Below are 61,649 nucleotides of genomic sequence, written 5' to 3'. Positions count from 1 at the left end.
TTTGTCTTTATAATGACAAAACAACGTTATTTGGTCTAGGTTGTTTAAAAAAAAATTTTTTATACATAAAACGACGTCGTTTTGCCTATGAGAATTTTTTTTAATATATATATATAATTATATATATGGGGTGTGGGGCGGGTGAAACCTGGAGCATTCCCCGCCTCCGTTGAGGGCCTTAGATGCGGGCGGGGCCACCAACACTCCACATCTGCTGCGTGGTTCTCCGCCCCACCTGGGCGTGGGCGGGGCAGCGAGGAGTGAGGCCCTGCTGCCCGCCCTTATGAAAACATCATGTCATTTAAACTAGTAACTGCCAATTAAAATGTCACAAGTTAAAAGTTGTTATCTTTCACAAGGTATCACTTCATTCTTTATAAATAGAGGATGAGACTCACAAATTTAAACATTCTATTCTCTCCAATTTCTTAGTCACTTACACAATTTTGTAGAGAAACTTTTAAGGAAAATTTTCAGAATTTCTATCTGCAGTTAGTGAGTTTGTTGTATCCTGGAGGTGAACTGTTTGTAATCTGGTAGAAAATTCTTTTGAGTGAGGGTAATTATCACATTAAAAATAGTATTCTACACACCTCAAACTCTCATTTATTTTTTCAGATTACTGTATCTGCTCAAATTTCTTCAACAAAAATCAACCAATTCTTTTTTTTTTTTTTTTTTTTGTCTTGGATTAAAGGAAATGTTAATATTTCTTGTTCAAATGAGAGGGTCGAATCAAATGCAAAAATCCGATCATTCTTGACTCCTAATTCATCAACGTGTTACTCATGTTACATGTTACAACAATTTATTTATGAAGAAAGACCTAAAATACTACAAATTAAAATTAGAAAATTAAAAATGAAAAAGAACAGTAGGAATTTATGTTTCTAATTCCTGTCTATTTCGTATAGAGTTTTGCTACTCATACGAAATACCACATATTTAGTAAGAGAAAAAAAATAAAAAAAAACTATAGTGTATAGTATATTGTAGGAATGATGAATATAATTTTTCTTTCTTCGTATGAGCTGTCTGCTGTCAAAACAAAAAAAGAAAAAAAAGGAAAGAAAAAAAATAACTTATGAGGCAGTACTACTAGCTAGTACTTGTGTGGAGTGTAACCAAGGAGGTGTAGAAGCCATCCTCCATTTTAATCAAAGTCTCATGCTCTCCTTCCTCTACTATAGCTCCGTCTTTAACAACTGCGATTACATCTGCATTCTTGATCGTAGATAGTCGATGAGCCACCACGATTGTAGTCCGGTTAACCATGACTCTATCCAATGAATCTTGAACTACTCTTTCGGATTCAGCATCCAGTGCACTGGTAGCCTCATCTAGTAGCAATATCTTTGGACTTTTGATCATAGCACGTGCAATGGCTACGCGTTGTTTCTGCCCTCCAGACAATTGGACTCCACGTTCTCCTACTATGGTGTCATAACCCTGCATATTTTGCATTGCAAGAAGGAAAACAAAGCTAATAATTAAGCAAGGATAGTTTTACACCTGAATTTAGCTGAGTTTTATTAGGATATGATAATGAGCTGAGGAATTTTAAAAAATGCATTGCTTGTTTTGGTACCTGTGGTAAGGCACTGATGAAGCTGTGAGCATTTGCCAACTCTGCTACTGCTATAATTTCTGACTCAATTGCATTTCCTTCTTTTCCGTATGCAATGTTGGCACGGATAGTGTCATTGAACAAAACTGGTTCTTGACTCACAAGACCCATCTGCTGCCTCAACCATTTCACTTGAAACTTCTGAATTTCAATTCCATCAAGAGTGATATAACCAGAATCAGGATCATAAAATCTTTGTAACATGGAGATGACTGTAGATTTCCCACTCCCACTTTCTCCAACTAAGGCAACTGTCTGAGAAGGGGAAAAAAAAAAATCATTCCAGTATAATTTTGATCATTAGTTGTAACTAGAATGGTAGGCAAGCATAACTTCTGTGCTTCTCTTGTGGTAGCTTCTTGAAATACCAAAATAGAGTTTCATATGTACCTTACTAGAATGAATAGCCAAGCTGAGGTCTCGTAAAATCTGGACATCTGGCCTGCATGGATATTTAAAGCTTACATTGCGAAGTTCAATGTCTCCCTTCAGATCATCCAAAGTCATTCCAGACTCATCTATTGGATCTATCTTTGACTGTTGGTCTAGTATTGCAAATATGGAAGTAGCAGCATCCTTGGCCTTGCTGGTATCTGGACCCATGGAGCTTGTTTGAGAAACTCCCGTAGCTGCAAAAGTCAAAGCAAAGAAAACCTGCAAACCAAGCATCCATTTTGAGATTTCTCCTGCTATTTATAAGAAGCTTTGAAAAGCTTGTTAAATATAGAAGGAAAACTTACTAGGAAAACATCTGAGAATGTTGCTTTCTCAGCCTCAATGAATCGAGCTCCTGCATAGAAACTGGTAGCGTAGACAAGAAACAGCAAGACAAAAGATGTCCCAAATCCTATTCCAGTGATCAAGCCTTGTCTTATTCCTTCCTTTCTTGGCCCTTCACATTTCCTACTGTATAGATGCATCACCTTGTCTTCGGCACAGAAAGAAGCGACTGTTCTTATGCTCCCAACTGCATCGTTGGCAACTTGGCTTGCTTCCTCATATATCATCTTCAACCATATAAATTTACATATTCAGGAATCAACTTTCAATAACGAAATAAAAATGATGAAAAATTAATTAGCTATGTTTAAAATGACTGCTTGGATTTTAGAGTAAACACTCTCAATTGAACAGGTTGTTCTTCACTGGATTTTTCATAATGTATAGGAAGATGTAGGCTGTAGTCACTAAAACAAAAACATATCTATCATGAAACTGTATAACATGTTTCAATCTGACAGTTTAGATAACTTGAGGTGTAAATTTTGAAAAAATAAAGTTGATTACTTAATTTTCCAAAAAAAAAGTTAGGTTAGCTTTAGAGCAGACCTTTGAATCTGCACTGAATCCTTTCATGGACCGGACTTGAAGATATTCATTGATTCCGATCAGGGGGATCAAAGAAAGGACAATAAATGCCAACGGCCAACTTGTAACAAATGCAATGATCAAGCCCGCAACTACTGAAGCAATAACCTGAAGTATCTGACCAAGTGCATCTCCAACAAGCGAACGCGTTGCTGCAGCATCTGCTGAGAGCTTAGCTCCCAGGGAACCACTTGAGTGCTCCTGCTCATCAAACCAACCAACCTCCATGCGAACCAATTTTTCAAAACACATCAATCTAATACGTTCTATCAACTTACATCCGGCCACAGAAAGGAAGTAAGCTCGTGCTGGAATTGCCAGAAATGATACCACACCAAGGATCACAAACATTTTCGACCAAAACGATGTATCCTGTATCATCAGATCAGTAGGTTTTTCGTAGAATGAGTGTATTACCTTGGTAAGCAGGATGCCAAGAATAGGAAGTAATATGCCACTGATGATAGCAGCTATAACCCCAAGAAGAATAATTGGAATCTCTGGCTTGTTGAGGTATGCAAGTCGCCAGATTGAAACCAATGGAAATTTTTCTTCTGATTCTGCTGGCACTTTCTCACGGATCGGGACTTCTGGGGTGGAAGTATATTCTGTGACTGAGAATGAATGGTGGCTACTACCACTGGTAGATGATTCCCAACTTATGGATTTTTGGAATGAAATTCTTTTACACTGTCCAGGAGTAATTGGCCGTCCAAACGATTCAACAGGACTTTCATATATGCTTTTATCATCTACATGATCTTCTCCAGACTCCTTGTTTACTTCTTGCAAGCGTATAAGCTGAGAGTACGCTCCATCAAGATCCTTGATTAGTTCTGAGTGTGAGCCTGAGAAATTGACATATGGCAAAATGTAATGCATAACAGTCCTAGAAGGTAATTTCTTTTCTTTTCTTTTGAGAAATACTTTAGCCAACAAAAAATTACATAAAAGTAACCCACAATCTGATAACCACATCAAACTACGTCAGTTTGTAAGATTATTTTTGTGAAATACTTTATAACTGTAATATTCATTCTTCTCTTTTTTAAATTGTACCCAAATATACCTCTTTCAACGATCTTTCCTCTGTGAATGACTGCAATCATGTCAGCATTCCTCACTGTGCTTAAACGATGGGCAACAATGACAGTAGTTCGGTTGACCATGATCCTATCCAGTGCCTCCTGCACAATCCTCTCAGATTCCACATCTAGTGCACTTGTAGCTTCGTCTAGAAGCAAAATTCGAGGGTTCTTCAAAATTGCTCTTGCAATGGCAATTCTCTGCTTTTGACCACCAGAGAGCTGCGTTCCGTGAGCACCAACTGTGGTTTCTAGTCCCTGTATGCAAGAATTCCAAGTTAGAGAGTATATTTGATCTATAGTGATGACAATTAGGAGAACATATTTATTAATTAATTTCTACAGATCAGGCTAAAACTTTAAACCTGAGGCAGTCCATCGATAAATTTAGCAGCATTTGCAAGTTCAGCAGCAACTCTTATCTCTTCAGTTGTGGCACCATCCTTTCCATATGCAATATTATCCCTTATGCTACATGCGAACAACACAGGTTCTTGGCTAACAAGACCAATTTTCCCCCTAATCCAATTGAGTTGGAGGTGTTTGAGGTTAATTCCATCTATAAGAACTTTACCAGCTTGTGGGTCGTAGAATCTCTCTATTAGACTGATAACTGTTGACTTCCCACTTCCACTTTGTCCAACCAAAGCTGCAGTTGTGCCACTCTGGATAGAAAAAGAGAAACCACTGAATATTTGCAGATTTGGTCTGGTTGGATAACTGAAAAAAACATCTCTCAACTCTATATCTCCACGAATATCATCCAAAATTTTCCCCTTTGCGTTATAAGCATCTATCTTTGGTTTCCTCTCAATAGTCTCAAACATCTTATATGCCGCAGCTTTACCGGCAACAAAGGCACTTATGCAGGGTGATGCTTGGCCTAGGGATCTGAATCATCCACACGGTACCAAAAGGAAAGAAATGAATAAAAGAAAAAATTAACAAAATAAGTTGTAATTAAATAAATCTGTACACAGAGCTAAAGAACATTCAAACTGCAGCTTACACAGATCCAGTCAACAAAGACATCATCACATTCAGCACATCACCCCCAGTGTATCCTTTATGCAGTACCATCTTTGCTCCAAACCATACGGCCATAGCATAGCAACAATAAATGACAAACGTAACCAGGGCAAAACCTAATCCAGATACCAGGCCTTCTTGAACACCAGATTTGTAAGCCGTTACTAGGAACTTTTTGTAGTTAGTTACAGCTTGCTTTTCCCCAGTAAACGATGCCACCTAGATGAACAAAAATGGTGGAAATCAACATATTTTCCAGAAAATAACTGCAATATCAAAAACATTCTACACTGAAGGATAAAATTTATAAGTATATATAAACTTCACCAGGCAATGCATGCATATATATATATATATATATATATGTATAGTAGTTCAAGTTAGGGACATACTGTCCTAATTGAGCTGATTGTCTGTTCAACCACATTTGCTGCATTTGCATAAGCATCCTGTCCACGAGATGCCGTCTTGGATATAGCGATGAACATAAGACCACCCGATGTCACAATAAGAGGAACCGAGGCTAACAACAAAAGGGTCAGAAGCCATCCTTTTAAAAATGCTACAATAAAGCCCCCGATGAACGTCGATACCAGCTGCAGAAATTTCCCAACCTGCACGTGCAAACAGACTCTTTTACATTTTACATGCACAAGATGAATAAAACTTAAGGCAAATCTTCTTATAAATACCACAAGTATGGGCATTATTTTTATGATCAACCTGCCCATTAATCTTATCCAGTGGACAACTTTATATATTGATGAGTATTATACAGACTATTTCAACGTTTTGCTAATCAAATATGTTTTCTGCAAGATGCAGGTGTTGTGCTGTGACTGCATGCTGTCCCTCATCAAAGGCAAGCCAGGATTCTTTGTATACGTAACGTGGGGGCCAAATTATATAATTAATTCGTAAAGAAAACAATTAAAAGATAACCCAAAAGTTCACATAAATATATATTTGTTCATCTACAAGTTTAAATGTATAATAAAAAATAAAAAATAATATTAATTATGTTAATTAAAGCTGATGTTCTTTCCACGAACAAAAGTAATCGATTGTCATATTCCTATTGAATTTTCCATCAAACTTTTATTTCAATATAGACTATAAATTAAGTATATCTTCTTTCAAATTTCAAAATAAAAATTATATTCGAAAATTATATTCAAATAATTTTTTAACTTTATAATATTTTTATTCAAGGTTTTTTTTATTAATATTGCCCAAAACCCAATAAAACATTTTGATTCAAACTATTTCACTATTACTCACGAACCATTGCATTATTATTCACAAAATACTTATTTCATCTCATTCCCCAAATATCTCAAAAGAGACCTTAGTAATGCTATGAGTTTATTAATATTAATAAAATCAATATAGAGTAATGCTACATATACTTATGAATGGTGTAAATGCCACATACTCATTTTAAAAAAGAGTGGCTCGTTTTAAAAAAAAAAAAGTAGAGTCCAACTAAAGAATAATTATTTTATGTAAGTATCATATTTATTTACAAGAAATACTTTAACTACAAAAAAATCACATAAAAATAAACTTACAAACTGACGTGATTTAACGTGGTATATTAGATTATAAAATTAATTTTATCATAAAATAGATTTAACGTACCACATCAAGTCATATTAGTTTGTAAATTTATTTTTGTGTGATGTTTTTTGTAGATGAGTTTTACTACACAACCTCCACCACACTCCACACTCCACATTTTTTTAAAATTTTCATATTTTTTTTAAAAAAATTTTTAGTTTATTTTTTTAAAATTTTTTATTCATTATTCATATAATAAATATTTGATAAAAGAAAAAAATTTTAAAAATTAAAAATAATATAGAATATTAAGAAGTTGTGAAGATTTATTCTTTATAGATATAACACTTTTATTTATTTATTATTTTTTAAATACACGAGAGTAAAAATAGTCTGTATCAAACATTTACTGCTCTAGTACCCTACATATCATGTGCGCGCTGAGAGAGCGTACCGTGTATTATTGTACCCATCCTACATGACTAGCACTGACACACCAGAGTATTATTATACGACGGAATTAGGGGGTGGGGTCATGCCCAAAAAAAATCATTAAATTTTAAAATTTTAAAATTTTAAATAAAAGAAAAACTAAGACTTTACAGTATTTATTAAGGTATTAAATATTTAATAAGTATATAAAAAGATTTAATATATCATACTATAATCTTACTTTTATCTCATTAAATATGATATGATATATTTATTATTATTTTATGATTATTTAATACATATATTTTTTTATCTAATAATGATAAAGAAATATGATATCATACTATTATTTAATATGATCAAAATAAAATAAGAGTACAATATATAACATTACTTGTTGATATATTATGAAATCAACTTAAAATTGTAAATTCGTGCAGTTAAGAACGTGAAGTAATTTTTATTCACCACGTACGGCATTCTTTCTGACTTTTATATATATATTATATACCCTTATATATATATATATATATATATAGTAATATGAAATATATATTTATTCCATATATCTTTTAACACAGATCAGTAGTATATATATATATATATATATATGCTATAATGTTTTTGGTTATATTATATTAATATTTGTCAAAATTTGTCCAGTAGTTTAGACAAACTCAAACCCAATTGAGGTAAAAAATAAAATTCATAAATAAATAAATAAATAAATGGTAACACTACTACCTTCTCACCCATGGCATCTTGTATGAGAACAGTGTCACCGGACATTCTGCCAACAACCTCTCCGGTGTTTGTTTCTTTGTCAAAGAAAGCCACATCTTGTCTCAAAATGGTCTTCAAATACACGCCCCTTATTCGTGCAGCCTGTCTCGCCCCTGTGACCATCCAGCAAGCCACCTCTGGCAACAACCACCCAATCTCTCAATATTTCTCCATATATGCTTGATGGATCATGAATCCAAACTTCTTTTATAGAGTTAAATCAATACCTAAATTTTCATTTCATATTTTTTACAATTCGAAATCTAGCTGGTTAAATAGTTTGTTTTTGAAGATTTTTTTTACCTGCCATATATGCCAACGTCGCGTGTCAGTATTCAATTGGCTGACACAAAACATACTGTTGTCACGTGGGAACTACTACCTCCACTTAAGAAATTTCTCAATTTTTTAAAATTCACGCATTGATTTTACGGAAGTTTACCTATCATTTGTATTGAATTGTGGTTTTTTTTAATATCTATGTTTGTTTGTTTTGTAGTATCACGTTTTTTAGTTTTAATATTTTTTTAAAATAAAAAATACTTAAAAAACAAAAAACAATGCAATAGCTGCTAGCTAGTCGGTACATGTGCCTTTTTATATGAATAATGCTAGTGATTAAGAAAATATTTTTTAATAATATTATAAATTTTTTTGAACAGAATATTTAAAAATATAAAAAAATTACATATAAAAAAAAACACATTTATACTAGTAAACACGGCGGTAAAAATGGGATGTACGTAGTACTTACGGAGGAATCCTGCAGCACCAATCCCAGCTGCAAGGTAGAGTGTTTTAACACATATCTGAAACAGTTAAGCAGTCATATCAGCAAATTAGGATCTCACATACATATAATATCCTTAATTAAAACCAATATTAATTTCAACAGAAGCTAGAGACAGCATCAGATCATAATACCATTAGACATGAGATATATATATATATATATATATTATATAGACTTGAAATCATATATATGATAAAATATATATAATTAACTTAGGAGGATGGAGTTTTACCTCGGAAGTCACACGAACAACATCTTTGTCGCCCTGCAAAGCATTAATCAGTTGGCCGAATAATATTGTGCTAAGAGGTAGGCCTAGACCATTCCCAACGGCGCCTATTGTGCCAACAATCATCAAGAAAATGTCTGAAGAATCTGCAAATGAGAACAGCTTGAGAAATGGAACACTTTTGGTATTCTGATGATCTCCTCCTCCTCCTTTCTTCTCCAAGTTTTCTGCATCACCAATCATGTTGGGTCTTTTCTTTGCCTTTACCCTTCTCTTTAGTGCTCCAGCCGCCTCATGTATATTTGTTTTCCCATCCAAGCCATTCTTTTTCTCCATCTTGTCCCCTCCAATACGCTAATCCAATTCTGATCTATACTCCCCAGCAGGTAAACTAAAGAACATACACAGCTTCTGCATGACAGAGCTAACTCGTTCAAAAATGGAACTTTTTTTAAAGTTCTAATCAAACAGCGGTCGTGAAACAGGAATCTCAAGAAAAAACAACAACAGCAACAAAAAGGAAGATCAGGAATGAAACTTCATGAGTAAAGGGTAATTTAATGGTGTAACATGGCGCGCGAAAATGGAGGACCTTTTTCTGGGTGTGGTCAGGGCAAGTAAAGCTAGCGGAAGTGTTTGTGCTTTGCTCTGCAAAGTGATGCATATATAATGATTGATCATGAATATTGCAGTACAATGAGCTGGAGTTAACTACCGAGGATGTAAAGGATGCAGCACTTTTTCTAGGATGATTCAAAAAGGCGTCACCTGTTTATGATAAAAGAAGACAGGAACGAAACTTTTGTTGTTCTGTTCTGTGATAGGCTAAAAATCTGGTGTGCAGCCCTCATGTAGCGCCTGCCATCTAAGTTAAAAGCTCCGCATAACCAAAATAAGCAGTCGAAGTCATTTATGATGGTTCTACGGCACAATCCGTAAGCCAAAAACAACAGATAGAAGACGTTGAGGATGAGAATTATTCAGCAAAGGCCAAAATGAAATCTGAAATTACAAGGTTCGTAACCATTGAAATGAACAAAACTCCTAATCCAAAAAGGCAACAAGAAGATGAAAGATTGAGCTGTAGAGGAAGATTTAATTTAATATTCAGCAAAAGGCCAAAATGCAACCTGAAACTACAATGTTGTGGGATTCGCAGGTGCAGAATTCAACCACGTTGTACATTCATGCTGTGTTATGCTTTGAGACATTCCAAACTCATTATGTCGCTTTTAGTTGGTTTGTCTATGGGGAGCCTCATTTATAGCACTCTCCCTATCGATGTCATGTTTAACAGCCCGAGCAACTTTGCGCACTGAGTTGATCCGATCTTGTGTAAATAGGAAATGAAGGCTTGAGGTGGTGGGGATATCTCCAATGCCTAAATCAGTTTGAGTTCTGAGTTTGTAATCTGTATGAGCTTCCAATCGAAGTATATGTGTAGTGCTTTTTGCCCCGGAGGGGGAGATATTTATATTTGGTAGGGTTAGGGGTGTAAACTCAAACCGGAAAATCGGAAAACCGGACTGGACCGGACCAGTTTTACCGGTTTTGAACCGGTACGGTCCGGAACCGGTTTTCAAAATGTAAAACTGGCCGATTCCGGAATTTTTTAGACCGGACTGGACCGATTGATTAAAAAAAAATAAAAAATAATATTTTTATATATAAGTTTTATACAAAATATTTTTTATATATTAAATATTAATATATATAAGTTTTATATATAATGTATAATTATAAATTTTTAAGTGAAATTTTTATATATAATATATAATTATATATATTCATATATGAAATAATTTCTTATTATAATTTATAAATTATTACATAAAATGTTAATACTAAATCACTAAAAGTTTATAACTAATACTAATATATAACTTATAACTATACTAATAGTCTAATATTAATACTATTATATAGTCTAATATATTAATAAAAGTATAAAATAATTTTTTTTAAATCAAATTTTTTTTTATAAACAAATTTTTAATGACAAATTGTGAAACTTAAATTTTAAAAAAATAAAAAAATCGGACCGGACCGGAAACCGGTAAAACCGGAAGTACAGATTTAGGAGGGTAACTGGTGCGTAATCGGTTTTGAAAAATACAAAACCGGTACATACCGGTTCAGTCCTAGATTTTATCCAAAACCGGACTGGACCGGACCGGTTACACCCCTAGGTAGGGCGGATCCCTTGATAGGCTAATCGTGGTAATGCCGCTCCGTACCTCCTCTGCTAACTCCTTGCCATGTGACAGGCGGTCCATGCCTAATCGTGGCGATCCTTTGACAGGCTGATCATGGTGGTCTAGCTCCGTACCCACGCTATGTCCTTTGCCAACTCCCTGCCTTGTGACAGGCCATCCATGCCTGATCGTGGCGACTGCTAACAACCCTGGGTCTTTGTCGTGGTGTGTCCGTCTCTGTTCTTCATTAAATGTGACGTGGCCTTGGTTAGGTGTGCCCACCTTTCAGTTGTCGGTGCCCAAGGGCCTGGGTTGTCCCTGGCCCTGTGCGTGCGGGCGGATTGTTGGCCAGTAGGAGTGTCAGGCCTCATTGCTTAGTCACATGCCTCGCGCGTGCTACCTCGCAGCTTCTTTGTGGGCTTCCTGGGCCGACCTTTCCCTTCATGGCCTAGCCTAGCCCATCTTATTCTTTCATATCGATTTCGTCCTACCAAGCTGTCCTTAGGCCCACCCATACTGCGTGGGTTGGACTCGTTCGGTCAGGCCTAACACTAGGAACGACCCCCTCACAGTATCTCACAAATTCCCACCATACACATATGGTGAGAATTCAAAACATTCCTTTCTTGGGCCAGTTTCCTCTAATGCACGTCTGGCACGCTGCGACGATTTGGCTGCGCCATCAATGACTTGACGGCGCCTCGGGTTCTTCCCACCCCCTCATTATTCGTTGGTTTGAGGCAGCGAGAAGTCCACCCACGCACTGGGTGGGTATTGGACCATGTTATCCACGCTCCCATTGCTTGTTTTTCATACTTTCATGGGTTCCAGTCGGTTGGGTTCCACGATGCCACTTTGCGCATTTCATGAGGCCCAGTGTGTCCCTTGGATTTCTGGCTCAGGGTCACTTCATTACCCACAGAAGGCCAACCGTCGTGTCCTTCTCTATATAAACTCCCCATTTTCCTCATTTTTTGCCATTTCTTCTCTTCATCCTCCCACATTTTCCTTCGAGCCTGCTTTTCTAGTTTCTCCCTCACTCTCTCTTCATTCCTTCTTTAGTCTAGCTCTCAATGGCTCCTAAAGGATCTTTTCCTAAAGGATCTTTCGATGCCCTTTATTTGTACTTCCCCAGGCGAAGTTGGGAGTTGTCAGTCTCTGTCAATGACCTCCGTGCTCTAAGGAGGACGTACGACATCCCAGAGTCGGTGGTTCTGGAGGTCCTTGGGCACCACGTTGCCGCGGTGGACTCTGATGGGATGGTGTCTCAGGTGGAGCACTATTCCCTGATGTTCGCGGTCAGTCTTTGTCTCTCGTTATGCCGCCCATCCAAGATGTTCTCAACTTCCTGGGGTTGGCCCTGGCGCAGCTCCACCCGAACGCCTAATGATTTCTGGTTGCTAACTGTGTGATCTTTCGAAGGGTACTCAGCTTGTGTAGCTTCCAGGTGCGTTCCTCTGAGAAGCGCATTGCCAACCTGGAGAGGCGCCATTCCCACATTAATGACTGGTCCTGGAGGTTCTTTTTCACCTCAGGCTCGGGATAGGAGTATCCTGAGGGGGAGCAAGTCCACCTGGAGTTCTCGGTCCGTGCCATTTGGTCGTACGTACCCAATAGCAAGAGCCTGTCCATCAGGTTAAGCAGAAGGGAGGAGGCCAGGGTGGCGATCATGCTAGCCTGGGTGGTGGCCCACCCGTTCGACACCGAAACTGATGTGGTGTTAATAGAGTCCAACATCTGAAGATTCCTTTCCTCCCCCGACCATTCATATGTGCTGGGTCGGGACTTCTTAGGGGATTCCCTTTCGCCTCGAGGTTGGAAATGGCATTCCAGCCCTTTTGTGGCTAGCGATGGGGAGAAACAGCATTGGGCGGGCAGCGACAACCTCAGTGGGGCATTTGGGAGCGGAGCCAGGGGCTTTAGATCCCATCTTGTTTCAGGGGATGACGGATAGTCCGGCTTCTCTGAGGTCCTAGCCTCCTCTTCTCGTTAGACCTAGGGCTGCAAACGGGCCGGTTCGGTCCGGTCCGGTCCGGCGATGGACCGAAAATTTTCGGTCCATTATTTTTCCGGACCGGACCGGACCGAACACCCAAAGGGACCGGACCGGACCGATAGCTATCGGTCCGTCCGGTCCGGTCCAGTCGGTCCGCCCTTTTCTTTTTTAAAAAAAAAATTAATAAAAAAATTTATTTAAAATACTAAATTAAATTAAGTGACTTATTAATGTGGATTATGTAACAAACTCAATAAAAAAATATTTTATATGGTCAATGATAATAAATTAGATAAAAATTATATTATTAATTTATATAATTACTATATAATTAACTAATTGATATTATATATTTATTAATTCATAGAATATTAACAAGTGTTAATAGTATATTTAAAATTTTATATTGTTAATAGTGATAGGTTAAATGAAGATATATATAAAATATTGTTAATTTATAGAATATTAACAAGTATTAATAATATATTTAAAAATTTATATTGTTAATTGTACAATTATTATATATAAAATATATATAAAAAATATATTTTTTTTAATTTTTCATTCGGTCCGATCCGGTCCGAAAAAACTGTGGACTGTGGACCGGACCGAATGATTTCGGTCCTCTAAAATATGGACCGGACCGGACTTGTCTAAGTCTCGGTCCGGTCCGGTCCAGACCGAAACGGTCGGTCCGGTCGGTCCGACCGGACCGTTAATCACCCCTAGTTAGACCCCTGCGCATGAGGCACAACGTCCCCGATTCGTGCTGCCTGTGGTCTCATTGGCCTCAGGTCACGCTGTTGTTGAGGAGGAAGGGGACGACGACCTTCGGGAGGCCTTCTTCAATGCCTTTATCAGGCCCATACACTGCAGGCCTACGTTGGAGGTCGAGTCGTTCACCTCATTCGAATAATCGCTCTCATAAGAGGAGGTCGTTCCTCATGTTTCCTCGATCGTCGTGATGGAGGCTCCCTCTTCCCCTACCATTCCCAGGCCGGTCGATCGAGAGGAGGCCGGGCCAAGCTCTCATTTCATCGTGGAGTTGAGTGATGATCAGATGTCAATCTCGTCCCTTTCTCTTGGCTACTCCCCAGAGCTAGACGTTGATTCCTATATTGCTTCAAATAAAGTGGCGCTGCAGTCTCCCCCAATGGACGAGCCAGGCTCCCCTAAGGCGGACGTCAGCCCCTCGACCGAAGTGGCGCCCATGATGATTGAGGGGCCCTCCTCGGGGCCTGTCGTGCTCGAGGAGCCGAAGTTGATGGAGCTAGCACTTGAGCTGGCAGAGGTTAATGCCGTGAAGCATTAGAGGATCTTGACATAGGCCCCTACTTCAAACCTGTCCCTGACGTGCTTGGGTCTTCGTGGCAGTTGGGGGTGTTCGTCCGTCCTCTTATCCACGAGCAAGGAGGGCCAGGCGATGGGTCCGAGCTTTGAGAGGGCTCGAGCTGAGGCGATTGAGCAGGAGGTTCAGACTGCAGACCAACTGGCCGCTTGGGTAGATCTTGGGATATGTGTCACGAAGTTTGACAAGTCAAGAGACTTGTGTTTGGGTAGCAATGTGGGCAGAGCTCAGGACGCTCTCATTCGACCTGTTTATGGTGAGTTAAGGGACTTGACTTATGGTTCACAAAGTTCAACAAGTCAAAGGACTTGTGTCTGAGTAGCCATGTAGGCAAAGCTCGAGATGCTCTAGCCCGACCACTTCTTATCCTAGTCGACCATGGTCATGCGCTCTCGATTGAATAAGGAGAGGTATGACTCCAGGCTCTTGCTGTCACATTGCTTTACCATTAGGAGGTAGGCGATCGGTCGTCTCCTCTTTCGATTTTCCATAAACTGTGTTAGAAAGAGACGGGTCAGCTCGCCAAAGCTATCAACAGAACCCGATGGTAGGGAGCCGAACCAAGCACTTGTCGCCCCCTTTAATGTCAGTGGGAAGGCTTGGCACGCAACCTATCCCGGGAACTCGTGAAGAGTCATGTGAGCTTTAAACGTCTCAAAGTGTTCTAGCGGGTCCCTAGGCCCATCGTACGCTACTACGCTTCCATTTGGGGGACCTTGAACTTGGTCAGGAGAGGGACGACCATGACTTCCGCGTTGTAAGGTAGATTTGTGCTGGTGAACAGTTGGTCTATAGAGGATGACGAGCCCATTTGCTTAGCCATTTTTATGTACTTATCCCAGAGGTCCGAGAGCGCAAGGTGCATCCTGCATCTTTCTTCTTCGGCCATAACAATTTTGGGGCGCGTCGTGATTGGACATGCTCGTTGTGGCTTGGTTCTACTCCTCTCGCTAGTTCTTCATTTGTCCTTCGTAACACGACATTTTCTTGCCGGAGGGCTCCCACCTCCTCCATCAGCTCCTTTACCATGTCTACCATTTTGGTGAGTCTTGTTTTCATCATTTCGAACTGATCTTCTTCTATTCATGAAGTCTGGGAATGCATTGTTGCGGGCATGCGAATGACACACTTCTATAGGATAAATCCCACAGACGACGCCACTGTTGTTGTCATGTTTCACAGCTCAAGAAACTCCACGTACTGGGTCGATTTGTTCCTACAAAGATAAGAAATGAGGGTTTCGGGTGGTGGGGGATATCTCCTTTGCCTAAGTCCGCTTGAGTTTTGAGTTGGGGATCTTATATAGCTTCCAATCGAAATGTGTGTGTAGAGTGTTTTTTTCCCCCCCGAGGGAGATATATATATATATATACCTAGAAGGGGCAATCCCTAGACAAGTTGATCGTGGTGGTGCCGCTCGGAACCCAAGTCGTGTCCTCTGCCAACTCCCTGCCATGCGACAGACCGTCCATGCCTGATCGTGGCGACCGCTAACAACCCTGGGTCCTTGCCGTGGCGTGTCCATCTCTGTCTTACATTAAATGTGGTGTGGCCTTGGTCAAACGCGACCACCTTTCAGGACTGTCTAGCCGTTAGTGCCTAAGGGTCTAGGTCAATGTTTTTAATTTCGTACCGTACCGGCCGGTACGGTCGAAATTTTTCGTTTCGGCCGTCCGGCCGGTACAGGTACTAGATATATACTGTACCGGCCGTTTCGACCTAAATTTCGGCCTGTACCGGCCTAAATTTCGGCCGGTACCGGCTGATATTTCGGCCTGTATTTTTTTTTTTTTTTCGTTTTTTCAAACTACAAGTTTATTTTTTGACCCCCAATTTAGATTAGACTATTTATAATTTATATGTATGTATGTATTTATATATAATTTATTCATATATAAACTATTATTTTAGAATATAATTGTTATATATATTTATATATATAATTTATTCATATATCGACTATCTCGAAACGGTACACGAAACGGTACCGGTACCGAAATATTTCGTTCCAGTGTCTTGACCGGTACGCCATCCGGTACGGTATTCAAAACATTGGTCTAGGTTGTCCCTCACCTTGTGCGTGCAGATTGTCTACTAGTAGAAGTGTTTGGCCTTCTGGCTCAGTCTCATGCTTAGGGGTGAAAAAAAAACCGATACCGAACCAAATCGAACTGAACTAGTGGGTTTGGTCCAGTACCGGTTTCATTTTTCTCAAAATCGCTCTCGTTCCAGTTTTTCTTTTTATAACATCGGATCGGATCGTTTCATATATATATATTTTTAATTTTTTTATATTGCATAAAATATTTTTTATATGATTTTTTATATTATATATAATTTATATATATAATATATAATTATTATAATTATATATAAAATAATTTTGCATTATATGATAAACTACTAATTAACATAATATTAAATTTTGAAATCCTAGATCACTATAGTCTATTGTATTAATATTTATACTAATACTATATCACTATCTATTATAATATACTATAATATGTCATTATATTATATATTATAATATATCACTATAGTCTATAACACAATTATATTATATATTATAATATACAACAATATATTATCACAATATTATTATATATTATAATATACTATATCATATATATATATATTATAATATACTAAAAAATCGGACCGAACTGGATCGAAACCGGTAAAACTGGAAGTACCGATTTATGAGTGTAACCAGTGTGATATTGGTTCTTTAAATCTCAAAAATGGTATATACCGGTTTGGTTATAAAATATGTCTAAAATCGAACCGAACCGGACTTGTTATACCCCTACATGTGCCCCATACATGCTACTTTGCTGCCTCTTTGTGAGCTTCCTGGGCCGACCTCGCCCTTCTTGGTTCGGCCCATCATATTCTCTCATACTGTTTCTGTCCTACCGGGCAGTCCTTAGACCCATCCACATCACATGAGATGGGTTCGTGCGGTCTGGTCCAACACTAGGAATGACCTCCCCTCAGATATCCCAATTATCTTTGTGTACAAATATTGAAGGGATTACCAAGATCTTGCCATCTTGGTGTGTGGCTGGCATCCATGTGAAACCAGACTAGAGCCCAAGATTTGCTCAAGCATGTGTGTGGTGAGCTAGCCCAACCCATGTGAAGCCCAATAGTTTGGATTTTATGGTGTGTGGATATGTGAGAGACAAGCTCAACCCGTGTGTCTGTGAACCCAGCCCCTCCCCTCTTGCAAAACGGTCATGTTTTGGGACTAGGGTTTTAACCCTAATCTTCATTACTTTCTTTCCCCAGCGCCGCCCAACTATTTTCTCCCTCCCCCTCTATTTTTCTCTTTTTTGTTTCTCATCCCGCTAGCAGGCAACGACTATGCAACCACCTGAGGCCTCCACCATGCCAACTCCGCGTGTTAGCATCGTTCTGTCACCTTTGCCATCATCTGACCACCATAGCTCTTCCTCCTCGATAGCTTATCCACCCCATCTCCCTCTTTCTTCCTTTGTGAGTCTCGGTCGCTAGCCGAAACTCCATGTTTCCATCGTCCATCATTGTTGTTGCCACCACCGTTCACGTCTCGCCACCTCTCGTCATCGGTAAGTCCTCTTTCCCCCTCTCGCACTATCTTCACTATGTGTTGCTGCCATTCCATAGCCGTCGTCAATCACCTTGGAGGAACACCACGCTGAGCCATTCAAATTTGTTATTTCTCCTCTCGATCTCCTCCACCGTACCTAAGAAGTAGCGGTTTTGGACCCACGGTAGCTAAGCACTTAGATCTGCCGTCACACGGCGTCCTCCTCGCCCACACCACTTTGCCGTCGATTCCTTTTCCCAGATCTGTCGCCCATGCATCCTTCAGTAGTTCTCCCTCTCTCTCTCTCTCTCTCTCTCTCTACCACCTCACGACGCCGTAACCAAGCACCCTTGTATCGAGCACCGCCCTTCGCCGTCCTAAAATACAACTCCCACGATATTTCATCTTAGCCTCTACCCTGCCTCCAATTCTGTCCTTGCACCATCATGAGCACCACCCCCGTCCTTTCCCATCCTTTGAGGTCATCAGATCTGCCACCCACAAGCCACCACCATAGTCACAATAAGCCCCCATTGTCACACTAGACTAAAGCATCTTCGTACACGTCACTACCGTTGCAGTACTCTGCCCCTCTAGATGCCACCATACGACATGTGTGCGCACGCTCATGAGATCCCTTAGGCAGCGCATTTGATCATCCAAAAATTTTCCATCCCGTGTTGTAAGTAAAACCCTACACTGACCCTTAGAATACTTATATTGGAAAACAATGTTTTTATTATAGTCTGGTTGTGATTGGTTAAATGGTCGAGGGCCTCTAGAGCATTGGGATAATAACTGCAGTTGGTGATGAACTGTTAGCTGAGGGTCGGGTGAAGCATTGGGAATCACGTGTAGTTGTGATTGTGATTATGTGAACTTGTGTGTTGTTTGGCCATTGGTGGATGCATTATTTCCATGTCATCCAATATCTGCTTGTTCACGCATCTGCATTATTATTATTGTTAATTAGCTCGAAGGTATTAACTGTGCTCTGATCTATGTCTGTGCCAAATTAATTTGTTAATTGTGCTATGTTCTCTGGTTGTGCTATGAAACTAGAAAATTGTGTTCTTGGTGTCATTTATTAAAAAGGTGTTTTGTGGGTGGGTGTGTATCACGACCCCAAGCCGAGATGAGAGATTATCTCTGTGGAGCTCCTCTGGTTACTCAGGAGTGAGTAAAACTTAGTAAGGTTACCTGAGTTGTCGTCGAGCGACAACAGGCTTGGACGAGACGGTAATGTTATTGTGCCAACTCCGTGGCCTCTCTGCTGGCGAATGCTAGAGGATGTTTGGTCACGTATGCACCGGGCATGGAGCTAGGCATCGCTCGTTACAAAGTCACACGCACAGTCGTTACCCGTGGTGTGGTAAAGGGAGCCAGGGTGTGTGGATTGTTTATAGGAGAGATCATGATGCATACATAATTAAATGGATGCTTTAAGAAATGGAAATGTGGATTTTTGGTGTGCGTGACATTTTATGTAAATTGCTGAGAAGGATATTGGTTTCATGCACCATTAAAAGATCTCATTTTTCAAATGTCGTGATATGTCCACTTTCTCTGTATTTGTATTTTTGGGTGTCATTCTATTGGCTTTACTTGTTGAGATTGTGAAATCTCATTGTGATGTTCCCACTTGTGGTTCTGTTTATGAAACCGTAGATTTTTTTATGTAGATGATGGTTATGAGCTTGGAGAATCGGTTCTGCCTGAGGAGTTAAGATTTGGGTACCTTTCCCCTTATGTATCGTTATTGGGGGTTTTCTTTTTAATTAGTTGGATGATTGTATAAAATTTTATATCAGGGATTGGGAGACTGCTGGCTTATGGATTATTTTTGTTGGAGTTGTAATTTGAGTTTCTAGTACTGTTGATTGACTGCCACTTTTTATTTTTCCGCTATGAATTCACTGTATGCATTTATTGAGTATGCAAACACACACTATGCTTTCACGTATGCGACGGGTGTTTGACCCAAGCAGCCAACATCCCGTCATCACGACTCCTGCCTATGCCCAAGTGGGGGTCAAGTGCACCACAATTCAAAAGAATGCTCTATTCTTCCTACGATAATTGCGGGAATACGGACATTTCAGTACCACTTCAGAGGGACTCATGTTATTTTCACATTATTGCAATATTGAATCTGAAGCAGCCAGACAAGAAGCTGGCAGTGGGTCACCAATTCATGTGGAGGATCATCGATCCAGACAATGCATTCTATATGGGCAAGATATATATTATATAAAATTGTGGAGGAAGTTGCTGGCCGTGCTGATGTTATAACTGGGAAAGGACAAAACAATTGTGTTGAATACAATCAACCTAAATTTAAACATTTCTTCTTGGTAGAGGTGAACTTGTATTTGTATATGATCCAATCAACTAGGAAGAGAAGTTCCAAGATGGAACAAGAATTTTCTAAGAAAATGATGGGCGGGGCCTAGCTATCCTCCAAAGCAAACTTCGATGGATAAGATTGGTTTCTCTGGTTTGGCTGCCGCTTATAATCAATTATAAATAATTATTGCCCATTAGTGATCAATACTGAATTTTTAGTTTCTTATGATGACAATTTTAGTTTGGACATTGGGATATTTTGATAATATGCTGTTTTCACGTTGTCGCTACATATATACATATGTTTATTATATAAGTAATCCAAATTGGTACAAATCTCTGTAGACTTTTTGTAAAAATGTGAGTCTCACTAAAAAAAAAAAAAAAAAAATTATATACAACCATAAATATATAAACTCCGCGTAATCATTTTTAAAGAAAATGTAATACACTAATAAAAAATTAATTAATTTTTATATAAATTATATATTTTTATATTTTTTTAAAAATAATTACGCGACACTTATACTATTACAAGTAATGAAAAACATAGCAAATGATCCCAAAACATAGCAAATATTCAATAAGATATACTTTTCCATTACATCATCTGTATACTAAGATATATGATCATCTGTATACTAAGATATATGAGGAAAGATCAAAAGATGGCAGATGAAGGTGGACCCGGCCATTTATATTCAATAATAGATCAATAATATTCATCTATTATTGATCAATAATAGATCTATTATTGATGTCACGTCCTATATATAGTATCCGAAAATACGAGTGACGAAGTTTATTGTCAAATACTGTTTATAAAAGTATGTTCTCCGTGCGAACTTTGAAACAAAAAGACCATGGAATTCTAGAAATCGACGCTATATGCATGGTTTATCCGAGCTGTTATGCATGGAGTTGATCGGTACTGCATATAATTCGTTCTTTACATGAGAAGTGACACAAGTGATCTGGGCTTGATCTTTGCTGGAAGTATCGCCATGATTCACGGGTGTGTCGGCACTCGGCAGCGCTAGAAGATCATATACTGACAGAATACAAGTCGTCTCTGGCTCAGAACCAAAAAGATCGAGCTAATGCTAGCGGAGGAATACAAAAGTTGCCACAAATCAAGGCTGCTAAGAGGATTGACATTGAATAGTCAAATGCTTTTTTATCTTTAAATTTAATAAATATTATTTACATTTACTCTATGTTAAATTAATTAAATTATAAGCTACAGTTTTTAAATAGCCTCCATGCAACAAGTAGTGGTAGCTAGTACTATATATGAACGACAAATCTTCCGACCTAGTTTTAGCGGAAACGTCGGCAGCAGCCCCTAAAGGCCAGCTATAGCCATGCATGGTCATGATCGTGTGTGGCCAGAAATAAACCAAACAAAGAACAAAAGAGAACGGTAACAGCCGTACTGAACTAATATCTTGCATGCGTGGCAAGAAATTAGAATTTAGAAGTAGTAATTATCATCGATTCTTCATGTGAAAACACATTCGAAAAGTACTCTCATTTAACATTCTTTAAAATCAATTTATGTATTTTTAAGATTCTGATCATCATCATGTCATGTCACTTCTAAAAGTAACGTGCACGTCAGCTTCTGTATCGCTTGTTAACTAAAGATGAAAGAAAATTACAAATTGCAAGATCTTGAAATGTCAGGTATCATTGATTTAAAAGTATAAATATTTGGAAATTATATTTTGTTCAACGTAAATGTCTTATCAAGACACGTACCAACGAATTTGTGGGGGGAAAGGCCATCATGAGAATGATGGTTTCTTTCTAATAAATTCTTAAAACAATATAATAGGTGAATTTGACTCTAATATTAAATTTATATTTTTTACATGTTTCTCTTGAATATGACATACTATATTAGGTTATATTAATTATTATAACGTTAAAAAAATGATAAATTTAAATATTATTTTTGAAGTTTTCATTGATTTGAATAAAAACTATTTAATTGTTCAATCTAACTAGGCTATAAAAACATCTAAATTTAGGGGGTGCAATCAATCCGGTTTGATCTCATTTTGTGTATTTTTTAGAACCGAACTAATATACACTAATTTTAAAAATTTACTTCTAAAGTTCTTATTGATTTGGATGAAAAATATTTAATATGTGTTCAATCTACATAGGCTAGAAAACCATCTAAATCTAGGGGTGTAACTGGTCTGGTTTGGTTCGATTTTATACATTTTTAGAACTGAATTGATATACACTAGTTTTGAGAATTTAAGAACCGATACGAGATCGATTCACTATCAAAACCGGAACTTCCAGTTTTTTCGATTTCAATCCAATTTTTCTAATTCCCGATTCACTACTGAAACCGAACATGAGATAGAGTGACTTAAGAATTTATTGTCAGAAATCTCACTAGTCAAAAAGTCAATGTCAGCTATTTATGTTATTTGTGACAATTAGGCTAGGATAAGTGTTTGCAATAATAAACACTTCAATCAAAAGATGAGATATTTGAGTATCAAGCATTCAACAATAATATACCTGATAAAAAATGGATATATGACTTTGGAATATGTAAAGTCAGATGATAACCTAGCAGATCTTTTGACGAAAGGATTGGCAAAGTCGAAAGTTATATGAACATCAAGAAGATGAGACTTAAGCCCATTAATTAGGTCACCAATAGAGGTGACTGAACCTTCATGACCAGAGATCTAAAGAAGAAAGTTCAATGAAAAAAATAACTACTTGAGTGATTGGATAACGCTATTAAAATTATATTATTGGGTCATCCTTAGGGTGTAAGTGCTACAAATAAAATGGTAAAGAAAAAATGAAATGCTCTAAATGAGTCTAAAGTATCTAAAGCGAAATATTGAATTGCATGTATCCTTAGATGACTCACCTATGTGACTCACAAAGGCCAAAGCAAAGAAAACTTGCACCATTATATAAGTTAGTCAGGTGATCTTAATTGTTCTTATTAGATTTGGCATGTTAGTATTCAAGGGCGCACGATTCAAAAGCTTATTACATATTTACCATACATTATGTTGACATAATTATATTGACAATATACTATCAATAAATTTAAAGTCTCTGATTGTCTCGTGCTGAACTATATTACTATATATTGACGTCAAAGACATGAAGTCATTTCAAGAATCAAGACGTACGAATGCATAATTTGAAAGATTTAAGTTGAGAATCATGATCAGTTAGGATTCTGACTTGCGATTGACTTGAATGATTAACGATCATCAAACTTTATCTTGTTTTTTCTACTTCTTAACTATCATAAAATCACGATCTTTTCCAAAACAATGAGGTAGATCAAGACGTCCTCCAATAAGGAATTAACCATGCAGCTTGACTCTCTCTCTCTCTCTCTCTCTCTCTCTCTCAGGTTTTGGTTGGTCCTTAGCTAGCTTATTCTTATTTATTCCATATCTTTTCTAAAACCTAATTAATTTGTATTCGTTGGAAATGAAGACAATGTTAACGTCAATTTGGATAAGAACGTATATATGAGTTCGTGAATTTCCCAGATTTTTAGAGTCATTAATATTGTTCTAACGACGACGTTACACATCATGATTACAACATTGAATAAAATGATATATTTATGAAACCCCATGTATAAAAATTACAACAAATATTTCACAAAAAGTCGAAGGAAAAAGAACATATAATATTTGTATATATAATTAATTACCATCTTGTACTCAGCAGAAGTCCAAATATTAGGACAATTATTACTTAATTATACCAAAAAAAGACAAAAAACAAAAATTAACTATAATTTCAGACAGTTGAAGCACTTGTGTGAAGATTAACCAAGGAGGCATAGAAGCCATCCTTGATTTTAAGCAAAGTCTCATGCCTTCCTTTCTCTACGATAACTCCATTTTTAACCACTGCAATTACATCTGCATTCTTGATTGTGGATAATCGATGAGCCACCACGACTGTTGTTCGGTTAACCATGACTCGGTCTAATGCATCTTGAACCACTCTTTCTGATTCAGCATCCAGAGCACTGGTAGCCTCGTCTAATAGCAATACCTTTGGACTTTTGATCATAGCACGCGCAATAGCTACCCGTTGTTTCTGCCCGCCGGACAATTGGACTCCACGTTCTCCTACTATGGTATCATATCCCTTCATTTTGCATTGCAAGAAGGAAAAAACAAAAGATTAGCTAGCTAGCATACTTGCACATTGAATTTCAACTATATTAATCATGTCTTTCATGAATAGAAAATATTAATCGAATAGAATGATCCAATTATGGAGACAGATAGATATATTATATGGGCTTTACAACATTTAGGACTCGTTTGGATAGTGAGATGAGATGATTTTAGATGAATTGAATAAAATATTATTTTTTAATATTATTATTATTTTGGGATTTAAAAATATTGAATTGTTTATTATATTTTGTGAAGGAATTTGAAAAAATTGTAATGATGAGATGAGATGAATTGAAATGGTTTCTGTATCCAAACGAGCTTTTAATAATGTGCGTATAAGATTTTCGGGCAAAATTGATCCTACTGCATGCATGAACATTTTTAATGTTTTCTCGATCTCTTTTCATTAAACTATCTATTTCGGTCAAGATCTCAACTGACCTCAATATGAATTGAGAAATGATAGTTGCAATTATGAGTGTGTAAGTTTTGCGCAATCACTTTAAAAAAAGTAAAAAAATACGGGATCTACATGAAAAAAAAAATTAACTTTTAATAGTAGATCTCACTCTTTTTCAAAACGATTGCACAACAATTGTGCACTCTATGACTGTATGTAATATTACTCTTATAAATTTAGTAAGATGTGACAATGAGAGTAATTTAAGGACATGCATTGCTTTGTTCGAACCTGTTGTAAGCCACTGATGAACCTGTGTGCATTAGCCAATTCTGCTACAGCAGTAATTTCTGCCTCAATTGCATTTCCATCCTTTCCGTACGCAATGTTGGCACGAATAGTTTCATTAAACAAAACTGGTTCTTGACTCACAAGACCCATCTGCTGCCTCAACCACTTCACTTGAAACTTATTGATTTCAATTCCATCAAGTGTAATACATCCAGAATCAGGATCATAAAATCTTTGTAGCAACGAGACGACTGTGGATTTCCCACTCCCACTTTCTCCAACCAAGGCAACTGTCTGAAAAGAAGAACAAGATAATTTTGAGATATCCTTTGTTGTATTAACATAAGTGGCAAGCAAGAAAAACTTTTGTGATTTTGTTGTGCCAAGCTGAAAACACCAAAATAAACTGTATATACCTTGCCAGAACGAATGACCAAGCTGAGGTCTCGGAAAATCTGAATATCTGGCCTGATGGGATATTTAAAGCTTACATGTCGAAGCTCAATCTCCCCTTTCAGATTATCCAATGTCATACCGGACTCATCGCAAGGATCTATCTTCGACTTCCGATCTATTATTGAAAATATGGAAGCTGCGGCATTATTGGCTTTGCCAGTATCTGGACCCATGGAGCTTGTTTGAGAAACTCCCATGGCAGCCATGGTCAAAGCAAAGAAAACCTGCAAACCAAATATCCGTCTAGAGATCAGGTAAATTAATTTGGTCTGAATGAATCTTATTTTAGATTCTTGTTGTTAGAATACAAGGCTTTGAATGGCAGCTTGCTAAGGATTGAATGAATACTACTTACTTGGAAAACATCTGAAAATGTTGCTTTATTGACCTCAACGAGTCGAGCTCCTGCATAGAAACTGGTAGCATACACTAGAAATAACATGCCAAAAGATGTCCCAAATCCTATTCCAGTGACCAAGCCTTGCCTTATCCCTGTCTTCCTGGGGCCTTCACATTTTGTTCTGTATAGATCCATCACCTTTTCCTCAGCACAAAAAGAAGCAACTGTTCTTATACTTCCGACTGCATCGTTAGCAACTTGGCTTGCCTCCTCATACATCATCTTCAACCATATAAAATCACATTAGTAGGAATCAGCTTTCAGGGTAATAAATCTTAAAGAGATATAATATATATATATATATAGCATGTTGCAGCTATAAATGAGGTTTGTAGTTCTCGAGCAAACCTTTGCATCTGCACTGAATCCTTTCATGAACTTAACTTGAACGTACCCATTGATTCCAATCAGTGGAATCAATGCAAGGACAATAAACGCCAACTGCCAACTTGCAACAAATGCAATGACCAAACCCGCAACTGCTGAAGCAATAGCATGAAGTATCTGACCAAGAGCATCTCCAACAAGAGCACGCACTGTTGCCGCATCTGCCGAGAGCCTAGCACCGACCGTGCCGCTTGAGTGCTCAGGTTCATCAAACCATCCAACCTCCATGCGAACCAACTTCTCAAAACACATCAACCTAATACGTTCTACTAACTTACTCCCTGCCACAGAAAGGAGGTATGCTCGTGCTGGAATTGCCAGAAATGAAACCACACCGAGGACCACAAAAATTACCGCCCAAAAATTTGTATCCTTCCTCAGTTCATGAGGTGGTTTGTAGAATGAGTTGATTACCCTCGAAAGCAATATGCCAAATATAGGGAGTATTGCGCCATTAATGACTGCAGCTATTGCCCCAAGAAGAAGAATTGGAATCTCTGGCTTGTTAAGGTAGGCAAGGCGGCGGATGGAGACCTTCGGCAATTTTTCTTCTCGTGTTGCCAGCATATTATCATCTATGGCCACTTCTGTGGGCAAACCAAATGCTGTGACTGAGAATGAACGGCGGCCGCTGCTATTTACAGATGATCCCCGACTTAAGGATCTAAAGAATGACATTCTTTGACTGTTTCTAAGGCTAGACTGTCTAAACGACTCCATAGAAATTTCGAATTTGTTTTGATCATCTACAGCTTGTCCTGATTCCCTGTTTTCTTCTTGCAAGCGTATAAGTTGAGAGTATGCTCCATCAGGATACTTGATTAGTTCTGAATGTGAGCCTGAAAAATTAACCAGTATGTTTTTTAGTTGAAGTGTATCTGCCATTGTGGAGTAACCCATAGTTCCATAGTTCATGAGCAAACGATACAATGATCTAGTTATCTTCAAAGGTATGGCTATACGGTGATATTAATATACCTTTTTCGACTATCTTTCCTCTGTGAATGACTGCGATCATATCAGCATTCCTCACAGTGCTCAAACGATGGGCAACAATGACAGTAGTTCTGTTGACCATGATCCTATCCAATGCCTCCTGCACAATCCTTTCAGATTCTGCATCAAGTGCACTTGTAGCTTCATCCAGAAGAAGAATTCGCGGGTTTTTCAGAATTGCTCTTGCTATGGCAACTCTCTGTTTCTGACCACCAGAGAGCTGGGTTCCATGCTCACCAACCATCGTATCTAGTCCCTAGATGTTAAAAAAAAAAAAAATCAAAGTCAGAAAGTGAATTAACATGTTCTGTGGTAATGAGGGAGAAGAAAATATCTTAAGCTCCAATGGAGGCTAAAACTTTGAACCTGAGGCAATTTATCGATAAATTTAGCAGCATTTGCAAGCTCTGCTGCAGATCTTATCTCTTCATATGTTGCCCCATCCTTTCCATAAGCAATATTATCCTTGATGCTGGATGCAAACAACACGGGTTCTTGGCTGACAAGACCAATTTTCCCCCTAATCCATTTAAGCTGGAGGTCTTTTAGGTTAATGCCATCTATAAGAACTACACCGGCCTGTGGATCGTAGAATCTCTCTATTAGACTGATCACTGTTGACTTCCCACTTCCACTTTGTCCAACCAAAGCTACCGTTGTGCCTCTGTGGATATAAAGAGAGAATCCCCTGAATATCTGTTCATCTGGTCTTGCTGGATAACTAAAGGAAACATCTCTCAACTCTATATCTCCAAGAATATCATTCAAAACTTTTCCCCTTGTGTCATAAGCATCAATCTCGGGTTTCCTCTCAATAGTCTCAAACATCTTATATGCTGCAGCTTTACCAGCAGCAAAGGCACTCATGCAGGGAGATGCCTGGCCTAGGGACCTGAAACATTCAGATTGTCGCATGAGGCAAGAAATGAATGAAGAAAAGAACCAAAGTATTACATACATCTATTCATACTAGCGGGAGCTAAAGAATATTCTAGTTGCAACTTACATAGATCCTGTCATCACAGCCATGATCACATTCAACACATCACCCCCACTGTATCCTTTGTTAAGTATCATCTTAGATCCAAACCATATTGCCATACCATAGCTACTGAACATGACGAACATAACCATAGCAAAACCAAGTCCAGAAGCCAAGCCTTCCTGAACACCAGATTTGTAAGCTGTTACTAGAAACTTTTTGTAATTAGCTACAGCTTGCTTCTCCCCAGTAAATGATGCCACCTAGATACGAAATCAAATAGTGGATATCAAGAGTTTGCTAGAAAATAACTGCGAAGCTGAACAGAAATCACTGAGAGATAATTACAAAATTCCCCAAGCATGCATATAGTTCTGATAATATGACATACTGTTCTAATTGAGCTGATTGTCTGCTCAACCACATTCGCTGCATTTGCATAAGCACCCTGTCCACGAGAAGCTGTCTTGGATATGACGACAGACATAATGCCACCAGAGGCCACAAGAAGAGGAATTGAGGCTAACAAGACAAGGGAAAGGAGCCAGCCTTTGAAAAATGCTACAAAAAAGCCTCCGATGAATGTTGATAGCAGCTGCACAAATTTCCCAACCTACACAGGCAAATAGACTCTTTTATCTGCATAATCAAGTTTACAAGCACAACATCCATGAAACCCAAAGAAACTTTTCATCCAGTTGGGAAGTGTTGATGTATTGGTGCAGGAGTATACTACCTTCTCACCCATGGCATCTTGTATAAGAACAGTGTCACCAGACATTCTCTCAACAACCTCTCCGGTGTTTGTTTCTTTATCAAAGAAAGCCACATCTTGTCTCAAAATAGTCTTCAAATACAAACCCCTTATTCGTGCTGCTTGTCTCTCTCCTGTGATCATCCAGCAAGCCACCTCTGACAAGAACAAGGGCAGATTTCTCATTTCTCAATGCCTGATAGATGAAATTTTATTGATGCTCTAAAAGTTCTATGATGGTTCTGATTTGGGAAAGTACTTACGGAGGAATCCTGCAACACCAATTCCAGCTGCCAAGTAGACGAATTTTAGACAAACCTAAAATATTAGCCAGAAACTAGTCACATCTTCATATCAAGAAAATTAGCATGTCAGAAAATGAAGGATGGATTCAAATATATCCTCTTAATCAAGGTAATTTTTTCAACAGAAGCACTAGAGTCAAACACTCAGCTATACATATCCAGTGATGAAGATTGAAATTAACATCATGAGTTAAACTTGTGGAGCATATTTTTACCTTGGAAACTACACGAACAACATCCTTATTGTTCTGGTTACTTCCCAAAACATTAATCATTTCCCCAAAGAATACTGTCATAAGGGGCAGACCCAACCCATTTCCAATGGCACCAATTATGCCTACAATCATCAAGCAAACATCTCTGGAATCTGCAAACGAGAACAGCTTTAGAAATGGAACAGTTTTGGTACTTTGATCTCCTCCACTCTTCTCCGAGCCTTCTTTATCACCAATCATGTCAGGGCTTTTGTCTGCTTCTACATTTTTTCTCAATGAGGCGGACTCTTGCAGATTTATGTCCATTTTACAAACTCCAATATGACAATCCAATTGCCAACTACTTTATTTGGGAGATGTAGAATTTATACAGCAGCTGCACACAATTAATAACTTCAGTAATCGGGGGGACTAATAAAATGACGAATAATGAAAATTGTCTTGTGATCTAACAAGTTTTCAATTTACTAGGTGTAAGGAAATTGTTGATTGACGTGGAAAATATTTGTTGTAAACGACTGGAGAATTGACAAATATCAGAAAGTCAACCTTTGTTTATATTGCACAGTTCCAACGTTTATATGTATTACTGCACTCACAAACTGAGAAGGCAGCAAAAGAATTAAAAAGATGTCAACACACACACATATATGCACATGTATGTATGCATATGAATTTCTGTTTTTGGAGAGTGAACAAACAGAAACATACAAGAAAAGTAAACCAATAGGAGGCTAATATGTCTATCAAGGCACTTATTGTGGTGCCAGATTTCATCTCAACTGGATAGATTCACAACCAGAGAGTCTAGCAAAATTAATCAGCAAAGTGACAAATTAAGGGGATAAAGCACCCTTTATTAGAACCCGTGAAACAAATTTATGATTAAAAATCCCAATCAACCTCAACAAAAAGAACAACACAACAAGCCACGAGCAGAGAGAGAGAGAGAGAGAGGCATATTGTAATTTTAGAAAGTACTCAAATCAAATGATAGTCATGATACATGATTTCAAAAAAAAGAGTAGAAGAGGAATGGAAATGCTTGTGCAAGTAAAAATCACCCTTGATTCCTCTAACGGGTTAAGAAGATTTTTTATCGATGAGTCATATGTTGAAAATGGAGGAAAGTTTGTGGGTGTAGTCAGGGAAAGGAGAACAGAGGTAATATTTGCTCTGCTTCCGCAGGTGAACCAGAATCAGAATTGCACCATTAACTCTCTGCCGTGTATTTGGTTGCAAAGTTTGCAAAAGAGAAGCTGACACAAACATAACTGTTGGGTATTTATTCAAATCAATGCAAAATGAGTCCTTGAAAACTCCCTGATGATAAAGTTATTACAAAATGTCAACTTGTGCACAGGGAGTCAAATTTCATAGCAGGGTGCTCTGCTGCTTACTATCACCAGGTTGATGAAATACCATATATCTACTGAAAACGAAAAAATTATAAGCAAGTTCAAGTTGGGCAGGTTATAGAGTTTTCTCCTCATGAAATTCATGGTGATGCATGAGTTTTACCATAGAGGTTGCAAAGGAAATTCTTTTTTAAAGATGACATGACATTCAATACCACTGTACCTGGTTGTGATAAAAAGAGGAGAAGGAATGAAACTTTTGTTCTGTTCTTTCAGAGAATCAAACTCACTGCAGCCCAAAGATCTATATCAGAAGGAGCTCCGCAAACCTAAAGTTCCCAATCCAAGCCATTTGCATCACTCTACAACATCAAAAAGATCTAATAAACATTAAAATGAACGAAACCCATATGCTAAAAACAACCAACAAAAGAAGTGGACTGTTCCGACAGGTTTCTTTGCCAAAAGGTTAAACTATAAAGGACACCTGAAACTGCCAGATTTTGGGATTCTCAGTTGCAGAACTTCATCCACCTTGGGGATGCTCTCTGTGTATGAGCTATTTCCAGCACATTATATGGGCTTTTTTCATTCAGTTAGTATGCAGGCATCATCATTTATAATACTCACCCACTAGAATAAACACAAACGGCCATAGCTATTAACTTGGTCAAAGGTGACGAACCTTCACTTAGTCAACCAGTTCCCTGATTGCTTTCGGAAGAAAACAATTCCCACATGCACTGTCACACAACTTATCTTCCTCTACAATCAAATAAAATTTATACGTTTCGTGTCAGCAGAACCAATTGCCTGTTTCTAACATAGATTTTTTATTCATTTATATCAGGTAGCATAATCATCACCAACCACGAAATGCTCATTACCCATTTTCTTTATTTCTTTTTCCTGATCAATACTTCTGCATACAGTGGATTGAAATTCTCCAGATTTTGAGCTGTTCGTGCTCCTACACACCCCTGAAATGGTAAATCAAGGAGAAATAAAATTTTTATTAGATTAAAAAAAGAATAAATCTTTCTTATTGTACTATCACTGTTTATATCATATTCAACTGTTTCATATACAATTGGCAATCCATTGGTTATTAAACATTAGAAAATTAGCGTCCCAAGTTCATCTGCTGGACAACATGTGCGGAATAAATAAATAACTACTGTTTGTAAATATATATATATATATATATTAATTATGGTTAAATGGATTTTTTTTCTTAAGAAAAAATTATAATAAAATCAATCTGTTGAATTTAAGAATCTTTTAGTGCTGATTTTGCGTTTCACATTGTGAACGTCTTTTTCTTGGAGAATAAGAACTTTGTTGGTGAAGAAGTGGACGGCTGAGATACATTAGTGATTGGTCAATGGGAATAGAGTCCATTAAATTTTTGTGCAAGGTGAATGCTTCAACCGAGTACAGATTAAAATAAAATAAAATAAAATCATTGTTGACTTTAAAATTTGCATGCAGAACCAAGGCATGACCAAATAATCATCGGGGTTAGCCTGTTAGGTACACCTATAACTTCTTATCATTTTAATATAGCGATATAAACATCAACGCAAAGATCAAATTTCCTATACAAACTTGAGACCCTGGAGTATGAGATTGATATATACTAATGTTAGATATAATTTCAAAATATATAAGTTATGTGCACTCTTTTTAAAAAAAAAAATAGAGTTCATTATTAAAAAAATTAATTTTTTTTTATGTAAATCTCATATTTATTTATTTATTTTTAAATTAATATGTGAGTTTGCATATTTTAAGACTGTAAATATAATTTTTCATACATAAAGTGTATTTTTCAAACTGTATTAAATATTCAATAAATGCTAAAAACCTACTTTATGTGTTTATATATATATATATATATATATATGTATTTATCTCTCTCAATTGAGTTACTCACATTCGAATTTTTTTTTTTCAATAACAAAAGCACAATTATGAAAGACCAAACTGTACTGGTATTTTTTTTTTTTTTTTAAATATGAGAGAAGAAGAGGAAGGAATATTTCCACATATATAGAGTATGGTACTGGCTGAATAGTTCGTATGTTAGGTGCGGTTTACACGATAAGTTTGATTTGAGATGAGTTGAAATAAAAATTAAAAATTAAATAAATTAATATTTTATAAATTAAAAAAATTAAATTATTTATTATATTTTATATAAAAATTAAAAAAATTATAATAAAAAAATAAAATATGTTTAATATCCAAACAAGATTGGATCCTCTGACTAGAGCCATGATACTGACTCTGTCAAGAAATTGCTATCAGCTTTGGCCTTTTCTTAAAGCTATCGTTTACTTTTAGATCTGTGTAAAATCCATGACAATCCCCTCCAACTGCCTACATTTTTTTAACACCTTCGGATAATAAAAAATAATTTTGGAAGTAATTACGGCCAATATACTGAATTATACTTCTTTCTCATGAATTATCATCTTATTCTTACTCGATTGAAATTACCTTCCTCACTATGAAACATTTCCTTTTAAATGTTAAAGATATTTTTGTCCTTTTAACCATTCAAAAGTAGTGATAATTTAAGAACCCAAGTAAGAATTATATGATAATTATTTATAGAAAATATAAAAACTTCCATAGAAAACAAAATAAAACGATAATTTGGAGCAAACTAATATATAGTCAATTTTGGGTTTTTAAAACAAGTTCTAGAATTTAAAACAAAAAATTATTTATAAAGGAGTAATGCTGTTCTTTGCTCTAAATCATATTATTTTCTCTTTATATTTATTGATATCATATATTTTAAATAGTTTTTTTTATTAATTATTTAAAAAACAGTCACTTCAAGACTTGTTACGAGTGGGTTCTTTTATTTGTAAAAAGTAATAATTATGGAGGGAGAAAGAATACATCACAACTAATATATATCATTATTTCACAGTCATTAATTATTGAAAAAAAAAAAAAAAGTAAAAGTAAAGAAAACTGTAGTATTGTGGAAAAAAGAAGAAAAATGAAGATGTGGTTGGACGGAAGAGTGAAAGTGGTGGTGGAAGGAAGAAATATGAAAAAATCCTATACACATCGATCCCAAGTCAAACAATATTGATCATTACTTGTAGAGACAAACAACAAAACCTGCTAGCTACGTCAATCCAATAACTCGTTTGGATGATATGAGATGTGATGAGATAATTTTAAATGAATTGAATAAAATATTATTAAAATATTATTTTTTAATATTATTATTATTTTGAGATTTGAAAAAGTTGAATTGTTTATTATATTTTGTATAAAAATTTAAAAAAATTATAATGATGAGATGAAATAAGATAGCTTGAGAGTGTTTTTGTATCCAAACATAACCTTAATTGGAATTTAAGAAAATTAATTGAGCTGCAAATTAAAATAAAATAAAAACAGCATACAAATGACACTTTGGTATGTTTTAGTACTTATCTAAGTAACTATTTTGTAATCCTTGAGAACCATCATGAGAGGACATTTTAGTATTTTTTTTAAGTAATTATTAGAATATTAATTGAATAATTATATTCATATGTTTCTCTGAGTTTTCCTGAAATATTTCTTCTTGGTTTAAATTTTGGAAAGATTGGTGATTTATATCTTAAAATGATTTTAAAACAATAACACTTCAAAGGATATTAGACTTTATAATAGTTTTATAGATATTTTAAATTGACTAATCTTTCGAGATTTAAGATTTATTCTATTATTATTATTATTATTATTATTATTATTGTATTAGTCAAAGTGACTACGGACCTACGGTTGTGTTTAAACAAAATTAAAAAGAGCAAAGACACAGATATAGAGTCGATCTTACTTTCTTCAGGTGAACTTTTCGCCGCAACAAACTGTTTCATTGGCGACTCTTTCAAAGGTTTACTTAGCACGTTTCCGTCTTTACAAAACCGACATATGCTCTTCGACAATAGAATAGAGTGCCGTCAAGGAAGGAAAACAAAATATTGAAGGGATATGAATGTTTCAACATTGAGTTCTTTATTTATTTCCTAAATCATACTAAGAGGTCAGAACTCAGCATCCCAAATACGTTCATTGCAGCCCAAAATGGTGCTCAATAAACATATTAACCCTGTTTGAATAATGAGATGAGATGAGATAATTTGATATGAAAGTTGAATAAAATATTATTAGAATATTATTTTTTAATATTATTATTATTTTGAAATTTTATGTGATAATTTAAAAAAATTATAAAGATGAGATGAGATGAAACATTTTCTGTATCCAAACAGGACTTTAAAATCTCCATTTTTCTCTTGGTTTCTATCTAGTTTTTTAACACTATCACAAGAGGTGGAAAAAATAAAGGCTTGAATCGGTTAGTGAAGTATTTAATCTCAACTGCTAATGAAGACAAAGATATTTGGAGCTCAAAATATTCTCATGAAGCCCTTTATCTATAAGCTATATATATATATATATATATATATATGATTATCAGATGACATCCTTTCATAACTGAATCCTACAAAAATTGACACTGGGGGGGTACAAAGCTGAATCAGCAGCTTTCAACAAAGTGCAATCCAAAATACCAGACTCAATTTTATAAACATGAAAACGTTATGTGAATAAACTAAAATATGGATGCAAAGAGAGAGCAACCAGCACATGCATAAAACAGGAACAATTACAGAAGGGAGGAAAGCTCATGCAGTTGAAGCACTGCTGTGAAGTGCTACTAAGGAGGCATAAAATCCATCCTTGATCTTAATCAAGGTATCATGCTTTCCTTTCTCCACAATTACTCCATTTTTAACAACTGCAATTAAATCGGCATTCTTGATTGTGGATAACCGATGAGCCACCACAATTGTAGTCCGGTTAACCATGACTCGGTCTAGTGCATCTTGAACCACTTTTTCAGACTCAGCATCTAGCGCGCTAGTTGCCTCATCTAATAGTAAAATCCTTGGGCTTTTAATAATAGCACGTGCAATAGCAACTCGTTGCTTCTGCCCGCCAGACAATTGAACTCCTCGCTCTCCTACCATGGTATCATAACCCTGCATTTTATGTCATTGTAGGACAGAAGGATTGAAGGATTAGAGAACATTGGAAATTAAGTTTGTCCACAAAAGCTGTCTTAGCAAAGGAACTTGGTGATGGTTTTAAGAATGTTGATGAGATAGAATTTAAAAAATGGCTTGCATTGCCCTAACCTGTTGTAAGCTACTAATGAACTTGTGGGCATTGGCCAACTCTGATGCAGCTATAATTTCTGCCTCAGTTGCATTTCCTTCCTTTCCATATGCAATGTTGGCATGGATAGAGTCATTGAACAGAATTGGTTCCTGGCTCACAAGCCCCATCTGCTGCCTCAACCACTTCAGTTGGAACTTTTGAATCTCAATTCCATCCAATGTAATATGACCCGAATCAGGATCATAAAACCTTTGCAAAAGCGATATCACTGTGGATTTTCCACTACCACTTTCTCCAACCAGGGCAACAGTCTGAAAGAAGATATTCAGACAAGTGTGATTGAACTTGAACACAATGAACAGTATATTCAAAATGAAAAGCTACTTGGAAAAGTCAAAACAAATTTTGATCGTTAAAATTTACCTTGCCAGAATGAATAGCCAAGCTGAGGTCTCGGAGGATCTGAATATCTGGCCTAGATGGATACTTAAAGCTTAAATGACGAAGCTCAATGTCACCCTTAACATCATCCAATTTCATGCCTGACTCCTCACTTGGGTCTATCTTTGACTTCCGATCAATTATCCCGAATATGGAAGCAGCAGCAGTCTTTGCTTTACTAGAATCGGGAGCAAAGGAGCTTGACTGAGAAATTCCAATCGCTGCCATGGTTAAGGCAAAGAAAACCTACAGACCATACATACCTCTCAAAGTTATTAAAAGTTAGCTTTGTGCAAATGAAAATTGCCATTTTTCGTACTGTTGAACATGCTTTGGAAAACTTTAAAACATGCGGGAAGAATATTTACCCGGAAAACATCCGAGAATGTTGCTTTTCCGTCATCAACAAGTCGAGCTCCTGCATAGAAACTGGTTGCATAGACACAAAACAATAAAAGGAAAGACATCCCAAATCCTAATCCACTTATGAGGCCTAGCCTTATTCCTGTCTTCATTGGGCCTTCGCATTTCTTTCTGTATAGTTGCATCACCTTCTCTTCTGCACAGAATGAAGCAACTGTTCTTATACTTCCGACTGCATCATTAGCGACTTGGCTTGCTTCCTCATACTTCATCTGCAACCATCAAAATTTACTTCTTGATATATACTTTGAAACAAATAATTCATTTACCGGTAATGAAGAACTATACAAAACCATCAACTTTACATTAAATCAAGAAGTATACAAGACGTGTGTGTGTACAAATGTTTTCCCCTGAATTTTGTACAAAATTGATACCTTTCCAAGTTTGACCCTGAAATACCTAATGTTAATCATGCTGCAATAATGAATAGTGGAAGCCTTAGTGCTAAAATCATACCTTTGCATCTGCACTGAATCCTTTCATAAACTTCACTTGAACATACCCATTGAGTCCAATCAGAGGGATCAATACAAGGATAATAAAAGCTAACTGCCAGCTCGCAACAAAAGCAATGACCAACCCAGCAACAGCAGCAGCAGCATTTTCCACCACTTGACCAAGTGCATCCCCAACTAAGGCACGAACTGATGCTGCATCTGCTGAGAGCCTTGCACCAATTGCACCACTTGAGTGCTCGGGCTCATCGAACCAACCAACCTCCATGTGAACCACCTTCTCAAAGCAGATTACTCTAATACGTTGGATTAGTTTACACCCAGCCACAGCAAAGAAGTATGACCGAGCTGGAATCACCAGAAATGATGCTAGACCAAGGATCATAAACATTATTGCCCAAAATTTTGAATCTTTTTTTAGTTCGTTAGGTGGTTCATAAAATGTTTTAATCACGCTGGAAATCAGTAAACCGAAAATAGGAAGTATTGTGCCATTGATGACTGCAGCTATAGCTCCAATTATAAGCACCGGAATCTCAGGCTTGTTTAAGTAGGCAATGCGGCGGAGTGACACATTTGGATATTCTTCTGCAGGTAGTTGAGGGGTTTGTTTCTCTGCCAGTGCAATGTCTGGTAAATTAATTCCTGTAGGAAGACCAACAGATACAGAGAACGAGTGGCGGCTGCTATTTCCTACTCCAGATGATCCTCGACTTATGGATCGTAGGATTGACATTCTTTGACTTGACTGTCTAGCAGATTCTGCTGTAATTTCCTGCTTGTTTTGATCATCTACAGATTGCTCTGACTCTTTGTTTAGTTCTTGCAAGCGAATGAGCTGAGAGTATGCTCCATCAGGATCATTGATTAGTACTGAGTGTGAGCCTGATCAATTGAGACACACAATATTCAGAAATATAAGTTAACCTGCCTCTTTCCCCATAGAGAAAATATAAATCGCACTCTACTGTGCATATCATCCGCTGCACACTAAGTGTATTGAGTAAAAAAAAAAAAAAAAAGCACAGCACTGGTGTCTGCGGATATGGGCTGATGCCCAGAATAGCTCTTCCCCATAAGGTGTGAAATCTATGATCCAACTATTCTGCGTAGCCGAGCACAATTTAAGATTGAAAAGTCAATTGGGAAATGTCAAAACAACTAACAAGGTCCAAAATTTTCAAAAAACTTTAATGGGCAAAAAATAATGCGCAATAATCTAAGAAAACATTTTTGATTTTTCATTTATGCAACTACATAATTTAATTTTTTGTGAATAAAAAACCTGATGTTTTGTAAAGACATCCAGGACATGAACCAATAATAATTCTCAAAATATAGAATCATAAAAGTATCTATATCCTCAATAGGAAATTCAAGAATTCATATATCTGGAGAACATAACATGATATGAAAAACACAACACAGTAAGTACAAAGCCTCTGGTGATGGGGTGCAACTTGTAACTGTGATATTAGTTCCACATATGAATGAATCAACGAGTATGCATGCATGTACTTGTTAAATACCTTTTTCAACCATCTTTCCTCTATGAATGACAGCAATCATATCAGCATTCCTTACTGTGCTCAAACGATGGGCAACAATTACAGTTGTCCGATTTACCATAATCCGGTCTAATGCCTCTTGCACGATCCGCTCAGATTCTGCATCAAGTGCACTTGTAGCTTCATCGAGAAGTAAGATTCGTGGGTCTTTCAGAATTGCTCTTGCAATGGCAATCCTCTGCTTTTGTCCTCCAGATAGTTGTGTTCCATGCTCACCAACCATGGTATCTAGTCCCTGGCAGTGAAATTCAAAATGTTAACAATAACTTGAAAATATTCTGAATAGAAGGTCTTAAAAGTATAATCAAGTAAACTTTGAATTAGAACCTGCGGCAATTTATCAATAAACTTGGCAGCATTTGCAAGTTCAGTTGCTGCTCTTATCTCCTCGATAGTTGCACCATCCTTTCCATATGATATGTTATCCTTAATGCTTGATGCAAATAATACAGGTTCCTGGCTGACGAGACCAATTTTCCCCCTAATCCATTTAAGTTGATACTCTTTGAGGTTAATACCATCTATAAGAACTTCACCAGCCAAAGGATCATAAAACCTCTCTATCAGACTAATCACTGTCGACTTCCCACTTCCACTTTGACCTACCAAAGCTGCAGTTGTACCACTTGGGATACAAAGAGAGAATCCATTGAATATTTGCTCATCAGGCCTGCTCGGGTAACTGAAGAAAACATCCCTTAACTCTATATCTCCACGAATGTCATCTAATGTCCTTCCCTTTGTGTCATAAGCATCAATCTCTGGCTTCCTCTCTATAGTTTCAAACATCTTAAATGCTGCAGCTTGACCAGCGGCAAATGCACTCATGCAGGGAGATGCCTGACCTAGAGACCTGAAATATCCATATGGAAACATAAAGCGAGAAACAGATTAATAGTTGACAGAATAAGATTACGAGTATAATATATTTATATGTTTTCCTTGCTTGTTATGAAACAAAAGCAAAAGAAACTTTACCTTTGTAAGGAACAATGAAGATAATAAACATTATAGCACATGAACATGCTATTGGGGGAGGGGGAAGGGGGGAGAGGAGAGGAAATGCAACTCACATGGACCCTGTCAACACAGCAATAATCACAGTCAGCACAGCGCCCCCACTATATCCTTTTTCAAGTATCATCTTTGCTCCAAACCATATAGCCAAAGCATAACTGCAGAACACCACTAACATAACCACGCCAAGACCAAATCCCGAAGCCAAGCCTTCATGAACCCCTGATTTGTAAGCTTTTACAAGAAATTTGTTGTAATTAATTATAGCTTGCTTCTCACCGGTGAACGATGCAACCTAGATAGGGACTGCATTTAGATTTCATACTTCAAATAAATTTAAACAGCATGAAATAAAGTTACGAAACATGACGTACAGTTCGGATTGAACCAATTGTCTGTTCAACTACATTTGCTGCTTTCGCATAAGCACTTTGTCCAACGGATGCCATCTTGGCAATGATGGTGGACATGACCGCACCAGACACCACGAGAAGAGGAATAGAAGATAACATGACAAGGGTTAGAAGCCACCCTTTGATAAATGCTATTACAAAGCCTCCTATGAATGTAGAAACCAGTTGTATAAATTTCCCAACCTGCATAAACAGACTTGTTAAACCCCAGGATTACATGCAAAAAAACAATATTTATGACATTCAGGATTATGGCTTTTGATGTAAGTGTAGCAGTACTGTAATACCTTCTCACCCATTGCATCTTGTATGAGTACAGTGTCGCCAGACATTCTCCCAATAACCTCTCCAGTGTTTGTTTCCTTGTCAAAAAAAGCAACATCTTGTCTCAAAATGGTCTTCAGATACAAACCCCTTATTCTTGCTGCCTGTCTCTCCCCTGTGACCATCCAGCAAGCCACCTCTGATAGGAAAAAAAAACACACACACACAAACACTCAGTTCTCAACTCAATTGTTGATATTGGTGATCAAAAGAAAATATGTGAGCAATAAAATTTTCAAGTTACTGTAGTATGACATATACTTACGAAGGAATGCTGCTACACCCGATCCCAATCCCAAATAGACAAACTTTAGAGAGACCTAGTTTTTCAAGGAAACCAATTTAGAACATCATCACATCACAAGTTCAAGAGGTCAAAAAAGAAAGAATGAGGTTCTAACACATCCCTTGAATTAGCTAGCAACTCAAGGTCCACTAGATTATGAAAAGTAGTTAATGGCATAAAAAGAAATAACAGTGCAACCAAATCAATAAGACTTTGCAGAATATCTTTACCTTGGAGACCACCTCAACCACTTCGTGGTTATTCTGATTATCTCCAAAAGAATCCATCAAGTCCCCGAAAAGGACAGTCATAAGGGGCATACATATCCCATTACCAATAGCACCAATTGTGCCAAGGATCATCATCAAAATATCAGTGGAATCAGCAAATGAGAACAGTTTGCGAAAGGGAATAGTGTTTGTTTTCTCATGTCCTTTACTCTTTTTTGAGTCTTCCTGATCACCATTCGTGCTGGAGGTTTTCTCTGCTTCTGGATAGCTTTCTGATGTGGTGGCTTCATCTGCATTTATTTTGCCGCCGAAGCCATTCTCAGCTGCCATATTACCAAATCTGAGAATTGATTTTATTCCTGCACGACACAGTAAATGGTTTAAATCAGCATCTATAAGCTGAATACAAAGAATAGCCAAGAATCCCACTCCAACAAAATATTATCTTTACCTTGACTTCCACTGAAGTGGACATTAGATATTTTACAACTTTTTCTGTAACAGACTGATCGAATTCAAGTTATTCAACACCCTCGTCTACGTTCCATGTATTTAAATTCTTAATATCCTAAATTTATGTCGAAGTACTCCACATATAGGAAAGCCAGCAAATGCAAGATTAAAACGACAAATATGAGGCCAAGAAAAGAGAACTGTGAAGAAACAAAGACGAGAGAGAGAGAGGAGATTTATTACTGCCGCATCAAAGTTAAATGTTGATATACAAAAAAGGGTGCCTGTGAAGCATATATGACAGATAAAAAAGAATAAACTTTCTGACAGACATCAGAAAAAAGAATCAGAACCCTGCAACCCACGGTTCCCATCAGAAAGATGAAAAAACTGAAGAGTTTCCCACCAAAATCAACAGCATATTATATCATTCATATAATCCCGCATCATTATAATGATATGATTACACCATTAAATGAACAAAAATAGAAAAGCCCATCAGCCGAAACAGAGAAAAAAAGAGCATAGAGACAGATCCAACCTCAGACGGATCAAAATCGTACCCGAAACGACCACTGTTGAGATCCACAAGTGCAGGACTAATGCACTTCCAAGGACTCTGTATTTCTTGGGCTGTTCAAGGAGATTTAAAGGGCGCTGGGGGCTGGAGTACAATGTATTTGCTTGAAGTGCAAGCACGACTATTCATGACAGCTTAAACCCTCCTACTATTGATGGAAGGGCACATTGATATGACACAGCCCGTCGCAGTCAGAAGCTAATTCAACTGAATATGAATTTTCTTATTCTTGACTATTCTCTCTCTCCGGTATCTTGGGCAGGAAGTTTAATAGCATTTCCTGTTTGTTTAAAAAAAAAAAAAATAGCATTTCCTGTTGGAAATATGCCAATTCTGGAAGGAATGTGATACGAAGCTCTCCCTGTGAAAATCATAAAAAAGGAAGACAAGTTTGAAACGCTACTTTTGTGGTTGAAGTTTGAACCAAACACACGCGAGGTACTGTTTTCACTACATTAATATATAGCGACCGAAAGCGGCAGTATTAAACTAATGAAAAGGAAAAACATTTTTCCTAGTTGTTTACTTGATTCCATGATAATCTCTAATATATATGCAACCATTGATCTGATCCAGGCAGAAAGAGTAAGATCACGACTCGACTCACGAGATAGCTTATCAAATCTGTAATTGATGAGGATTATTATACATGTTAAACCCAATTCAGCCATCTCACTGACATCACTTCTGTCCATACGACCTTTTTTTGTTAAATAAATTAAAAATTGCAGAACACAGGAGCAAAAAGGTTAAACAACACAGCACTGGAGAACCTCAAAAAGTAAGTATTCGTTTGCTTACGCGACACAAGTTATTGCAATCCTACCCATTAATCCCTTAGATCATAATATGAGATTATCATAACGAACTGCATAATTAGGGTAAAGGTATAATTTTTCTTTCTGACTTTTCTTTCGAAGCAAAGGGCAAGTTGTTGAATGCGAAAAATGAAGCAGCCCCATTAAATCGCCATGTTTGACATTTGCACTCCCGAGCTTAATTTGAAGGTTGACGTCGTGTCAAATACAAGCTCCAAAGCTAACAACCAACCCGTTCAACTACTTCCAAAATATACTGTTTTGTTAAAGAAGTAATCGTACGGTTGATTACTAGCCACGGTCCAAAAGGACATTGGTTTGTGTTTTCCGACTTTAGTGATTTATTAATATTCACGCAACCATGGATACACACATAAGAATTTTGCTACACCTCCTCCGCACATAACTAGCAGTATATACGAAAACTCCAACAATGAGCGGTGCTATTCTGCCACTTGTTTATATTATTAATTATTTTTTTATTTTTTAATATATTTAAATATTTTAAAAAATAAAAAAAATACACTAATATACTTAAAATCATTTTTTTAATCATTAAATAAAAACAAATTCAGAGCGTTACACTGAAGCAGTCAACTATGGACGGCATACAAGCTATATATATGTTCTTGGTGTACTTGTCCGTTTGGCTCCACGTCTATTTCCCTTTCCAAGTCCTAACGTTCAAGAAAATCATGTGATTTAGCTGAGTTCACAAGAATCGTAAAGCGTTAGAAAGAATTGACTTGCAAAGTTAGTACTAATAAGTGTGTGAATAATCAATCTATTATAATTATAAAAATTAAAATTGCAACACATAAAGCTTATATATTAATTGATGTAAACGGAAAATACTTTAACTATAAAGTTATTAATAAACTCATAATATAATGTAATTTGATATGTCACATGAAGACACATCAATTTATAATTTTACTTTTATATAATCTTTTTATGTCTATATTACTACTTCTCAATATAAAATATTTTTACAAAACACAAAACGCAGTGAAATGATCACAAGCACTAACATGAGTGGCAATGGGCAATGGCGGGGACAAAATGCTCACACGATCAGATGCCCAATAACAATGATCATCTGGTGAAGCTGAATGAAGGTACGTGGAAATATTTTTCATGGTGCTCACAAATTTAGGATGTTGATGAGCACAAAAAATATGCATATGCATGACAAGTGTATGATCAAAGTCCTATGTAATTAATAACATTGACAAGATTGGTGTGTGTGGTTGGTTAGGATTATCCGCATCTAATCGGCCGCAATTTAGCAGCAACCCAAATAATCATGCACGACCAATTCGTCATTCTCTTCGTCATCATGACATCACTACTTGCCGATTAAAAAAAATTGAGCATTGCTATTCATAAGCCCATACACCACACACCAAAATATTTTTATTTTTTAAAAATTTTTTTAAAGTTTTTTTTGGTTTTATTATTCTTAAAATAATTGAATTATTCTACTCATAATCTATATACCACATATTTGGTAAGAGAATAAAATTTAATAAATTATAAAAATAATGGTATGTGGTGTATGAAGTTTAGGAATAGAATTTTTCAAAAAAATTAACAACGATGTGATTTGGAAGTTGATGTTCTTAAGCATCATCATGCAGTGTCTAGAAAGAGTACTTTGGGCGGTTTCAATACGACTGATCATACATCATTTATTATACGAATAAATGCATATATAGAGTTATCTCAAGTTACGGCTTAATTTGTAATCATTCTTTTAAATGATTAGTTTTAGTAGTTATCTCCTCAAGCTCTTAAAAATATTTCATTCATTCTCTAAAAAAAAAAAAACAATCGACATAAATAACCTTAATAAAGACAAAAATCTAACATTAAGAAATAATTTAATATGAATATTTTATATTTTTTTAAAATAATTGCCTTTTTAAAGAAAAATAGGTGCATGGTGTTATGATAATTTAAAAGGTTATGTTGTATAGATGTTCTAGAATGTGCCATCTCTCCATATTTTTTTTTTTAAAAGTAGAAGTCTCCATTAAAAAAATAATATTTTTTATCTTGGATTTATCCATTTATTTCAAATAGAAAATGCGGAGATAGTATAATCTATGATTGTAAATATTGTTTTTCTAATTTTTTAAAAAGATAATTGTCCAAATCGATAGTTTTGGATGATATGTTTGTCCTTTAAAAAATTTAAAGAAAAAATGAAAAGTGAGAGGCGTAGACACTCTCCAAAATCGGTGGTGTTCTTTAGGGATTTTTTTATTATTTGGTTATAAGATCAGCAGCTTCTGCAACGTCCAAGTCAATTTATTGATATATTCGAATTAAGGGTGTCACATAACATAGATCACCATCAAACCTATTATGTACTCAATACATAAACAAAAAAATATTAATAAAAGATATAGTTTTATTAAAAATATAAAAAAAAAATTATGATAGACGAAGATAATTAAAATTTGTGATATTTGACTGATCTTTGATATTCATAAGCCCATACTAATAGTCACTTTCTTTATATTTTCTCTTCAATTTTTAAAAGCTAAAAAAATATTAATACACTAATAGGAATAGGAAAATGATACTATGTTAGCCTCATTTTTTCTCTTCAATTTGACCGCTAATAAATTTTATTTTACTTTTTTTAATTTTCTTTTTACTTATAAAAGTGACTATTAGTGTATTAATATTTTTTTAACTTTTAAAAATATTAAAAAATATTTTAAAAAAAAAGTAAAAAAAAAAAAGCGTAAAATTTACATTAGAGGGCACAATAGTCAAACATAAACGGCATAGTAACACTACCAAGAAAAAAATCACATTAATTTATAAAATAATATACATACTAAACATTATAATACTTCTAATATTGTACGGATGTAATAATTTTAGCATTTTCCTCGCAATACATAGCCAACAACAAAATGGGTACGTACAACTTTTGATCAATTACCTGTCTTCGAAAAAAGCAAACATATTTGCAGCTCATCAATTCTACCATATATATCATTCTTACTTGAAATTTTGAGATATATATGAAAGGGTTTGCATATTTAAATTCGATTTTTTTTTTTAAGAATTTGTACAGTTTCAGGAAACATCGTTATCGAACCAATTGAATTGATGGGGACCAAAAAGAAAGTGAAGGGTTGGTTGGCTAATGATGCCACGCTCACCCTTGACTATTGGTGAGTGCTGTACGGCTGGCTATCGACACAGATGGCCAACATAATTTGTGCAGCCCTATAGGATTCCCGGCCTCTTAAAATTAAGACGTTAAAATAATTTAAAGTTTGACTGATTAGCCCAGACTTGAATAAGGTTCGTCCATGGAGAGATTCTGGCCCAGACAGGGAAGGCGTTTTACGAAGATAGTGTGAACAAACATACGGATCATGTCACTTACTGCAAAGAGGACTCCTGTTTTGCAACAAAATTTACACCCACCATTGGAGAAAAGTTGCATTTCCAATCTGTACGTATGACATTTTGAGCACTATATAATGCTGGCTTAATCATCGTTCAAGACTTCTGTTTTATGAAAATCTGTATGCGCGCGCAAATGTTCATGCTTATTTAGTTAAAATATATTGCAGTTTAACAATACAATTTGAAAACCCATACTGCGATGATTTCTCCTTGTATTTATTCACCCCCTAGTTGCTAAAGGAGCAAGCTCTAGCTAGGGGTTCAAGGATTTGTGGAAAAAGGTGTAAACGCTATTACTTTGGAGCTTTGATGGGAATATTTAGGTTACTTTTGCCATCATCTGGTTCAGGAAGGGTTGGCGATGGGCATCCTCCACGCACCATGTCATCAGTCGGACACCTTTCTTGGGCAAAGGCAAGGACCCCACAATGCCAACTGGGATGATGCTAGAGCCTTGTATTGGAACTATGTGGATTGGGGGACCCCACCCGTAGTCCACTTGATTGAATCCCAGTCGACCCCACTCTGATATAAACAGTGTAGTGTAGGCCAGCGGAGGTGCAAAAGGGTCCCCACCATCTTTCACAAAGTCACCCTTCATGTACTTTGCAAACTCCACTGGGAGATTAGCCTTTGCTTCTTGGATCAGTTTCACAACGTCAGTGATTGATGCCTGAGCGAGTGAATCACTCGAAGCTGTGATTGTCACCGGGAAGAAGCAGTTTCCATAGAAACCATCCGGCAAAGGAGGGTCCAAAAGCTGGCGGCAGTTTGCAAAGAAGACAAGCTTGAGTTCAGTGTCTTGCTTCAAGTTTATAGCTCGTGTTCGGCAGCTCCAAAACTGGGCAGCCACAATTTCAAAAGAAGAGCAAGGCTTTCCGGTTGATTGCTGAAATTCTAGCTTGAGTTGCTTGACGCAATCTAGAGGTATATCCACATTGGCATGCTCTAGTCTGTAGTGGGGCAGCGGCAGTAGCAGTGGCGGAAGGTTTAAGTACGATTCAGCGGCCTTTGGTTGTTCGGGTGGAGGTGGGAAGAAGTCTCTGTGCCACAGTACTGGTGGGGGTGCTTGGCTGGCCGACACCATTAGCCAGCTCACCAACTGCATTGAGAAATTGGGCAGCTCCAAGGCCATCACATATGCTATGGCAGAATGTAAGGCCTATAACGATACCTCCACATGTAAATTGGGTCACCTGAAAACATATTCATGATTGGCCTTGTTAGTGCAACTATTGCGCGCTGGTTCTGCATTAAAAATCAGTCCACTTTGCTTTGTCTTTTTTTTTTTTCGTTGAAAATGTTGGTTGGTTTATTTCAACTCTACCAACTAGCATTGTTTAACAAGCACTAGGGTTTGAGTTGCGCATGGGTTTCCAACTTTTTATATGTGGCATCTATAAAATGAAAGAAAAATTGTATTTAATCCCTGGCTACTAACCCTAATTTGCAATGTGACCTATTTAGCTTCTGTTTGGACATTAAAATGAGATAAAATAGTTTTAAATAAAAATTAAAAGTTGAATAAAATATTATTAAAATATATTTTTTAATATTATTGTTGTTTTAGAATTTGAAAAAATTAAATTGTTTATTTTATTTTGTGTGATAATTTGATAAAGTTATAATGATGAGATGAAATAAATTGAGATGATTTCTTAAACCAAACGGGACATCACTTAGTCCCTAACTCAAAATATGAATTCGAATTTGAAATACTTTTTGATATAACTTTTCAGATAAAGAAAAATAAGTGACTTGACACAATATTAATGGTCAATTTATACGGAATTTTACATTTTGAATTGGAGGATAAGTAACCATTTTTATAGTACTCCGAAAGTCATGATGTAAATTCTATATATTAGGTGGGTTTGGATACACAGTTCAGATTAGATGAAATAAGATAAGATGTTTTATTGAAAGTTGAATAAAATATTATTAAATATAATTTTTTAATATAATTTTTATTTTTAGATTTGAAAAAATTAAATTATTTATTATATTTTTATATGAAAATTTAAAAAAATTATAATTACAATGAGATGAGATATTTTGTATATCCAACCACACTCTAATAGTTGCAATAGTTTTTTGGTTATTGGGAACAAACAAACCTGTAAAATAGAAAAGTTTAAAAAACTTGTCGTTTTCTAAAAAACCAGACATGGCAAGCGGCAAGCCGTAATGCTTGGTTGTCATGCACTCCCATGATTGTGGAGGGGAAAGATTTACCCCCTCCTTGGATGCGGCCGGCAGTGGAGGAGGAGATCCTCCCAAATAGGATGTGTGACAGAGGGAACCTTCATCACCTATTGAGCACGTAGAAAATCATGAGCATGTATACAGGGACGAAGTCGGGATTATAAGTATGGAGGGACCGGGTATTTTTAGGTCTAGAATAAATAGTTGAATTGAAAAATTTTAAGAACACATAATTTAACAAATTGATAAAAAAAAAAAATTGAGTAAAAACTAAGAAAAAAAAAAAAAATTCAAACTTGAATTCTTCCATGAATATCAGTAATTTTACACTTATGATTTTCATATATTGCAATTAAGAGAAGATGTTGACCATCTATATAGAAATTATAAAAGAGAGGTAATATATGTAAACTATAAACTAAGTTTTGTATTTTGCTTAAAAAAAATGCACTAGGAATATTTTTGGAGACATATTTGGAGGACAACCAAGCATTTTTCATAGTATATAGAGATCTCCGCATCAGTGTTTTTCAAAGTTTTTTTTTTTTTTTTTAATTTCTTTTCTCTCAAAGTTAACCAAACAAGCTCAAGAGCTATGGCACAAATATATTTTCAAGATACTAGAGTATATAAACACCCCAAAACTATTTTTGAAAACACTTTAATTAAGTACAAGCTAGGTGACTTAATTTCATTTCCAAAGAATTTTATTGGGTATATCCGTATATATACCTGCATTTGCACGAGCGGGTCTATCACTTCATTTTCCGGGATAGGGTCAGGAAGTAGTAAATTATAAGGGATGGAAACCACATCATCGAAGTAATTGACAGCATCAAGACTACAATCAGCAGACGCCTCGACAAACCACACGCCTTCTCCGCTGCATTCAATTTGGAGCTGACCTTGGCTCGACTCTTTCAGCCTTCCTGCAAGAGGGTAGTAAGGGACCAAAGCCCTGGACAAGGCTCCTCTTATAATCTGTGATGCCTCTTGGCCGCTATGACTAAACGTACAAATGCAGAGTTCGAGCATTGCATCTCAGAACAGGTAGTCTATCAATGACTGAAAGATCAAGTACTGTGCCGGATGGCGTCTGCTCAGATGGCTTAACTTGGCTTTTGCTTGATCTGGTCACAGAGAAAGCCATTAGCCTTGGTAGAAGATTGGCAGCTAAATGAATAACAAAATAGAGCAATACCCTTTCTGCTGTTGAGTCCATGCCATGAGCAGTCAACAGCACTCAACAACCTATTAATGCAAATTAAATGCATTCATACGTGAGGTGATATTTGCTTATAGAGGCTCCAGCGAGAGCCTTAGATACACTCAAGAAAGAAAAGAAAAGAGAGCGAGTCGGGAGAGCTTTGAGAGAAAAGAAGAGAGTAGAGTTGAGTTGAGTTGAGTGTGATCCTCCTCTTCTGTAATATTTGCTTGTATTCTACTATTTATTAATGAAATTTTTTTCTGTAGATGTAGGCAGTTGCTGAACCACGTTAAATTCTTGGTATCACTAAGTGCGTGGGTGTGCTATTTTATTTCCGCTTTTATTCATTTTGCTGTGATATCAGAGCAATTGTTGGGAAGAGTTTTTTTTACAGAAAATTAATTTTTAATGCGTTGCTTAGTTTGCAAATTTGACCATACCACTATGTTCGTCTCATCGAGACAATAAAAATTGGGAAAACTAGAGGCCGAACGGATGTTGCACGGTCGCCTGAATATTGAAGAGTGAAGTCCACTCTCGACATGCGCCCAGGAGAGGATCGAGTGCATGACATACACGGGTACCACGCGCCGCACACGCTCTTGAGAAGTCCTTGCGTGTGAAGTACATGCGCCTCACGTGCCCCTAACTCTAGAAGATGCGTGAGTCACATGCACTTACGCATTTTTTGTGTTGCATGCGCGACAGAGTTCCTGTTTTTGTTCTTTTGCTCATCCCTTGTGTTATTTCAGTCCGATTTTGATGAAACAAGACTCGTTTCCAACAAAATCAGGCATTCTAAACACAACGGTGTTGTCCGTTTTGCGATATTCCACCTTATAGATCATGTACTTATATTTTATATTTAGAATCAGTCTAAATCTATAAATCAGGCATTCTAGACACTACAGTGCTGTTCGTTTTGCGATATTCCACCTTATAAATCTTGTACTTACATTTTATATTTAGAATCATTCTAAATCTACGGAGGTTTCAACATAAGGTGCCATGACAAATATGAGACCAAGAAAAGAGAACTGTAAAGAAACAAAGACGAGAGAGAGAGAGAGAGAGAGAGAGAGAGAGAGGTGATTTATTTATGTTGCATCAAAGTTAAATGTTGATAGACAAAAAAGGGAACCTGTGAAGCATACATGACAGATAAATATATGGAAAATGATAGAGCCACCACTGGTGGCTCGGAGTCACCGCTGGCTCTATCATGTGTTTTTTTTACAATTATTTTTATATAGATTTTTTAACAATTTTAAATATTTAAAAAAAAATAAAAAAAATAATATTATTAAAAAATACTTCCTTAATCATGAAGTAAAAAAATTATTTTTTTATTTTATTTCGTGATTATGGAAGTAATTTTTAATAATTTTTTTTACTTCATGATCAAGGAAGTGTTTTTTAATAATATTATAAATTTATTTTATTTTTTTAAAATATTTAAAAGTATTAAAAAATGTCTATAAAAAATAACTGTAAAAAAAATACATAAAAAAATACATGTTAGAGCCAGCGGTGACTCCTAGCGGGAGCCACCAACGGTGGCTCTAGCATTACTCAAACACAGAAAAAAGAGGAGGGGTGCTACTTCTCCCTGAGAGATATAATTCAAAAATCTACCGAAAAAGTAAAAAGTGTTTTTTATTTTTTTATTTAATATATTTTTTTAATCATCATAAATATTTAAAAAAAAATTCACAATATTATTAAAAAAATACTTCCTTAATCACTAAATAAATAAATAAATAAAACATTCAAAACATAAATTTGAGACCCAAATTCGATCCCAAAGCATTTCTCAAAAAAGAGCATAGAGACAGATCCATCCTCAGACGGATCAAAATCGTTCCCGAAACGACCACTGTTGAGATCCACAAGTGCATTAGTCAAGGGCTCTGTATTTCTAGGGCTGTTCAGGGAGATTTTAAAGGGTGATGGGGGCTGGAGTACAATGTCTTTGCTTGAAGTGCAAGCACGACTATTCATGACAGGCACAGCTTAAACCCTCCTACTATTGATGGAAGGGCACAAATGACAGCCCGTCGAAGTAAAAAACGCGAATAATTTAACCCTGTCAACTGAATATGAATTTTCTTTTTCTTGACTATTCTCTCTCTCCTTTATCTTAGATTCTTAGGCAGTAAGTTAAGTTTAACAGCATTTCCTGTTGGAAATATGCCAATTCTGGAAGGAATGTGATACGAAACTCTTCCTGCGAAAATCATAAAAAAGGAAGACAAGTTTGAAACGCTACTTTTGTGGTTGAAGTTTGAACCAAATTAACACGCGATATATTGTTTTCACTACATTAATATATAGCAACCGAAAGCAGCAGTATTAAACTAATGAAAAGGAAAAACACGTTTCCTAGTTGTTTACTTATTTCCATGGTCATCTCTGCATAATAATATCAGTTCTTTTATATACAACCGTTGGTGCGGAACCGGCGCAAAACTGGCTCACGTCAATTGATATTTTAATATTTAAAAAAAAAAAGCGCCGAAAACAAACGAAATATGCAAAGGAGGAAAATTGAAATGGGTCTGGCTACGGCCGTCGTTCCTTGAGCAAAACCAAAGAGTTCTTGTGAAGCTGAAGCATTCCATCATTGATCTCTGGCGTCATCTGTTGCTGCTGACGGTGGCGTCAGTGCCCAACTGTGGCAAGGAACGGCTCTCGATTTGGACAACGATACTCTGCCTCCAAGGCCTCAAAACAGAGCAGCTCTGGTTTTCGCTCTCGACGGACATTGGTGATGGTGTCTGAGGAGTATGGGTCAACGGGCAGGGTTGGCGGCTTGTGGTGGCGTTGTCGTGTGAGTAGGGCTGATTCCCGTTTGATGACACTGGGAGGCTAGGCCAAGGGGGCAACTAGGAGCGGCTGGTTGCTTCCGTCGTGTGTCCTGCATGTTTTGGAGGTGGAAGGTGGTTCGCGGAGGAGCATACGTGCGGCGGCTTGCTCTTAAGTTTGGGGTGACGTTGCGCTATTTCGGTGTAGAAAAACAGAGGAGGAAGAGGCTTGCATGCGGTGGTACGTGCGCTGGAAGACTGTCTGTAGGAGGCGTGAGGTGGTGGCCCTCCCCTTGGATGCTGGTGGCAAAGATAAGGCTTGACAGCGATGTGCGGTTGGGAAAATGGGCCGTTGGTTGTCATCGTGTGCATGGTGCAGTAATGCTGTGGGTGTGGAAGTCGTGTAACGGTGGAGGTTTTCTCTTGTGGTTTTCTGTGGGTCTTGATGCTGGCTACGGAAGAGCACGCAGCGGTTCTTACCTGCGATGGTGCGTTCGTTACGGATGTTTGCAGCAGGCTGTATATCGTGGTGTTACAAGGTGGCTACGGTGATGTTCACAGAGAAGAAAAGAGAGGGAGAGGGAGAACAATGGGGGCGAGGTGGGTGCACATTTGAAACGTTTGGTTTAGCTCAAAAGGTGGTGGTGTCTGAGTCCGTTACGGATGCCTGGTGCAAGCAGTGGAGAGGGACTAGAAGCAGGGATGCCCGCAAGGGTTGGAGTGACGCCGCGAAGCTACTGGGCGCTACAGAACCGTGAGAAGGGCTTTCGTGAGTTGGTCGTGCGGTGGTGGATTTTCATATGTGAGCATCACTTTGTGATGATGAGGGCTGTTTGTGGTTTTTGGGTTGTTTACGACGAGATGAGTCCTGAGGGAGAGAGGTTAAACAGCAAAGGTGATTTTCTAGTGAACTCGAGGGAGAAATCGACTGAGAAAAGAGAAAGAAAAAAAATGAAATGAGAAAATAAAAAAAAATAAATTTTTTATGCAATTAATTAGGCGAAAATTGTCCAAGCCGAGTGCAAGTAGAATTTTTGTAATAATATATGCAAACTCTCCATTGATCTGATCCAGGCAAAAAGAGTAAGATCACGACTCACGAGATATCTTGTCAAATCTGCAACTGATGAGCATTATTGTACATATTAAACCCAATTCAGCAATCTCACAGACATCACTTCTGTCAGATACGACCTTTTTTGGTTAAATAAATTAAAAATTGCAGAACAGAGGAGCAAAAAGGTTAAACAACACAGCACTAAAGAACCTCAAAAAGTAAGTATTCGTTTGCTTACGCGACATAATGAAGAACAAAAGTATTATATATTACGTTCTCTTCTTGACAAGTTAGTTCAATCCTACCCATTAATCCCTTAGATCATAATATGAGATTAACATAACGAACTGTATAATTAGGGTAAAGGTATATATTTTTTTATTTTTTTTATTTTTTGACTTTTCTTGCGAAGCAAAGGGCAAGTTGTTGAATGCGAAAAATGAAGCAGCGCCATTAAATGGCCGAGTTTGACATTTGCACTCCCAAGCTTAATTTGAAGGTTGAAGTCATGTGAATGACAGCTCCAAAGCTAACAACCAACCCGTTCAACTACTTCCAAAATATACTGTTTGTTTTCGGCATTTAACAAATAAAGAAGTAATCGTGTGGTTGATTACTAGCCACAGTCCAAAAGGACATTGGTCTGTGTTTTTCCGACTTTAGTGATTTCTGCCTATATTTAAAAAGCGCTATAACGTTACTGTTTATACTGTTTATTATGAACAATAAATTTAAATTAGTTTTTTTTTTTTTCATATCTTATTACTGTTCATTGACAATATAATGAACAGTAATAAATATTATTATTTTTTAGTCCGTGTGAATGTCAATGTGCGACGTAATACCGCAATCGTGCTTAGAAAATGAGAGAGAGGAAGAAAGAAAAAGTAGAAAAAATATTAATTTTTGAGTTTTAAATGATCAATAAAAAAGCTGTTTTTTTTCTGCATGTTTTTTTCGCATATCCTATTACTGTTTATTATATCATACACTAAAAATCAACTTTAATTTATAAAATATTAATTTTTTATCATTAAATAAATGATGAAATTTTACTATACATTTTTAAGAGAAAAAAAATATTTAATTAATTTGAATTTTTAATATAATTTAAATTTCATAATAAATAATGAACATAAATAAATAATAATTTTATTCTTATACATTAGACTATTTTAATATTTGAAATTACACTTTATTTTTTTCTTCAATTTGACAGATGTGGCAAACATGCTTTTTTTTATCAATTAGAAAATCTTACGCCATACAGATTTTACACAAGTACCATTAATTTCAAAATAACCAAGCCATTTATAAAATACTAATATTTCATCATTAAATAAATAATAAAATTTTGTTAAATATTTTTAAAAAAGTATAACTATATAAATAATTAGAATTTTAACATAATTTAAATATGATAATATTCTTAATTAACTAAAGAGAATTGCTACAACTAATAAAAAAGTAACATGAAAATATGTTATGAATGTGTATTTCATTTTTTTATTTTTCTTTTCTTTTTTTCATGTATTTTTTTAATCATCATAAACATTTTTAAAAAAATAAAAAATTTACAACATCATTGGGTCAGGAGGGAATTGACAATCTATCTCTTCCCAAACAAAATTATTGAGTTCGAGGAAGAGATTAATAGATTCTTAGGTTTTTAGAAACTTTTATATATTTTTTAAAATATTATTTAAATATAAAATATTTTTTAATTTGTTAATCTAATCATTACAATTTTCTTAAATATAAATTTTTTAAATTTTAAAACAAAAACTACATTAAAAAATTATATTCCAATAATATTTTAACTTTTATAATATTTTTATTTTAACTTTTTTTCTCTTATTTTCTAAAATCAAATAAAACATCTTAATTCAAATAATTTTATATATTACTATTCACAAACCATGTCACTACTATTAATACATCGATCCAAATCATATCTAAGAATATGATGTCTACGTGTGTTGTTTTTTTAAGGACGAGGCTGCTGCTGGTACATCAAAATTTTTAAGATTTAAATCCAACCCTTCATTTTACCACTTCTCATTTTTTTTTTCTTCGGTTGGATTGCTTCGATTTATGCAATGAAGTACTATCACTATCACAAAAATTCTCAAAATCTCTTTTCACTTGTTAAGTGCAGAAATTAAGTTCATAAAAAATTCTCTATATACTACTTATTTTACTTATGATTACGTTTTTTTTTTTAACCCAAAACATATTTATATTTTATAAAATAAGTTGTTTTTCAACCGGGCAAATGTGCCTCGCACATTGCCCAACCGCTAGTATTAATATACATGCAAACATGGATACATGCATAAATATACGAAAACTCGAACATTAATGTACCTATATATATATATATATATATATATATGTTCTTGGTGTACTTGGCCGTTTGGCTCCACGTCTATTTCCCTTTCCAAGTCCTAACGTTCTAGAAAATCATGTGATTTAGCTGAGTCCACAAGAAGCGTTAAAAAGAATTGACTTGCAAAGTTAGTACTAATAAGTGTGTGAATAATCTATTATAATTATAAAAATTAAAATTAAAACACATAAATACTTCTATATTAATTGATTTAAAAGGAAAATACTTTAATTATAAAACAATTATACAAAAGTAAACGTGTGATTTGATATGATATATCAAATTATAAAATCATTTTTACAATAAAATAGATTTAACGAATCGTATAAAAACATACCAGTTTGTAATTTTATTTTTATATAATCTCTTGTATCTATAATATTTCTCAATATAAAATATTTTTACAAAACACAAAACGCAGTGAAATGATCACAAGCACACTAACATGAGTGGCAATGGGCAATGGGGGGGACAAAATGCTCACACGATCAGATGCCCAATAACAATGATCATCTGGTGAAGCTGAATGAAGGTACGTGGAAATATTTTTCATGGTGCTCACAAATTTAGGATGTTGATGAGCACAAAAAATATGCATATGCATGACAAGTGTATGATCAAAGTCCTGTGTAATTAATAACATTGACAAGATTGGTGTGTGTGGTTGGTTAGGATTATCCGCATCTAATTGGCAGCAATTTAGCAGCAACCCAAATAATCATGCACGACCAATTCGTCATTCTCTTCGTCATCATGACATCACTACTTGTTGATTAAAAAAAATTAACAATGATGTGATTTGGAAGTTGATGTTCTTAAGCATCATCATGCAGTGTCTAGAAAGAGTACTTTGGGCGGTTTCAAGACGACTGATACATAATTTATTATAGAAATAAATGCATACATGATAGAGTTACCTCAAGTTACGGCTTAATTTGTAATCATTCTTTTAAATGATTAGTTTTAGTAGTTATCTGCTCAAGCTCTTAAAAATATTTCATTCATTTTCTAAAAAAAAAAAAAAAGAAAAAGACATAAATAACCTTAATAAAGACAAAAATCTAACATTGAGAAATAATTTAATATGGATATTTTGTATTTTTTTGAAATAATTTTGTCTTTTTAAAAAAATAGGTGTACGGTGTTATGATAATTTAAAAAGTAATATTATATATAATTTTAGAATATGCAATTTTCTTTTAAAAAAATTTATAGGTCACTATTAAAAAAATAATTTTTTTATGAGATCTCGTATTTATCTATTTTTTTTAAATGGAATATACGGGAATAGCGTAATCTATGATTATAAATATTATTTATATAATTTTTTAAGAATATAATTGTCCAATTTGATAGTTTTGGATCATATTTTTGTCTTTTCAAAAAATTTAAAGAAAAAATCAAAAGTGAGAGGCGTAGCCACTCTCCAAAATCGGAGGTGTTCTTTAGGGATTTTTTTTAGTTGTTTATAAGAGCAGCTTCTGCAACGTCCATTGTCCAAGTCAATTTATTGATTTATTCGAATTAAGATTTAAGGGTGTCACATAGATCACCTTCAAACCTATTATATACTTACTCAATACATAATAAAAGATATAGTTTTATTAAAAAAAAATATGATAGATGGAGATAATTAAAATTTATGATATTTGACTGATCTTTGATCGATAATTATCAAATATAGGCATAGGAAAATCATACTATGTTGCCTGATCACTTTATCTTTTCAATTTGACCGTTAATGCATTTTATTTTATTTTATTTTAATTTCTTAACTTATTAAAAAATTGACTATTAGTATATTGATATTTTTTAATTTTTAAAAATATTTTAAAAAAATAAAAAAATTTACAATTTACAATAGAGGACACAGTAGTCAAACATGGACGGTAAAGTAGCACTACTGTATCTTATAGGTATAAAGGAAAGAACTCAGATTAATTTATAAAATACACATACTAAACATTATAATACTTCTAATATTGTACGGATGTAAATACAACCTTTGATCAATTACCTGTTTTTGAAAAAAGAAAACATATTTTCAGCTCATCAATTCTACCATATATATCATTCTTACTTGTAATTTTGAGATATATATGAAGAGTAATAATATACCTATAACATATTGTATAATATATTATATAATAATATTTTAAATGAGAGATATTATTATATAATTATCTTATTTTTATAAGTTAATTTATAATAATACTCCTCATTTAACATATTATTGTACAATATATTGTATAATGTACTGTAGTAAATCATTTTTCATATATAAAAGGGTTTGCATATTTAAATTCGATTTTTTTTTTTAAGAATTTGTACAGTTTCAGGAAACATCGTTATCGAACCAATTGAATTGATGGGGACCAAAAAGAAAGTGAAGGGTTGGTTGGCTAATCATGATGTCACGCTCACCCTTGATTATTGGTGAGTGCTGTACGGCTGGCTATCGACTCAGACGGCCAACATATTTTGTGCAGCCCTATAGGATTCCCGGCCTCTTAAAATTAAAGACGTTAAAATAATTTAAAGTTTGACTGATTAGCCCAGACTTGAATAAGGTTCGTCCATGGAGAGATTCTGGCCCAGACAGGGAAGGCGTTTTACGAAGATAGTTTGAACAAACATACGGATCATGTCACTTACTGCAAAGAGGACTCCTGTTTTGCAACAAAATTTACACCCACCATTGGAGAAAAGTTGCATTTCCAATCTGTACGTGTGATATTTTGAGCACTATATAATGCCGGCTTAATCATCGTTCAAGACTTCTGTTTTATGAAAATCTGTATGCGCGCGCAAATGTTCATGCTTATTTAGTTAAAATATATTGCAGTTTAACAACACAATTTGAAAACCCATACTGCGATGATTTCTCCTTGTATTTATTCAGCCCCTAGTTGCTAAAGGAGCAAGCTCTAACTAGGGGTTCAAGGATTTGTGGAAAAAGGTGTAAACGCTATTACTTTGGAGCTTTGATGGGAATATTTAGGTTACTTTTGCCATCATCTGGTTCAGGAAGGGTTGGCGATGGGCATCCTCCACGCACCATGTCATCAGTCGGACACCTTTCCTGGGCAAAGGCAAGGACCCCACAATGCCAACTGGGATGATGCTAGAGCCTTGTATTGGAACTATGTGGATTGGGGGACCCCACCCGTAGTCCACTTGGTTGAATCCCAGTCGACCCCACTCTGATATAAACAGTGTTGTGTAGGCCAGAGGAGGTGCAAAAGGGTCCCCACCATCTTTCACAAAGTCACCCTTCATGTACTTTGCAAACTCCACTGGGAGATTCGCCTTTGCTTCTTGGATCAGTTTCACAACATCAGTAATTGATGCCTGAGCGAGTGAATCACTCGAAGCTGTGATTGTCACCGGGAAGAAGCAGTTTCCATAGAAACCGTCCGGCAAAGGAGGGTCCAAAAGCTGGCGGCAGTTTGCAAAGAAGACAAGCTTGAGTTCAGTGTCTTGCTTCAAGTTTATAGCTCGTGTTCGGCAGCTCCAAAACTGGGCAGCCACAATTTCAAAACAAGAGCAATGCTTTCCGGTTGATTTCTGAAATTCTAGCTTGAGTTGCTTGACGCAATCTAGAGGTATGTCCACATTGGCATGCTCTAGCCTGTAGTGGGGCAGCGGCGGTAGCAATGGCGGAAGGTTTAACGATGCAGCGGCCTTTGGTTGTTCGGGTGGAGGTGGGAAGAAGTCTCTGTGCCACACTGGTGGGGTGCTTGGATGGCCGACACCATTAGCCAGCTCACCAACAGCATTGAGAAATTGGGCAGCTCCAAGTCCATCACATATGCTATGGCAGAATGTAAGACCTATAACGATACCTCCACATGCAAATTGTGTCACCTGAAAACATATTCATGATTGGCCTTGTTTAGTGTATCTATTGCGCGCTGGTTCTGCATTAAAAATCAGTCCACTTTGCTTTGTCTTCTTCGTTGAAAATGTTGGTTGGTTTATTTCAACTCTACCAACTAGCATGGTTTAACAAGCACTAGTGGATTGAGTTGCATGGGTTTCCAACTTTTTTATATATGGCATCTATAAAATGAAAGAAAAAGTGTATTTAATCCCTGACTACCAACGCCCTAATTTGCAATGTGACCTATAAATTACTAAGTTGTCACTTAGTCCCAAACTCAAAATATGAATTCGGATTTGAAAATACTTCAAGATATAACTTTTCAGATAAAGAAAAATAAGTGACATGACACAATATTAATGGACAGATTATACTTGTCGTTTTTTGAATTGAGGGATAAGTAACCATTTTTATAGTTTTTTGGTTAGTGAGAACAAACAAACCTGTAAAATAGAAAAGTTTAAAAAACTCGTCGTTTTCTAAAAAACCAGACATAGCAAGCCGTATTAATTGAGATCCTCCCAAATAGGATGCGTGATAGAGGGAATCTCTGCAGTCACCTATATATTGAGCACGTAGAAATTGAGCATCTATCCACGGACGAAGTCCGAATTATAAGTATGGAGGGACCCGGTATTGTTAATTGAAAAATTTTAGAAACACATGATTTAACAAATTGATAAAATAAAATAAAAAACTGAGTAAAAAATAAGAAAGAGAAAATAAATAAATTTCAAACTGTTCTTCCATCAATATCAATAATTTTACACCTAAACTTTTCATATGTTGCAATTAAGAGAAAATGTTGAATTATGGAAACGATTTATGTATAAATTATATAAAAAAGGTAATATATGTAACCATAAACTAAGTTCTGTATTTTGCCTAATAATGAATAACAATAACGTTATATATTTAAAAAAAAAATTAAATAGCATAATTGCATATTGCATAGCCAGTTATTCAGTAAATATATAGTTTTTTTGTTAAATATGTTTGATCATCAAGATAATTATAAGCTATAAAAGAAAAATAATCTAATGTGAGTATTATAGTCTAATTTAATTTTTTAAAATAAATCTGAAAAGAATAATACTAGATACAAGTCTCAAATAGACAAATCTCATACAAGACTTTTGTAAAAAAATGAGTTTCACTAATAAAAAATAATTTTTTTACACTTTTTTAAGATATGATCTATTTTTTTATAAAGATTTATATAAAATTTATCTATTTAAAATTTGTATAAATCATTTTTTATCTTAAAAACGTAGTTACCATAAAATTGTAAACGAGACCCATTTCTAATTTGATTATATGGTCAGAGCCTTTGGGACCGGCCGGCCCCTCTCGC

At 36.0% G+C, this 61,649-nt stretch overlaps 3 protein-coding genes and 1 pseudogene across 9 annotated transcripts in view; all 4 read right to left on the bottom strand.

The window, feature by feature from the left end:
• Positions 1-1,013: 1,013 nt before the first annotated feature.
• Positions 1,014-31,669, bottom strand: LOC108983709 (ABC transporter B family member 21-like). Of its 6 annotated transcripts, none has more exons than XM_035695723.1 (14): positions 10,037-10,323; positions 9,675-9,908; positions 8,910-9,317; positions 8,639-8,693; positions 7,846-8,021; positions 5,502-5,723; positions 5,090-5,328; positions 4,446-4,971; positions 4,065-4,338; positions 2,957-3,843; positions 2,368-2,634; positions 2,018-2,281; positions 1,589-1,882; positions 1,014-1,449 (listed from the first exon to the last, which is right to left on the bottom strand). In XM_035695723.1, the coding sequence occupies exons 3-14, from the start codon at positions 9,240-9,242 to the stop codon at positions 1,099-1,101; spliced, it is 3,888 nt and encodes a 1,295-aa protein (XP_035551616.1). In that variant the 5' UTR covers positions 9,243-9,317; positions 9,675-9,908; positions 10,037-10,323; the 3' UTR covers positions 1,014-1,098. The 6 variants fall into 6 exon arrangements, with proteins under 6 accessions (XP_035551616.1, XP_018810977.1, XP_018810979.1 ...); XM_018955432.2 differs by having other exon boundaries at positions 9,675-9,827; XM_018955434.2 differs by having other exon boundaries at positions 9,675-9,771.
• Positions 31,670-35,754: 4,085 nt separating this feature from the next.
• Positions 35,755-42,688, bottom strand: LOC108983706 (ABC transporter B family member 11-like). Of its 2 annotated transcripts, none has more exons than XM_018955431.2 (13): positions 42,459-42,688; positions 41,465-41,823; positions 41,214-41,268; positions 40,912-41,087; positions 40,586-40,807; positions 40,268-40,506; positions 39,522-40,047; positions 39,156-39,429; positions 37,628-38,511; positions 37,114-37,380; positions 36,728-36,991; positions 36,322-36,615; positions 35,755-36,165 (listed from the first exon to the last, which is right to left on the bottom strand). In XM_018955431.2, the coding sequence occupies exons 2-13, from the start codon at positions 41,792-41,794 to the stop codon at positions 35,809-35,811; spliced, it is 3,888 nt and encodes a 1,295-aa protein (XP_018810976.2). In that variant the 5' UTR covers positions 41,795-41,823; positions 42,459-42,688; the 3' UTR covers positions 35,755-35,808. The 2 variants fall into 2 exon arrangements, with proteins under 2 accessions (XP_018810976.2, XP_018810975.2); XM_018955430.2 differs by having other exon boundaries at positions 42,481-42,688.
• Positions 42,689-46,930: 4,242 nt separating this feature from the next.
• On the bottom strand, positions 46,931-50,105 carry LOC108983702 (annotated as a pseudogene).
• Positions 50,106-59,212: 9,107 nt separating this feature from the next.
• LOC108983703 (acyl transferase 4-like) overlaps positions 59,213-61,649 on the bottom strand; it is a 3,382-nt gene continuing 945 nt past the window's right edge. The window contains exon 2 of the mRNA XM_018955428.2: positions 59,213-60,279. Coding sequence (XP_018810973.2) covers positions 59,410-60,279 — 870 coding nt within the window. The 3' untranslated portion in view covers positions 59,213-59,409. The remainder of the gene's footprint in view (positions 60,280-61,649) is intronic.

Source organism: Juglans regia, chromosome 11 (assembly GCF_001411555.2).
Source record: "Juglans regia cultivar Chandler chromosome 11, Walnut 2.0, whole genome shotgun sequence".
NCBI lineage: Eukaryota > Viridiplantae > Streptophyta > Magnoliopsida > Fagales > Juglandaceae > Juglans > Juglans regia.
The sequence above is the reverse complement of the archived record's forward strand: the minus strand, read 5'-3'. Positions and strand labels throughout refer to the sequence as shown.

Coding starts and splice junctions, on each gene's coding strand:
- LOC108983709 (XM_035695722.1), bottom strand. CDS start 9,242: ATGGAGAAAAAGAATGGCTTGGATGGGAAAACAAATATACATGAGGCG. Junction 8,694..8,909: donor TTGTTCGTGTGACTTCCGAG/GTAAAACTCCAT, acceptor TAACTGTTTCAG/ATATGTGTTAAAACACTCTA. Junction 3,844..4,064: donor AGGAAAGATCGTTGAAAGAG/GTATATTTGGGT, acceptor TCAATTTCTCAG/GCTCACACTCAGAACTAATC.
- LOC108983706 (XM_018955431.2), bottom strand. CDS start 41,794: ATGGCAGCTGAGAATGGCTTCGGCGGCAAAATAAATGCAGATGAAGCC. Junction 41,269..41,464: donor TGGTTGAGGTGGTCTCCAAG/GTAAAGATATTC, acceptor TTGAAAAACTAG/GTCTCTCTAAAGTTTGTCTA. Junction 40,808..40,911: donor AAGATGCAATGGGTGAGAAG/GTATTACAGTAC, acceptor CTGTTTATGCAG/GTTGGGAAATTTATACAACT.